The 72,089-nt window shown below is 40.4% G+C and overlaps 1 protein-coding gene across 1 annotated transcript; it reads left to right on the top strand.

The window, feature by feature from the left end:
* The first annotated feature begins 19,220 nt into the window (after positions 1–19,220).
* Positions 19,221–67,348, top strand: TGFBR1 (transforming growth factor beta receptor 1). Its single transcript, XM_081151137.1, has 9 exons — positions 19,221–19,396; positions 43,796–44,041; positions 46,973–47,203; positions 51,209–51,439; positions 55,527–55,694; positions 56,613–56,769; positions 58,681–58,805; positions 59,858–59,988; positions 62,909–67,348. The coding sequence occupies exons 1-9, from the start codon at positions 19,306–19,308 to the stop codon at positions 63,032–63,034; spliced, it is 1,506 nt and encodes a 501-aa protein (XP_081007263.1). The 5' UTR covers positions 19,221–19,305; the 3' UTR covers positions 63,035–67,348.
* Positions 67,349–72,089: the final 4,741 nt, after the last annotated feature.

Below are 72,089 nucleotides of genomic sequence, written 5' to 3'. Positions count from 1 at the left end.
CGTCGCCTTCCCCTGGAGCAATGTGCTGAAGGGAAATGTGAGAGGAGGCCCTGCGTCCCACCCGCCTGCAGGGCGCTCCTGGAGAAGGCGGCCTTCTCAGGTGGTGACTCAGTGCCCTGTAGCACGCCTTCCTCAGCTCTGCTCTGTCCAGTTCTCCAAAGCCAAATAAATAGGAAGTGTGGCAGACTGGATTCTTTCAGCAGCAGTACACTTGGGTTTGTTTTCATGGGCATGAGTCCACTGAAAAGCAATTATTTTTCTCTTGCCTCTTTGCTGCATCAGAGAAATGGGGCCATTTGAAAAAGAATTCAAAGAAACAATTTTGTGGCTTACAAAACGGAATCACAGAGTGACTGGCAAGTTGGCTGTGCTATTATGTCATGACTGGTTATTTTTTAACATAAAAATTGTATATATTTAAGGTGTACTACATGTTTTGATATACATAGTGAAATGATTACTGCAGTCAAGCTAATTGACATCCTCTCTCTACATAGTTGCCCTTTGTGTGTGTGTGTGTGTGTGTGCATGTGTGCGGTGAGCGCACCTGAGATCTACTCTCTTAGCAAATTTCCAGTGCACAAGATTTCCAGTATGCAGTATTATTAACTATAGTCCCCATGCTGTACATTAGATCTCTAGAACTTATTTCATGCTACATACCTGCAACTTTGTATCCTTGACCAGCATCTCCATATTTCCCCCTCCTGTCTGCCCCCATAACCATCATTCTACTCTATGATTTTTATGAATTCAAACTCTTTAGATTCCCAATATGAATGAGATCACACAGTATTTTTCTTTCTATGTTTGGCTTTTTCCACTTAGCATAATGTTCTTCAGGTTCATCTATGTGGTTGCAAATGGCAGGATCGCCTTCTTTTTAAGATTGAATAATATTCCATTGTGTAACCATAACTTCTTTATCCATTCATCCATCAACAGACACTTAGGTTGTTTCCATGTCTTGGCTATTGTGAATAATGCTGCAATAAACATAGGAGAGCAGCTCTCTCTTGAAGGTACTGATTTCATTTATTTTGTATATAGACCCAGAAGAGGGATTACTGGATCACATGGTAGTTCTGTTTTTAATTTTTAAGGAACCTCCATACTATTTTCCATAATGACTGAACCAATTTATATTCCCACCAACAGCATACAAGGGTTCCCTTTTCTTTACTTCCTCTCCAATGCTAGTTATCTTTTGTCTTTTCTATAATAGCCATTCTAATAAGTATCAGATGATATCTCATTGTGGTTTTAATTTGCATTTCCCTGATTATTAGTGATGTTGCACATCTTTTTATGTACCTGTTGGCCATTTGTATGTCTTCTTTGGAAAAATAGCTATTCAGGTCCTTTGCCCATTTTTAAATTTGTTTTTTTGTTGTTGTTGTTTTTGCTATTGAATTGTTTGAGTTCTTTATATATTGTAGGTGTTAACCCCTTATCAGATATGTGGTTTGCAAATATTTTCTCCCATTCTGTAGGTTGCCTTTTCATTTTTTAAAAAAAATTTTTTGACAACTTTTTATTTACTTTATTTTATTTTATTTGTTTAAAATATTACAGATGTCCCTTTTTCTCCCCAATGTCCCATTCCACCCCGTCCCAGCCCCCTCCCCGGTCCCTCTCCCCACCATTGTTCGTGTACTTGGGTTGTGCATATAGCCTTTTCATGTTGTTGTTTCCTAGGCGGTGCAGACATTTTTTAGTTTGATGTTGTCCCACTTGTTTATTTTTGCTTTTGTTGCCTGGTTTCCTATCCAAAAAAAATCATTGCCAAGACCAATGTATCAAAACTTGTTCTGATAGCATAGTTTATATGAAAATCAGCATGCCAGAATCAGAAGGAATCTAAGAGATCAGGGCCAACCCTCTCATCCTACAGAGAAGGAAATCAAGGCCCAGAGAAGGGAAGGGAGTGATTCAAGGGACCCAAGGAATCAGAGGCAGAGTGAGGTCTAACACTGAGGTCTTCTGATTGTTGCACATGGATCTTTCCATTAAATCACTCAAAGATGCTCAATAAAATAAATAATGGAGTGTCTGCTACAAATTTACTTCTAAATGTCCTTGCAAGTAGTTGATGTGAAATTTCAACCTGCTGCTGCAAGTGAAATTGCTAAATGAATTTGATTCTTGCATGCCAAAAGTATCTCTGCAAAGATGTGACTTTGTCCTGGTTTAAGCACAGGATATTTGAATTCAGCCACCAGGGACATGATCTCACCTCCCAATGGCTGTCTCTGAATTTCTGTGGTCAAAGGTTGTCTTCCTGAATTGACTGCTTGACTGTGTCTTTATCATGTCTGGTACCTCTGGGTTTCCCCAGTGACTGTTAGGCTGTGCTGCTCAAGACTGGCCCCCACGACTTTTTCCTTGCTTTCACAGCGAGACTGTTGGCTCAATTGCTCCTTCAGATGCCCCTGCCTCTGTGCCCTGCCTCCTGATCAGCCTGGATACAGCAGCGATTTTCCTTGTTCTTCGGCTCCTTATTAGGTTAGGCCACCTGGCTGGAGATGGGAGGGAGGGAGGAAGAGGGAGGGCAGGGTACCAATTTGCTGTGGGATCTCCAAGGTCTGGCTACATCCCTCCATTGAAAAGCTCACTTCCTGCCAATCAGCTCCCTTCACAGAACTCTCTCTCCTGTTACCAGTAGCTCTTCCTCCCCACAGTTCAGGCCTGGGCTGGTAACAGCAGGAACCCTTGGGGGTTCTGCATTGTCTCTTGTGGTTTCTCCATACCCTTCATCCATTTAAAAATAATCCATTTATTAAAGGCTCCTCAAATGACCCCATTTCAGTCTTCAGCTGGGACTCTGATGAACTACCTGGCTCCAACCTGTCTCAATCTCCCCTCGTCTCAGGGACATACTCCATCCCAAGAGAGATCATGTTTAGAACCTAAGTTCAGGAGTCGGTTTATGTGCAGGGCCCTTGAACCTGGACTCCTAACAGCGAATTCTCCTAACCTGGAGCTTTAACAGGGAATTGTCACCTTATTCCAAAGAATAAACCTCCAAGACCTTAAGGCGAACTCTTCCCATGGAGATGGCAAGGAGCCAGAGACCAGGACCTTGAGCAAGGAGCCCGCAGAGCTGGGCTGGCTGTCACGGCTGGGGTCAGGTGTCTCCCAGGGAATGGTAATCCTGAAGGAGAGCCTACTCTGGCAGCATCAGAAGCCAGCGCGTTCCTGTGGCTAAGAGCTGGGGGAAGGGATTCATGTCCACTTAGGTCAGAACACTAGGGAGGGGCAGCCCCTGCCTGGGCCCAGGGTGACAGTGGCAGTGGTAGTCTGCTAACGGGACTGGAAGAGGCCCCAGGGAAGGGGCTCTCAGCACCAATGACCCCCTACCCCAGCCCCACCCCCACCAATAGCCCATTAGTTCAAGGTCCTTGTGCCTCCCCCCACCTTCAGCTAGTCACAAGCTATTCCGTAGTAGCCAGTGTCATCTTCATTTCTATCCTTCACTGTGCTAGACACAAAACATATTAGACTGAAAATAATTTACAGTCACTTACAACCTACTTCCTTCAGGCCCCCACTTGAGCACAAAACTCTGTGGGACAGCAGTTTCTCAGGAGAAACAGACAGTTGCAAAGATACCCAAAGTGATAATATTATCTCACATTTTTTACAGTGTTTCACAGTTGGTCTGACATTTTCTCATGCATATCATATCTATCGATTCTCACAATAAACCTATGATATATATGTCTATCTATCTTATCTATCATCTATCTATCTATCTATCTATCATCTATCTATCTTATCTATCTATCTATCTATCTATCTATCTATCAATCATCTATCTATCATCTTTCTGTCATCTAAAATGTTATCTGAAGAGCCTCAGGCTTCAAGAAATAAAATGACTTATCCAAGGTCATATAACTAGCAAATAAATTGCTTCTTTATATTTCTTATGATCTCATTGTATAATATATTTGTTGTAATTATGTCTGTCTTCCACTTGAGTCTGTGAGCTCATTAAGCATAGAGTCCACGGCTTATATTTTTGTCATACATACCAATAGGTGTGTGTCTACCCATATGTGTGCATACACTGAACCTTTAACGTTTAATGAATAATAAAACAGCCATGTGTCCACCACTTAGATTAGGAAATAAAATGTTCCCGTAACTGTGTCTCTTCCCTGTATCTTTCTCTCTCTCACTCCCCTAACCACTACTCTGAATTTTGTCTTTATTGTATGATTGTTTCCTTAAAAATATATTATTTACTTGTGTATGTCATTTAGCTTTATATAAATGGGCACATGGGCTATTCATCCTCACTCCTCCCACACACACCTTCCACAGACACTGTCCTGCACACAGTAGGTGCTTGGGCTAGCCTGGCCCTGGCATGACCAAAAGCATCTTTCTGCTCCCTGTGATTGACAAGGCATTCAAAAAGTCTGGCCAAAGGCTGCAGTTGGGTTCTGGGTAACAAAAATCACAGAACAAAGCATCTCAGGGTGCCCAGCTGTATCACATGCCCATATTGACACTCCAGGGGAACCCTTGGTAGCCACAAATCTGATCTATTTAAGGGGCAAGTCCCTGTAGATTGCCTTACTACTTGAAGCTGGAGTCCCACATTGGAGCTCAAAAATCTCTTCTCTCAAGGCCTTCCTTCTAAGTCACAAGTGGCAAACACCACCCCTATGTGCTTAACTACGCTGTGCTCTCCACTAACCCAATTTCACTTCCTTCTACACTTCCCTCTTAAATTCCTAGAGAATTTATGAAACATTTTAACAACTATTTAAACAATGCAAGCAGTTTATGCAAGCCTTAAGAATGGCATTTTTCTAACTGTGAGCCATGACCCATTAGTGAGTTGTGAAGTCGATCTAGTGGATTCCGGTCGAGATTTTAAAACATTAAAATAAAATTGAGCATCGCCCAGTCAAGGAGCCAAGATTACAAAATATTAGAGTTTGTTCCCAGTAGCAAAAGGTAAATATTATTTTGTGAAAGTTTTCCTCCAGCTGTGTGTGTGTGTGTGTGTTTCTGTGTGTGTACTAGTCACAATGTAAAATTCATTTCCTCCTATGGATCATGTCCCAAAAATGTGTGCAAACCACTGCTCAAGAGAAACTTTGCAGAGGACTTTAGCTGCTTACTCACCTACCACCTATTCTCTCTGTCCCCTATAGTGGGAGAGCCTCATGGTTTGGATGGGCTCTAAGAGTGTCCATGATTGACCTAAGTTAATTAGCATAATTCCAGTTAACACTATTATTGGTTCAGGAATGGGCAGTAATCCTAGGCCTAGCCAACCAGGACATGTGGGGGGAACTTGGCCCAATTAATCTAGAAATCTGTCTCTTAGAAAATTCAACCAAATTCTTTAATAGGTCTGCAAACCTTACAAAGTAAATGTAAGATTTGGACAGAGCCCCATGCTTGCTTGTATGAAACACAAAAGGACCATTCATTGTCCACCCCACCCCCACCCCAGACCGGAACTTGCTGATGAGAGAGAGGGAAAGACCAAAAAGAACAAACAAATAAGACACAGGGTAATTTCCAAATTACATCATCAATAACCTACTTATAAAAGTCATGGTTTTGCTGCCCTAAAGAGAGCTTTGTAGGTGACCACAGGTCGCTCTCAAGCTCTAGGTTCCCCAGGGAGTGGTTTACATATTGGAAGACCTGGGCACTTAGGAGACTGCATTCCTGGGGAAACGGGGACTTGGAAGTCCTCAGCATGTCCGTGGCAGGGGAAGGCAGAGGGCATTTGAGGTTGTCCAGGAAGAGTTATAAATTGCTCAGAGTGAGATGATCTGGGACAGACCCCGAGGAGCAATAGTGCTCGGGATGGACAGAGGAAAAAGTGGTAGCGAGAAGACCACCACCACCTCGCTTGCTCTGTTCATCGTGATGACACAGGCAGGAGCGGCTGGCCCTCTGCTGCTGCCTCTGACAATTTGCGGAGACCTGGCCCACATTCTCCCACCAGACTCGCAGGGCTTCAGGGATAGAGATCTGGGTCGTGGGAGGAGTGGATGGAGAAGGCTAGCTGGATGTGTGTGAAAATGGACAGGGGGCCCCTCGGTAGGATGGAAGAGGACCCTTAAAATGCGATTCTTGTGGCACCATTAAAAATTTTCTTTGCAATAAAAACTTTTAAGACTTTTGTTTTCTTGGGGAAGTCAGACCGTAGTTTGTTTTGATGAGACATTATAATGGGGATTAGGAGGTGGTCCAGCTGTATTAGCGTCACAGTACTATGAGAGGTACTTCATTATGTGCAGTCACCTCCCTCACTAAACTGTGAGCAACCAGAAGAAAAAGGAGCTGAGCTGAGACGGAATGGCCTACCCGTGTTTGAGGAAGAAAAGAACAGTTGAGTGGAAAGATCTCCTACTGTAGTCTTTTCCCGCCAGGGCACCTGCCCTTCCCCACTCAACCCAGCCCGTCAGGGCGAGGAGAGGGAAAGCAGTGTATCCCGGGGACCTGACTGCACACTGGCTTTTCATTGGAATTGGAAGCAAGGGACCCACCTCAGAATTAATATGGAGTCGTGCGTAAATGGAGCTCTCCTATAGAGTGTGGAGCAGAATCTTCCAGAAGCGGAGACACACAGATTCTATAAGTTTGGTAGACTTTCAGCATTTTTTTCTTTAATTTTCCTTAGCTTCACAGTTAAATTTCTTTGAAAAGTACCTAATTGTCTCAATTATCTTACTGGAAGTGAAAAAGGAGTTTGGATTACTTCTGGGGCCTGAAGGAGGAATCTAGAACTGTCCTCTGGGGAGCTGGGTGCGATGACTCAGGGGGCAGCTCTGTCCCTATGTGAGCAGTGCTCACCCAATGCTCAGGTGCTCTGAAATCTTTCTCAAAACGTGCCCTGGCCTCTGCTTTTGATTCACATGAGATGCTTTGCAGAACTTCACTCTTGCAGCTTCATCAGCCTCGTCAGCTCAGCTCAGCTCAGCTCAGCAAATAGAGCTATGAAAGTACCAAGGTTCTTCAAGAAATAGCTCTACCTTCCCTTTTTCTCAGAACTCCAAAGATGGCTGGGCTCTGGGCCTCTCTGCTCTTTCCTGGAAGTACCATGCGTCCTAGTTCTGAAGAGCTCATGAGTGGGAAACGCTACTTGCCTTGGGTGTAATTAGTTCACAGAACCTCCCTCTCCAGCTTTTGTTTGGTCTAGTAAATTTAGTCCAGCTGACTATTGGTGCTGAATGGGAACATGGGGAGCCTTGACCTTCTTGGTAGTTAAAGTTCAGGGTGCATGTGGAGAGGTCAAAAACACAAGGCATCAGGAGGGTTGTTTTTTGAGCTGAAGTCCTGAGGTTTAGGATGCTGAGTGGCTGAGGCCTGGAGATTGGTTGGGAGAAGGGTAGTAATCCTTCCCCTTGGGAGCACTCACTGTTCTGCTCAGGGATTGAAGGTAGAGGCTTGTAATCAACAGCTGTTGGTCATTGTCTGCACGGCATCCTGTCTGGTAATAGGAACCTGGTGATAATTCCTCTGGGAAATGACTCCCCTTCAACCACTGGTGCCATATGGGTGTGGTGGGGTTACCAGACACCTGCCCTATCCATCCTGATCTGCACCACAGAACACAGGTGACCAAGGGTTAGCTGGTCACAGTGCCCCAGGACACTGGCTTCAGCAACTGATACAAGGCAGTGGCTCTCCACAAAAGGTGGTATTTATTGTACCCTACACTCCTGTGCTGGAAATGGGAGTCAGGTGCAGTTTTGTTGTTATCACAATGATTGGGTAGCCCTTCTGGCATTTAATGTCCAGGGATCTCAAACATCGGCAATGCCCTGGACAATGCCCCATAACATAGAATTGTCCTCCTCAAAATGCCAGTAGCTTCTCTGTTGAGAAACCCTGACCCCAAGGATGGGCACCTGACCCCAGCTGGCCTATTAGAGTCTGTCCCTAGGATTTTGTTTAAGAATGTCTGGCAGGAGAAGGTATGGGCCATCCTCTCTACCCCCTAATATATGCAAGAAGATGTCTGAAGGAGAGAACAGGACTACACAGAGAAGAGGCTGAGAGAGAGAAATGAGAGCTAATGACAGCGTTTGCCCTGTTCTCTGTTATGACAGCCAATCTCCTCCCTCCCTCTCTCCCTGCCTCCCTCCCTCCCCCCTCCCTTCCTTTTTTTCTTTTCTTCCTCCTTTTCTGTTTTGCTTAAGCCCTTTTGAGTTGGGTTCCTTCCACTTGTAACCCAAAGAATTCCAAGCCCCCTGAGGCTTCAAGAGACAATGTTTCTCCTCCCTGGCCACTGACATAGGGGATCAGATTTTAGAAAGCAGCTTTAACTCTCTCTCTATTCTCAAACATCCCTCCACATTTTCTACAAATAAGGAGATAGGTCCAGAGAAGGGCCACAGAGCAACTTAGTGACAGAGACCAGACTAGAAGTCAGGTCTCCTGCCTTGGAACTAAGAATGAACAGCCTACTCTCACTTAATAAGATCAAAGGTAAGTTCTTGTCCTTGGGGTGGAGGTGCAATTATGTCCTTAATATGATATTGGGCTCTCAGGGGAATGCTGAGATACACAAAGGGGCGGTTCAGGCCCTCTGGGAACTTTCAAGCTGGTTGGGGCCACCCTGGGTCCTGTTGGTTTGGTTTAAAAAGTGGGATATTCAGGTGGAACTGGGGCACAGGCACCCAAGATAAGGGTCAGAGAATGTCAGGCCTGCTAAGGCTCATTCTCCTTCTCCCTAGTTTTTCCAGTTTAGGTAACATAACGGCTCTCTAGGATCTCCCATTTCTTCTGCAAAAGACCATCAGGAGACAGTTGGCATCTCTCTTTGGCCCAGAGAATTTTTAGAGGCTCCTTGTGGCCAAGACACTATAATTAGGTGGAGATGGGATCCTTTGTCTTTCCCCTGTAGGCAGGAAGGGTTTATGCAAGGCTGGTGCTTGACTGACTTAGGTGGGTGGAGGCTGCACAGGGGGCAGTGGGGAGCCTGCTTGCTTTAGTGCTATACTGGATCCGGAGCTGCTGGGAGATCTGATCCCCCGGACCACCCACTATTCACCCTGTCCTGCACCCCCCACCTTCCCGCTCTCCACCTCCACACCAGCTACACAGACAAACTGAAAAGTCACTCTGGTTTTGCTTGCAGTAGAATGCAGTCTTAATTGCTATAGATATCAAAGAGAATTCAAACAAAAGCTATTGGCAATAGAGTACAAGAGAAATTCAGCTGCTGGTGCTATCTCAATTTCTCCAGCTGTGAGAATATGCTCACAGCCTGTCTCTCTCCCTCCCTCTTTCAAGCTGATTTTTCCAAATGCTTGGGTTGCTTTAGGAAAACTTAGAAGTGTTTTTGAGTATTTTCTTTTGTTTGGTTTTCACTTGAACTTTTGTTAGGAATGTCCAACTTTAAACACACCAGGAGCACAGGATTTATCCTCTGCTGTTTCTGCTTTGGAGAAATTTCTTTAGGTTCTTTAATTTATGATCAATTTTGTAAATGCCTCATGGATACCAGGAAACAGAAGTGGGCTCTGCTGTTTGTGCGTGTGAACCTGTGTGTGTGTGTGTGTGTGTGTGTGTGTGTGTGTGTGAGTGTGTGTGTGCATGTGTGCATGCTTAATCTTGGTAGTTATCCTCACTTGTTCTTTGACTGCTGGATCTGCCAAGTAGAGTTGTATTATGCTCTCCCCAGTATTGCTGCTGTGTTTCATTTTAATTCTCTCATCAACTGTTGTTTTGCATGTGAATTTGTGTGTGGTTGTGTGTGTCTATAAAATTAAACTTGTGCAGGTCTCCTACAAAGAGGCCACGTGGGCATGCGCTTCATGTCTTCTGGCCTTTTTTTCCTTTGTGCTTTTTCAAAACGTGATTAAAGGGAAATTTGAGCCAAGGGGAAGGGGTAGTGGCAACCTATTGAATATCATCAATTTGTTTTGACCACAGGGAATCTTCCTGGCTAACTAGGGGGAAAGCTAGCCTCCCCCTGAGACAATGCAACTGGATAGGGCAGACGAATAGGAGGAAGGGTATAGGACCATAGTGAGACCATGAGACTGGCTAGTCAGGCCACAACCAAAGAAAGAGTGACAGATGACACGCAGTCAGCTCCAGAGATTCTAGCGAGGAACTAGAAGTTTAGACAGAGAACAGCAAAGGGTGCTGCAAAGGCAGAGAAAACTACATCAGGAGGTTGGTCCACACAGAGCAAACACTCATCCATGGTGCTCGATTTGGGCCAGAGATTCCAGTCTTACAAGGGGGAGTGATAAAAAGGAGGCTGGGCCAGATGGAGGGGTTGTGGACAACACAGGGGACAAGTGCCACAGCCCAGACATGGGAACACAGCAGAAACCTAGTTGTCAGCCTACTGGAGGGTGAGTCCCAGAGAGCAAGGCTGGGACGAGTCAAGGTCAGCTGTCTGAGGGCAGGACTGGTGCAAACAGAGCCACAGTCCAGTCTGTAGCTGCATGACTGCTTCTCGGGGTCAGACAGAAGGTGGCTCAAGCCTGCTAGCCCTCAACCCTAACGGACAGGGCCAGGGAGTCGGCGATACTTTTTAGTTCTGTGATGATGAGGAGGTTGGTGGAGGCCGCAGGATGTGTCTCCAGGGAAATGGGACACAGTGGGGAGAGCTTAATGCATTTCTAGCTGTCTTTGTGATCAAGCAGTCAAAATTAAGCAAAGATTAACTACCAGGATTAAATATGCACACACTCACAAGTTTGCATGCACAGAAAGGAGTCCACTTCTGTTTTCCAGTATCCATGGGACAGTTATAAAATTAATCAAAATTAGTAAATAAATAAAGTCCCCAAAGCAGAGAAAATATTTATCCACAGTGTGTTTAAAATTAGACATTCATAACAAAAGTCTAAGAGAAAACAAAAACAAGACAAAACAAAACAAACATTTTTTTAAAGCAACCCAAGCATTTGGGGAAACCAGCTTGACAGAGGCAAGTGGGGATAGACAGCCTGTGAGCTGTTTTTGATGTTTGAAAAGGAGCAGAGACAATGCCAGAAGCTGAATTTCCCTTGTACTGTCTTGGCAAAATAGCTTTTGTTTTAATTCCCTTTGGTACCATAACCGTTACAACAGTATTCTGCTGTCACAGAAAATTTGATAGTGATTTTTAAAATGTTTGTGGATGGAGGAGGTTAGGTAATAGGAGTTGCATTCCTCATAATTGGTAGATTGACCCTTCCATGGAAAAACACTAAAATTCCTGGGGAAATATGTCTTTCTAAATGCACTTATATGTTGGCAAGAAAGTAAGAGATTCTCAGGCCAAAATAGTAAGTGAAAGAAGGAACTCAGCAGGGTAACTGGAGCACTGCAGCTGGCTGTGGCTCTGGGCACATTTATTGAACCAGATGAATTTGAGCTTCTCTTGTCCGGCCTCACAGAGTACAGAGAATCACAGGGTACAAAGATCAGGGGCCACCCACGGCCCCTGGACACCTCCCCCATAAAGATGAGACTCCAAAGGTCTACATTCCCAGTAAAAGGATGAACAAGATAAGTACTGACCCCATCACCCACCAGGGGATTGCAAGAACCTAGGTGCTGAGTAAGAAAAACAAAACGAAACATCATCATTGGGAATCCAGAACCACAAGCTGTCCCTCATATGGTTTGAAGCCCAAATTCATGATACCTGTGTGTTCTAAACAATCAACAAATTAAAAAAACAAAAACAAAACTCAAGCCAATAATTTAAGTTAGAGCAATCCGAGACTGGCAGTGGTACAAGTTACAAGAACAAATGCAAATCCTCAATAGAGAACCCTGTCTTTATCTCAGACCTTAAAAATTTTCCACAAATAAAATCTCAAGGAAAATGCACAGCTTTCAATAAGAAGTAACTGTACGCACACAGAGGTACTATAAATGAGAAACAATAGACAGCAGAAATAGACCCACAGGAATTCAAGTGCTGGAATTTTTATATACAAACATGACTATGAAATAACTGATTGCTATGTTGTTTTTTAAAAAGGATCCATTAAAATACGCAGGTTGGAAACAAGGAAAACCAAGCAGACTTGGAAACTATCCAAATAGAATTTCTACAAATGAGAAATAAAATAATTGAAATTAAAACATAATGTTAACAAAAAACAGTTAGAAAATGAAATTTAAAAATTAATCCCAATTCCAATAACATAAAAATTTACCCAGAAATAAATTAACAGATGTTATGAAAGCCTTCTACCGATGAAAACTACATTGTTGAGAGGAATTAAAGACCTGACTAGATGGAGAAATATATCATGCTCATGGATTAGAATAATCAATATTATAAAGTTTTCAATTTCCCCAAAATTCTTCTAGATATTGACAAACTATCAGCAAAATTTACTGAAAACTTTAAGGGTCGTATAGTAGGCAAGACAGTGTTATAGAAGGACACAATTGGAGGGTTCACTCTACCTGATTCTGAGAACTACCATAAAGGACAGCAATCAGGACAGTGATATTGGCATTAAGATAAATAGACCAATATAAAGGAGAAGAGAGTACAGAAATAAACCTACAAGTATACTGTCAACCATTTTTGACAAAGTTACCAATGTAGTTTAATGGAGAAAGAAATTTTTTTTTAACAAATCATGCTAGATCAATTGAATGTCAGTATGGGGAAAAACTGAACCCTGATTCATACCTCACATCTTACACAAGAATTAATTCAAGATTACTTTAAGAATTAAATGTAAAAGCTAAAACTATAGAGCAGCTAGAAGACCACATTGGAGAATATCTTTGTGATTGAGGGTAAGCAAATATTTTCTGGACAGAACACAAAAAGAACTAACTATAAAATAAAACATGAAACTACTTAAAAATAACATAATAAAATAACAGAACAAAAATATTTACCATACACACATCTGCAAAGGACTCATATCCAGATTATATAGATAACTCCTAGTAAATCATTAATAAAAGACTAGAGCAAAAGACCTGGGTGGACACTCACAAAAGATGCTATGCAAATGAATAGTAATGTTCAATATTTCTTCTGAGTTGTGGAGATAGAGGTTAGTGCTCAGGGAGTGGGCAGCTGCTGGAATTTGCAAGGCAGAGTTCTGGAGAAAAAGGAGCTATGCAGAGTTTTAGAAATCTATGCAGGAGTCCCTTTGAGTCTTTGGCTGAATACTAATCTATGCATGCATAGAGTGAAATCCCATAAGGCCGACAAGAACAACTCTGGAGGGACGGAAAATGACTGAGAAGCTAGCAAATAAACAATTCTCAGAGTTCAGACTAGGCAGGGAAACATTTGCATTCTCTCCAGCCAGAGTAGAGAGACCTTGTTGAATATATGGAGCTTTTAACAGAGATGCCAGAAAGGCCATACCTTACAAGTGAGGCAAAATTAGTGTTAGAATAACAGCTACTTTAAAGGATTTTCAAAATAAGCCTCAAAAGGATTGAACTAATTTGAAGTGCCTAACTCACTGCCAGAACAAATTCAAGACTCTTTAAAGGAATACAACAAAATCAAGCATTGCACACCTTAAAATTTAGTGTCTGGCCTCCAATAAAAAATCACCAGGCATGAAAAGCAGCAGGAAAACGAAAGCCTGAAATATCAGTGACTGGAAGCATACCCAGAAATCACAAAGATAATGGAATTACCTAACAATTACATTAAAATAGCTATTATAAATATGCTTCATGTGATTAGGGGTGTAAAGAAAAATGTGGGCCTAATGGGAAGAGAGAGAGAAACATTTTCAAAAAACAAATGGAACTTCTGAGATGAAAAACTGAATAAATAAAAGCAGCCAGATATGGAACAACAGGTAATCTTATTTATTGCTAGTGGGAATATAAAATGATTCAACCACTTTGGAGGATAGTTTGGTAGTTTCTTACAAAACTAAACATACTCTTATCAGATGATCCAGCAATCAGGCTCCTTGGCATTTACCCGAATGAGTTAAAAACTTATGTGCACAGGAATGCTTATGGCAGTTTTATCCATAATGAAAACTTGGAAGCAACCAAGATACCCTACAATAAGTGAGTGAATAAACTGTAATAAGTCTACACAATGAAATATTATTCAGTGCTAAACAGACATAAACTATCAAGCCAAGAAAATACATCGAGGAAACTTAAATGTTTATTGCTAAGTGAAATAAGCCAATCTTAGAAGGCTATATATTGTGTGATTCTGACTATACAACATTCTGGAAAAGGCAAAACTACAGAGACAGTAAAAAGTCAGTGGTTTCTAAGGGTTAGGGGAGGGAGGGATGAGTAGGCTGAGCACAAAGAATTTTTAGGGCAGTGAAACTACTCTGTACGATACTGTAGATGTAGATACGTGTCATTGTACACTTGTCCAAACTCATAGAATGTGCAACACCAAGAGTGAATTCTAATGTAAACTGTGGACTTTGGGTGATGATGTGTCAATATAGGTTCATCAGTTGTAACAAATGTACTATTCTGGTCGGGATTTTTTAAAAAATATATATCTTTATTGATTTTAGAGAGAGGAAAGGAGAGGAAGAGAGAGAGATGGAAACATCAATGATGAGAGAGTCATTGATCGAGCCCGCAACCCGGGCATGTGCCCTGACCAGGAATCGAACCCCGATCGCCTGGATCCTAGGTCGACGCTCAACCCCTGAGCCACGCCTGGCCAGGCTGGTCGGGGATATTGATGGGGGGAGGGGAGCTGTGCATAGGAGGGGGCAGGGGCTGTATGGGAACTCTGTGGAATTTCTGTTCAATTTTGCTGTGAACCTAAAAAATAAATATTTTTATTTATTATTTATAATTGTAATGTATTTATATTTTATTTCTAAAAAAAATTAAGTCTATTTAAAAAAAGGAGACAGAGGAAAGACATATTACCTACAAAGAAGAAATAGATTAATATCTGATTTCACATAAATAACAATGGAAGCCAGAGATGGTGGAATGACATCTTCAATGTTTGAGAGAAAACAATTATCAACCCAGAATTTTATTTCCAATGAAAACACTGTCCAAAAATAAGCACTAAATATAAAAACAAAGATTGTTTGCCACGAGTTGACTCTCACTAAAGGGAACTTAAAAGGGTATACTTCAGGCAGAATGTAAGTGATTTGAGATGGAAAATCTAGAGGTAAAGAAAAAAAGAGAGCAGAAAAAGTGGTAAAAATTGTTTGCAAAAAAGGCCGCACTTACTAACACTCTTGCTCTCCATGCCCCTTTGCAATGTGCTTTTGACAAGAGATAGAGTCTATTTCCCCATCCTTTGAATTTGGCCTTGACCCAGTTCATGTCCAAAGCAATGGGATGTGGCAGAAATGATGCTGTGCCAGTTGTAAACTTCTGTTCACTACCTTGGCCCCCTGAACTATCACATTAGCAAGCCCAGGTTAGCCTGCTGGAGGATGGGAAACCACGTAGCGGAAATGCTCTAGACCGTTAGAGATCTGTTCAGCTCCCAGTAGGCCTGCCACCTGATTGCAGACTCGTGAGCTCAGCTGAGATCAACTTAAATTGCCCTAGATCAGAAAAACTGCCTAGCCTACCTACAGTCTCATGAGCAATAATACATGGCTATTATTGTAAGCCACTAAATTTTGAGGTGATTTGTCATTCAGTTAGGAGCACCAAGAGTTAGCAATAGATAATAATGGTATAAATCAATAATATCTTGTGGGTTAAGAAATAAGATAGAAATAAAATATACAACAATAGTCAGCATATGACTAGAATTGAATTGTCTAAAGTTAAATAAAACATCTATTTTTCTCAGATAAAAAGAACACCAGGTGTAAGCATTTTAGAGCTGGTACAGTTGCTCAAGAAATTTATCAAGAACCCATACTCTCTCCATTTTTAGCCCTGCTGTTTCTAGTTATGGTCATCATTGTCCTTAAGTTCACAAGATAGCTGATGTATCTCCAAGCATTACAATTGTGTTCCAGGCAGAAAGAAGGTGAGAAGTTGTGAGTCTCTCTTTTTTATGGGGAAAACAGTATCTTTCCCATAAGCTCTACCTGATAAATTTCTACTTATATTTCACTAACCAGAACTCTGTCACATGGCCATATCTAGGTGCCTGGAGCCTGGGAAATTGAGATTTTTAGCTAGATGAACTGCTTTTCCAAATGAAATGAGGATTCTGTTATAAAGTGACTATAAGAATGGATATAGGTTAGGCAACTAGCAGTCAGTCTCTGCTCTCTATTTGGAAGAAACACCTTACTTAATGGAATAACCCAAAAGGAAAAGGAATCAGTGTACTCCACATAAAGACTGAGAAGTAGTTTTGTGCAGGGAGCAAGGCACTGATGAGAGCCTCCTAATCATGGCTCTGCAGCTGATGAGCTGGGAACAAGTTCTCAGTTTTTCCCCCTTTAAATCAAGATGTTGGAGTAAACACCTGTACGTCTTTTTGAGAGCCTGTAGAGACTAGGAAGGGAATTAACATTTATGATAGATTCTTCAGGTGCAATAGTTCATTTAGTTCTTACAACAAATATATGAGCCGTTATCCCGCTGCACACCAGTGGATGTGAAATTTCAGAAAGATCAAGTAGTGTGCACAGATCCCAGATCTAGTAAATGGAAGAATTCCAACTGGGGTCTGCAGGCCTCTGAAGCCAAAAGCTTCTTCCATTGCCCACCCTTTCTCAAAAGGTGAAATAAGCCATGCATTTTTACTTATTGAATCTTAAGGTCACACTTTCTAAACTGTGCCTTTCAAAGTGTGGCCTGGTAACACATGCAACAGAATCACCTGGGGTATTTATTATAAATGCAGACTCCTGGACCTGCTTCAGATGAACTGAAGCAGACTCTCTAGGGCTGACACCCAGGAATCTGCATTTTTAAAAGCTCCCCAGGTAATGTGAAGACATTGTAAAGTTTGAGGACCACAATTTTAAACTTATAATTTATTGTTCCAATTTATTGTAGTTTATTTATGGATCTGTGGTTCATGGAAATTTCCTCCTAATATCAGGAAAATAAAATTTAAAAATAGTTTGTTTCTTTTTCCTATTCCTCAGTTTCTTAATGAACACACTTAATTCCATGGAAAATGTTAAGGAACTGGAAGTGTGTCATAGAAGATATCCTAACACTGATTAATTGAGGCTCTATAAGGCAAAGGCACAGATTACCATGAACATGAACGCTGATTGGAATCATACAGAACTGGAAGGGGATGGGCAAAGGAAATTACATTAACTAAATATTTGCTATGTTCCAGATACTGATCCAGACACATTATGTCACTTAAGTGGCCCAAGACATGTGATTCAATCCCTTTTATTTATAAATGGGGTAGGTACTATTATATTTCCATTTTAGAGATGAAGAATCTAATGATGAGAGAAAAACTCACTTGCCTGAGCTGAATCATTCATTCATTCATTCAATATCTCTTATGTAAGGTGCTGAGAATAGAGCATCGAAAAAGCAGTCTAGAGACCTCAGGTGTCACCAGGCCCTGACTTACCCACCAAGTCTCCATTGAAGAAACTGGAAATGAGAGAACAGATTGGGACTGGAGTGTGCCAGAAGCAGTCTCTCCGGGTTTGGTCTGCCTGCTGCAGGGAGCAAGAGGAGAGCTTGCTGCTGAAGGTCTCCAGCAGCCCCAGAGAGCAGGAGCTGCTGGAGATTAGAGCAGTAGCTGCCATCCCTTGTTAGATTGTTTCGTGTGTACCAGGCCCTTGCCTGTCCAGGGGAGAGGAGCAGATGAAGGGTCTGGAGAGAGGGCCTAGAACTAGAACTTGAAAGAGTAGAACCCCCATATCTTATATCCTCTCACTAATCTTGGGAGGTAGATATTTCCATTTTATAGATGAAGAAATAGAGACACAGAAAGGTTAACTGACTTGCTCAAGTAAGTGTCCCAGCCAAGAAGGGAATAGGGCAGGTCTCAGACCCCAGCTCCGACACCCTGCCCTGCCCCTCTACAGCTCAGGAGGGAAGTCTTTGCAGGCAGGTCAAAGTAATTTACAGGCCAGTACTGGGGGCTGGTTCTGATTCCTGCTACCACGGTTTATTTCATTTCATTTCATGTTCGACTCATACAGAAAATGAAGTTTTCTCCTTAAAAGGTTCTGTGGAAAGATGTTCTCTGTTCTCTGTTGCAGCCTCCTAGGCTGTTGTTTGTGTCTGAAGAGAGGACTAGTCTGACAGGAAGAATTACAAATCTGGAGCTCATTTTGGCGTCCAAGAGGGAAGGTGGGTGGAGCGTCTCACAGCCTCACAGTAAATTAGAATTTCAGAATGAAAACGTAGCCGAGTTTATTTGGGTTTCTAGTGACACCTCAGAATTATTGTGCAGGCTTGTCAGAGACAGCTCAAAGTAATGACTGCTCCCCCACCGCCTGCGGGGTGCTTCATGCTAAGCAGGGGAATCCTCCCATTTCGGGGTGGAGGTGGAGACCTCCGACTTCTAACCTGAATCAGAAAGGGGTGAGAGGGAAGGAGTGGGGCTTGGAGTCCCGTTCTGGGTCTGAGCTCCGGAGGGAGGGGGGAGGCTATTCAGGGGTATGTCTGAGCTCAGGATCTGAAGTCTGAGGCTGGGATACGAGGCCAACATTTGGGGACTTGCTGGGCCTGACATTTGGAGGGGGGAGGGTGCCTAGGTGGTGGATACACGCTGACAGCGGGAGGAAGCAGGAGACTGAATCGTATCTAAAGGACACTGAGGAAAGATCTTGGGAGGGATGCTGACAGCTGAAGCTTGGATGTGGGGAGGGGAAGTTGGAGCCTGCCTCAGGCTGCGGGTCTGGGTGCATGCGCTGGGGATTGGGGGTGTAGGGCCACGAGCGGGGCCTGGGTGGTGCTGGGGCAGTACCAGGTCTCAGGTACCAAGAGGAGGCTGGGCGTACGGAACGCCCAGTGGCCGCGGCCTTTTTCTTTTTCCGAAAGCTACTCGCACCCAGCCACACCCGTCGTGCACCCCGGGCCCTCCGGGACGGGGGGTTGCGAGGCCCTCGCTAGTTTGGACCCTGCCCCTAGGTCTCCAGCGAGCGCCGAGCAACTCCGACTGTTGCAGGGTCTGGACGCCCGGCCCCCGGGATCTGGGGGCGTGGCCAGCGGCCCAGCGGCCGCGGCCCCGGATTGGCTGCCCCTAGGGCCCGCGGGCGGGGCCCCGGGCTGGGTCCCGCTCGGCGGCTCGCAGACGGCCGGGGGGCGGGGCCGGCGGGAGCCCCGCAGCCAATGGCCGCGCGGCCCCGAGCAGCTACAAAGGGCCGGAGCGAGGCCGCGGCGGCGGCGGGGGAGGTGGGGCGAGGCGAGGCTTGCTGAGGCGAGGCGGCGGCCGGGCCGGGCCGGGCCACAGGCGGTGGCGGCGGGACCATGGAAGCGGCGACCGCTGCTGCGCGTCCCCGGCTGTTCCTCCTCGTGCTGGCGGCGGCGGCGGCGGCGACGCTGCTCCCGGGGGCGACGGGTGAGCGGCCGGGCGGCGGGGCTGGCGGGCGGCGGCGGGGCTGGCGGGCGGCGGCGGGCGCGCGGGCCGGGCCCGGCCTCTGGCTCGCTCCTGCTCTTTCTCAAACATGGCGCGGGGCCGGGGGCGCAGGTGGCGGCGCTCGGGCCGGGGCCGGGCTTTCCTGGCCGGGCCGCTGCCACGCGACCCGCGGGCGGGGCGGGGGCGTGTGTCCGAGCGCGGGTGGACGTGCCTGGCGGCCGGCGGCCGACCCCGCAGTCGGCTCCCCGGGGGCGGGGGCGTCGCGCTGGGGAGCGAGTGGGCGCGGGCCGACGCGCGTGAGGCCGGCGGGGTCTGGCCTCCGCCGGAGGGCGGCGGCGTCCCGGGCACCCCACGCGGAGCAGGTTGGTGCGCGGGGCTCCCGCGGCCCGGGCGGGATTGGGGTCCGAGTGGGAGGAGGCGTCCCGCGCGGGGCTGAGCGCGGAGCCTGCACGGCTTCCCCGGCCTGCGGCGGAGACCCGGGCCCGCGGGCCGCCCGGCCGAGGGCCGCCCCAGCCCGCGGTGGCCTTCAGGAGGGCCTGGACGCTTTGTGCGGAGGGGAGGCGCGCAGACGGGCGCAGCGTCTGGGACTTGCTGAAGCGGATCCAGCCGCCAGAAGGCTGCAGATTGTTTTCGTAGTAGGAACTTGAACTTTTGTTCACTCTGCGGGGTTGGGAACGTTTGAATGGGAACGACTCTGTGAGTTGATCAAACGCTTTTATTTCCTCGAAGGAACATCGCCAGTGACGTTCCTTTTCTTGAGTGACAGTTTGAATCAGTCATCTGCGTAGCTGGTTTTTAAGGGAGCATGTTTGCTCCGTTTTCCAAAATATTAAATCAGGATGGGGTGTGTGGCCATCGCCTACCACCGAGGAGCGAAAAACTTTTGTTAGCATCCAAACTAAAATGCTAAAAACTAAACTACAGTGCCTTAGTGATAGCAACCAAAATACAGTGAAAGTACATTTCTGTTTCTGAAATTGAATACCAGATGTTTTCAAGAGCAAAAACTCAGGACCGAGGGTGCCAATTATTTGTCTTTACTGTTTACCAAGAGCTTACTGTGATGTAGATACATAAAAAGTACACCGAAGTACATTATCTGATCTTCATAACTGAATCCTCAGGGCTGGTAGCATTTGCCCCATTTTATACACGAAAAACAGGCCTGGAGAGTTTGGAATTTTTTTGTTTTGTTTTTTTACTCAGTTCCTGAAAGCTGGGGTTAAGATTTGCACCCAGGGTTCAGTGTTTCCAAAGCCTGTACACCTTAATATATGTGCCTAACTGTCTGGCTTAGTCCATTTGTCTTTTTCAGCCCTCTAATGAGCAACTGATCTTTACTATTTATTCACTTTTAGATTTTGCCCTCACAGTTTGAAAATCAGATTGGCTTTCTGACTCCTAGTACATTCTTGGAGTCCCCTCACACTGGGCCTACATTTGGGGAAACAATAGATTTTTTGACATTGGCCTAAGGAGGAGGGCAAGATAAATGTGTGGGCAGGTGGGAGAATCAATATGGTTATGCCTTAAGCATAAGTTACATTTCCATATCACTACTAACTTGCGTAACAACAGTTTGTTCTTCTCCACCTAGCTAGCACACAGAAGTGTTGGTACATTCAGGCAATAGCATACAGAACATTGCTTAGTCCAGGCTCTGGAGGAGTTTACTGACTACAGTGGCATGCATTATAACACAAAGCTGATTCTGGTGCTAACACACTTAATAAGACTACCTCAGCTGGTCTGCCTCCTGCCCTTGTTGGTTGTGTTGATGTTTCAGACCATCCTTACATACATTCTGAAGAAGCTTATCGCTTTTTCTAAGTTTATAATTTGGCTTCCTTTTTAAGAGCTCGCAGTTCCTTATTGTCTGGGTATCGGTTTTGTATTTCTCTGCCCAGCTGCTGCTATCTCCAACATAGATTTCTCTAGGGAAATTGCTCCCTGTCCCTAGTACACAGTTTAGTACCACTGTGTCTGCATGTATATGTCATGTGAGAATGCTTTTTGCTTCCTTTCTGCCATTTCATAACTTTTTTCTTTGAAAACATGCCCTAAAACCCAACTCTTCTTTATATTAATACCTCTCAGATGTCTCTTCCTTTCTTTGTATGCACCCACCAATTTAGTACTGTGTGTGTTATTCTTCAGATCTAGTAGCTTTCCAGTATTTCTCTCTTCTAGGCTTTTCTATAGGCTACTGCTGAGCTAATCTTCCTCAGTCATCCCTACAAAGGTTTTATAAAATTTTCCCATTTATATTCAGCACTTAGAGCTTCACTTGAGGCTTATGATTAGGGCCGTCTCTGATTATCCAACACTTCTCACTATTGCAAACCCTCAGTTCCAGTGATGTCTTGTTTTTCCACTGACTCCTGACTTTTCAGCCTTTTCAGCCTTTTCACTACTTACTTAATTTTGCCCCTTTTGGGAGTGTGAGAAGTTCTCAGTCCTGACTTCCTGTACTCTATTCCCCTGCATTGTATAGCATTTCAGTTTTTGTTGCCTATTTCTACCATCACGCACTGTTATTTGATTACACTTTTAAACATCTTATAGGTAACCAGAGGGCCAGGGTTATGCCTTTTATTTTCTTTATGCTGTTAGAACTTAGCACTGTGTTTTATATTCTGTTCCACTTAAATGCTTGTTGATTAACTGAATTCCATTTGACTGAGCATTCATGTAATACACTGTTATATTAAGAGTTATGTAATATTAGTTTATAACTCTGTATATTCAAAATGAGTTATATAATGTGGTGAAAGAAGCATGGTTACTAGATTTGGTTATTAGCCCCTACTCCACCTCCAGTTAAGCAGAAAATGGGGAAGATACCTACTTTTCCTAATTTGTGAGATGGTGAAGATCAAATGAGAAAGTTGTGTTAGAGTTTGCGGTTGCTATTTGGTATTGGTAGTAATAGATTGGACTGATCTTCAACCAGCACTTCCCATTGGCCGTGCGTGTTTTGATTGGTCAGATATCCTTTCTGATTGGTTGGTACCATTGTGGTGCCCGTTGTTAAATATTTTTAATATCACTCCTGTAGAGAGGCATCAGTATTCAAAGAGGGAAATGATTAATTTAGGCTGAAGTGATTGTGAAGGTTTTCTGGACGCTTTAAACTGACTTTGAAGAGTGGCTATGATTTGGGATGGGCAGAAAGGGGGATTTGGTGAGTGTTAAGCCCTCTTTGCAAACTGTGACCCTCAACTTTCCCAGGGCCTACTCCAGTGCAGAAACCAAAGTATAAGTTTCTTATTCTGTACTGTGATTTGGATGTATTAGCCACTATTATTTTTTTTGCAATTCTAAAACCTCTGTAATATGTGATTGGAAACAAATCAGAAAGGTATTGTAAGTGGGATAAGTGAGGGAGAATAATATTATGGGATGCCCATCAGGACTAGGCATTCTAATGGTGAAAGTCATTAATTCACTTCAGTTTACAGGTGGAAAACATGACTGTATATATCCGGGCCAGGCTCTATATGGCACTTTAAAATATGAAGAACTTGGGGTGTGGGAGGAACAGGGTTAATGGAGTTGTTGGCAGCAAAAACGGCACCAGGTGTTAGACCAGAGGAGTCAGACTGGACCTAGGTTCAGAAACCTCAGTACTTGAGTTCTGGCTAAGAAAGAATTTAGAGCCAAGACTCAAACTATAAGAGAAAGTTTATTTAGAATATCACAGAGGTAGAAGAAGTGAGCTGTAGAAGAAATGGGCTCAGAAAACAAGTTACCAAGGCAAAAGAAGGGGCTCTTGGAGCTTTGGAGGGAGAAGGGTAAAGATAATGTGCCTGGGGGGGAAAAGGGATGTGAGGAAAGGTGAGAGGGAGGGGGCTCACTGGGTCCTCTGCCCTAAGGGCTTTTAAGGGTAAAGATTTTAGGGAAGGTCCCAGGAGAGGATCTCAATAGAATATTGAGGTGTGTCCTTTCAGGGTCCTGGTCTCCCCTGACTGGTCAGTGCCAGTGCAGGGGGTCATTAATCCATGCATCTGGTCCTGAGATCAGCTGTGGCTTTGCTTGTCTGGTTTTGCTGCTTTTCTGGGCCTGGAGCTGAAACAGGCCTAGATGTATTTGGTGCTGGTCAGAACCTCATTGTCCTGGAGGGCTTAATGATTAAGGGCTATTCTCCAGCCCCCTGTTCATTCCCTCTCTAAGGGATCTAACCCACATGACTAGTGACATGCCAGGGGAGGAAAGGTGCCGGGGGGGGGGGGGGGGGGGGTGCCCAAACCGCATAACCAGTGATATGAAAGGTCAGGAGGTCTAAACTGAATGACCAGCAATATGCTAGGAGAGGAAAAGTTACCCTGTGGGTAGTCCTTGTTTTCCCAGTTTTGTCTGTTGCTAGGCACCCTGGGCTTTCAGCCCTGGTGACCTTCTGTACCTGGCCTATTGTCCTTGCTCTGCTCATGTCTGTCTAACTGCCTCCCACAGAGTGAGTGACTTAACCTAAGTGCAATTATCTTGAATTTCAGAGAACTTAAGTGACTTCTACAGGTGGGAGAGAGGGGAAATGATTACAGGTTATAAAGTCCTCAAGAGAAGGTCAGTATCTTTTTTATATTGCTGGTAATAGGACCTGGTATAGTGCTTATTGGTTGAGAAACTAGGCTTCTCATACATTGGAAGATGGTGAAACAGTTTTGAGGTTAATTGAAATGGGATGTAATTGAAAGGCTTTGCAGTACATGGTTAGGTTTAGAATTTTAGATGATACACTTTGTTATTGAAATTAAATGGGGAACTGACTTGATCAAAATAATCAAGAGGAAGACAAATTTTGTTCCTGTGGGGAAAGCCTTTTTGAAAGGTTCTTCTAGGCCTCATTAAAACAGTTACCTGAACTCGATACCATTCTTGAACCGTTACTATGCATCAGATATGCTCATGTCTAATGAAGTGGGTTTTGAAAATGCCATTGTCCTGTGGATGGCCTTTTTGATGTGAGAAAGAATGTTTATCTTCAAACCACAGAGCCCCCTGCACATGTTGACAAACCCCGTGCATTTTGCTGTTTCTTTCTTGATCGTGTCTTACATAATACACGTTCTCAGAACAGATGGACTGTGGTTTGATATCATGTGATTGGGTCACATCTTTGCTTCCTGCTTCTGGAATTGAGGGCAGATGCTTGCATGTTTCTCGGGGATTTTCATGCTTTGACCTACAGAACTGGCTCAAGAAAGCTTTTGGAATCTTCTCAAAATTTATGGTCTATCTTGACCCAGCCTGACTCTAATACATAGTATAACATTTACTGCCATTCCTTACTGAATTTTCTCAATATCAAATCCAAGCAGTCTCCATAAACATTAAGATTTGCTGCTGCTCTGAATTAAATCCAATATGGTTTTGGCCCAGATAATGTAGGTAGGTTTCTGATGGTTACCCCTTTTTGATATGAACTTATAACTGGTTGACTTACAGGTTTTTGCCTTAGATAAACACTTTCTCAAACACTAGTGAGTGAAGTAAGTTTGATTGGTTTTATGAGTCTAATTTTATAGATCAGATCTGGCCTTTTGTAAAGCTGCTTTCTCACTTTGGCAGTCTGAAAGCATTACACATATAAAGAGTGATTTCTAACTTAAAAAAACTTTTTTGACTTGCAGGGTATACCCACAGGTTGCTTTGACATTTCTTGAAGGTTCAGTGGTCCTTGCACCACTTTATCAATCTGAAAGGAATGTATTATAAGAATGTACCAGGCATTCTACCTACTTGTCTCATTTAATTCTCATAACCAATCCTGCATGGTAGCTGTATAACAGTACAAAAGCTTCTTTTTTTTGTACCAGTTAATTTCTGAGACTCTTTTTAAGTCTGTTTGTTCCTAGGTTCAGGTGACCCATGTTTAGGAGGTAGCTGTAGATTTTGATGACATTGGTTTCTTACCCAGGATTCTTTTCAACTCTTTTACATTATCCAAAGATGTTAAATTTTGTCTTTCATCTTTTAATTAGGAATACATTTCTAAAAGGAGGTCACTGCTTCAGAATTAACAGATGGCTAGACTAACCACTGAGATTCAAGTGGTTGTGCATTACCATTAACTCCATCTACTTGGGTAAACAGAGTTTGCAGGATTCTGCTCAGATTGGAACATAGTTTGTGTCTGTGAATGTTTGTAAATAGAAGAGCTTCTGTTTCCATTTTACAGACCAGAAAACTGAGGTCATGGTGTTAGTGAATGGTGGGGCCTGTATTTGAGCATTCCAGAGTGTGTACTATCCTGTACATCTTGTTGCTTTCATATACGGTAAATACCTTGTTATGGTTACTTCTCAATTAGGAAAATTTTATTTTTTCTTTATTTTTTAAAACCATGAGAATTTGCTTTAATTTGTCTTAATTACAGTTTGCCTCTTTGCAGCTTCAAGTTACTCAGATGCTTGCAGCTTTTGATATTATATTTTTTTGGTAATTTGAGTCTGTCCGATGAGTCTAATAATAGTTGCTCAGTCACTGTTTGTATTGATTTATGTAGATTCATAGCAAGCTCCTTGCTTCTCAAAGTAATATAAGCACAAACCTGAACATTTGAATTAGAGAAAAGAAAAAAGCTGTCACTATCCATAATTAACATTTTGGCCTATTCCATCCCCCATGCATTTTTTTATTAGTATAATAAAACCATTCTTTAATTATTGTCTCTTTCAGTAGTTTATCAAAGCTAATAAAAGTGCTTTTAAGTTGGTGAAGAGCTTCAGTTTATAGAAGAAATAGTTCATTTAATCTCAGCAAATATTTAGTAGTGAGCAACACATGGGAAGTATAGAAAACGAAGCTGACTTGCTTTCAAGAAATACGATGCTGGGGAAATATGAACACAGATTCAATAATAGCAACCACAGGCCCTACTTTATAGAGGTGGTAGGACTTCATCTCCATGCCTTGCATGGATGACATGTGTGAAGAAGGAGCATGCTAAGTTTCAAGAATTTTAGGAAGTTCAGGATGTAAAGGGTGGGTTCAGAGAATTATGGGTCTTGATAATCAGGAGGATGGTTTTAATGGGAAAAAAGAACTCTAACTACCACAGGAAAAAAAGAAAAGGAGGGCATTTACCTAGGAGATTTGAAGGTTGGTATGATGGCATTGGGAATGGAGTGGAAGGGTGGCTTTATCACATTTCAAAAAAGAAATTGGAAGAGCTGGTAGTAGTTCCTTTGCGTGGCTGCTCCCTTGCCTGAGTGCCCTTTCTCCACACACCTGCATGGCCTCATCCCTCACCTCTTTCACCTCTTTGCTCAAATGTCACCTTTTTCTCAATGAGGTTTACCCTGACCACTCTTTTTAAAATTTTCATTATCTCACTTTGTCTTTTCTTTTTTATAACATTTATGATCTTCTGAAATCTTGTATTTACTTACCATATCTACTATGTTTATTGTCTTCTTCCTACTAGAGTATAAGCTTCATGAAAAGGGATATTTTTGTTTTGTTCACCAGTGTATCTCAAGTGCATGGAAAGCACCTGGTATATGATAGGCACGCAGTAAGTATTTGTTGAATGGCAGTAGCTCTTAGCTATAAAAGTGGGGTACAAAAACTAAGGACTCCGTGAAATAAAAAATAGAATGACTCCAGGATTTTTACTCCTGGGTAATAATGCCTTTAAGTAGTAAGGAATCTGGCAAGAGGAAGATCAAGGGGAAATTCATGAGGAGGCTGCCATCTTCTTTAATTAACAATATGGAGCCCCAGACAGGAAGATGGCAATGCAGGGAGAATCTCCAAGTGGTAAGGGTTTCCAGACCTGGCAGCCCTGATTCTTGTTTTCTCAGGTTCGTCTTTAACATGTATTGAGGGTTCAGTTTAGTACTGCTGCTACCATTTTTCTTCTCCATTCTAAGGCTGTGGTCCAAGTATGAACACACTAGTTTTAACCTAATGCCAACAGAACAGCTGATGGAAGGCTGGAACATTTAAATCAAGCTTTGCTAAAAGCTGGAGGATAATTAATAGAGAGCAAGTTTCATGTTGATGGCTTACAAAGCCATTTTCCTCATGTCTTATCTTTTGGCCTGTCTCCATTCAGCAGACATCATCTGGGTAGTGCAGCCAGAGGTGAGCAGAGCCAGGCACATACCTTTCAGCAAACGGGCACAAGACAGCTAGGTCCAGAGAGTGTCTCTGCTTGGGTTTCCTGTGTGGGTGTGGATGTTGGGAATGATGACTTCCTTTACTCAGAGAGAGTGGCTCTACATATGTATCCCATAGTAACCCCAGTATTTATATAAAAGATACCCTCATATGTTACCATGAAGGACATTCTTTGGTTAGGGGTAGGCTGATTTCATTGTGAAAATCAATTTTCTCCCTGCTGTTGAGCAGAATCTATTGTAGAAGTCTTTGTATGGGGGCATTGGGAAATAAGTAAAGAATTCGGGTTTATTGCTCTCCCTGACTTGTGTGGATTCATTTTCCTTTCTTATTCTGCAGTTACTGAGCTACTTTAGGCCTTTCCTATGTTTCCTTGTTCTAACCAACAGGGCTGAACCTTCTTATTTTTTGTTCATTTGCTTCAGGATAACCGTTCCATCTAGATTTCCTAGGTGCGAACCTCACTGATTACATAATAGTGTATATTTATAGTTCTAGGACACCTTGTGCTGGCATCCTGTTACATTTCTACAATATAAGATCTTTATGCATTGAAATACAAATAGCTCCCATGGGAAAAAGCAAAAACAAATAAATGGGTTTTTCTACTAGAGGTGAGGACCAATACATGTATTTGGGAGCATTGAATATGGAGGAGAGTTAAACCTGAAGAGGATATAGAGATAGAAAAGCAGTAACTGTGGCTTTTCATCTGTATGCACGCACACATGCACACATGCACACACACGATACACGTATGGAGATGTTTTGTTTGTGTTTTTGCTTGGTGTATTCATTTCCAAATTGAACCATAATTGCTCTAATTGAGTCTCTTTGTTTAGCATACGGCTGTTGATTTGAGTACTTTCTTCAGTTGAAAAACTGATGTTTTAATTTTGTTATTTAATCTGCAACAGATTTAAATAAAAACACCAAGATTGTGTATTGTAGATTTCCTTCAACAATAATTATGTGTAATTATTTTGCCAAAATAAACAAATTAAAGTAGTTTTAGCTCTTTTATCTCATTCAACATTTGGAAAAAATTACAAACCAGGGGCCAGAGTTTGCTCATGTTTCTCAATGAGGAAAGATAATTTCTGATTGTTAGTTCCATCGAGTTCCACCAAAGCAATTGAAAAACTGATGCTCGTGGAGAGCCGAAAATGTAGAGAGGAAGTGCAACTGGAGAGTGGCTACATGCTACTAAAAACAGTTGATAGTTTTAATGTGGTATCTCAGAAATTTTAAGGGATCTCTGAAGATTAAATGAGATTGCACATAAAACTTGTGACATACTTCTGGCACATAGAAAACATGAAGTAAGTGATAGTTGTTATGAAGAAAATCATTTTTCATAGAACCATAGAATTTTTAGACTAGAAAGAGCCATAACTAAGAGAACTGTGGTTCTAATTTCATCTGACTTGATTTTATAGGTGAGGAAATTGGGGCTCAGAAGTTATGTGGTGTTTCAGGAAAATAGTTCATCTAGTGACTGAATAGGAATCTGGCTTCCTCCTCACTTTAGAACTTCATTTAGCATCCTTGTTCTGACTCAAGTCTCTTTTTGGGAGAATGATTTTTTAAAAATCACCTAAATTCATGGAAGAATACTGTCAAGTCAGACCCCTAACAGATGGATGCATAGATGGATAGTGATATTGTTGATGTAGCAAAATAGTAACGATTACAGAATTGAGGTGTTAGGTATATAGGTGTTTACAGTTCTGTCAGTTTTTCTGAATGTTTGAAGTGTTCATAATAAAATGTTGGAGTGGGGGAATTGAAAATAATCTCCTTTCCCCAGAGTGTATCTGTTACTGATCTAAACACAGACAAACCAGCAGTACTTGCTACAGCCAAAGGAAGTAAAACCACGCGGGGGCCCGAGCCTTTGGGAGGGCACGTTCTAGGGCCTTGCCTTGACATTCTCCAGGGAGTGAGAACCAGATGTCTGCCTGGACTTTTTCTTGTCCTTTTATTTCTTTTTGCTCGCCTTTAAAAAAAAATTACAAATGATAGTTGTGCATTGCAGATTTGAAATTCCCTAACCCACCAACAAGCAAGCCAATTAGCACAATTAGCACTTAGATCACGTTCCTTTGAATAAATGCTCTGTTTTTTGTTTTGCTTTCTATTTCTTTACTTTTTTTCTCTTCCTTCTTATTTTTAATGCATTTCTAAGCTTGAGTCTGTCCTCACAAAGTCTTTCTCCCTAATATCACAGTTGTTTCTTCTACCTAATGGTGGGAGAAGGGGAAGGAGGGAGGTGTTTTAATAAATTGGCTTTTAGAAGTCAAGCAGGGGATAGTCTTTAAGGACCATCAGACTCAGAATTAGCTGTGCGTTGCCAGCAGATGGTGTGCCCTAAGGAAATGGCTGCTCTGAGTGAGTGGGTGTTTGCATCTAATTTAGCTTAGAGATCCTGAAACTGGGGAAAAAAGTCTCATGGAGCAAATGGGTATAGTCACCTATGAAACATTCTAAACCATAGCTTGGGCCTAGTAATTATTGACTTGTGTGTAGATGTCATAATTCCATGCTGCACATACGTATACTGCATAATTCTGTGCTGTATTTTCAATTCTCTGAAGGATAAGTAATGTCAAGCCCTGGCAGGCTCTTATCTTTTAATAACCCCTCATCCCCCCCCCTCCACTAGAGGCCACAATTTGGAACTCATATTCCTAATGCTGTCTCAATACATCTAGATATTGAGGTCTGAAAACTTTATTAGGTTGGTTACAGAGCATCTCAAGCTCCAGTTTTTATATACACAGTTTAGTCTTAAAGGGTAAATGTTCTTTAGAAAGGAGTTCAGACAACACTAGATGCTTGTGTACTTATGCCCCAAGGGAGTTCATGGATTCAATGGTTTGAAATTTCATAAAATAGTATTAATTCCCCTCTCTTTTGGCTGGGCTTTAATATCCTTGCTTGGTTTAATTCAGCTATGTTCCTCTAGGTGACTGCAACCAGAACTGAACTGTTTGCTTTGACGTTTTGTTTGACAAGGAACATGAACATTTCAGACTAGGGAAGGCAAGAAAACTAAAGCTTGTGTAACTCTATGTGTTGTTCACCAAGTCTCTGAGATTTCTGACAATATCTATCATCTCTTTTTTGGCTAAATTCAGTAATTTTTTCTTTGTTCTGCAAAGGAGCAGGAATGACAGAGCTAAACACCAAGAGACTCAGTTAAGAGTAGGAAGTGTGATTGCTTCTGTGGAGCAGGAAACAGCAGTGTTGAGTAATGCTTTGAAACTTTTCTGTGCAGGTCTTACATGTCTTGTTAGATTTATTCCTAGGTATTTGATTTTTTGATGCTTTTGTAAATGATGTATTTTTTTATTTTGTTTTCTATTTATTGCTGGTTTAAGAAAAGCCAATGACTTTTTGGTATAATGACTTTTTCATTTTATCATGAATAGGTGTTGAGTTTTGTCAGTTTTGTGGGTTTCTTTGTTTACATCACGATGATATGATCTATTTATATTTTCCTAAACTGCCTGATTATCTTATTTCTGAATCTGTGTACAGTATCTTTGTTATCATCTCCCTGGAATGAACTTCATTCTTCTTTAGCCTTCCTTAAGCCTCAGTGTAGGATTAATCTTTGAGAGAAGTCTGCCTTTTCTGTGCTCTCTCTGCATTTTGTCTGCATTTCCCTTTATCAGTGGCATGTTTGTTCTCTGCATTACATTGGGAACTCCTTGAGAGTAGGAATCTCCTCCTAAACATCTTTGTCTTCCAAAAGGTGCATTCTTTCTTTCCACACAGGGTACACACACTGTTCTTTTCTGGTAAAAAGTGTTAAGGCCTTGCTTTCTGCTTCTCAAAGTACTGACAGCACAGTACCATCAGCTGATTTCTTCAACTGTGGCTCGGGTAGTTCTTTTGCTGTTTGCTGGCCCAGGTGTAACTCTCCTCTGCCCTTAATTCAAAAGCAGCTGGTGGGTGGTTACTACTTCCTTCTCTTACCGCATTTTTTACTTCATTTCCCTAGCCAGAATGATCTGCTTGCTACTTTTCATTTAAGGTTCATCAGTAGACCTCAGTATCTATGCAACCAAATCACAACATCTATAGTCACTCTTGCTTTCCCAAAGGGAAAGTGTTGAGTCCTTTTGTCTTTAATTACTTGGGGGAGATCAGCAGAGATTATCTAATGATGCTTTTTTTTCTTTCTGTGTGTTTAGAATAAATCTAGATTATGTTGATGTAACTCTTAGAGAACTGTTTTCTCATCTATAAAATAAGGGGTTAGGATCAGGTAATTATTAGTTTCCTTCCAGCAGGAATGTTTTATGGTTAATGAGTTATGATTCTATATTAGTTAGGGTTATTACCTATGAATGTACACACTGGATGTGTTCCAACACTTTGTTAATTTGAGTTGGAACTAAAAATTTTCCCTGTGGATACCTGTCATGCTTCTACAGTCAAGTTCTTGGGCTAACCCCATTCAGTCATGTTGCCAAACAGCTCTGTACGGATTTCTCTATGAATGGAGAAAGAGAACACTCACTGCTGTGAGTGTTCACTGCTTTCTGTGCACCCTGTTTACTTTGTATTCTGTGTCTACGTTGCCTCCTAGAGCTGTATAAAGATTTACTCTGATTCTCTGTCCAGTGCTAGAACAAGGATTGGTACATAGTGGGTGTAAATAAATACTTGTTGAATGAGTGCATAAATGAATATTTGAGCATTTTGTTATGTGCCAGGCACTGTGCTAAGTGTTCTGTCTATATTATTTAACCCTCAAACCTTCTGAGATTGCTATTGTTATAAATTTAGAAAACTGACCCCAAAAAGTTAAGCAACTTCCTCAGGATTACTTAGAAGCCAGCTGGCAGAGATAGGATTCGAACTTAAGTCTTTTTATCTGTGAATTACATGAGATTATTATACAAGTGGTACCTCAGTTTTCGAATGTGATGCGTTCCAGAAGACCCAAGTTCTGAAACATTCAAAAACTGAGGGATCAACAGCCGACAGCTAGGCCTCAGGATCTCGCACTCAGCAGAAGCCGTGTGGCATGTTCCACTTCGAGGTGTGTTCGAAAACTGAAGCATTTACTTTTGGGTTTACAGCATTCGTAGTTGAAATGATCGCCAACAGAGACGTTTGAAAACCGAGGCACCACTGTATTCTTGTAATATCTATTAGTCAACATAAAATCTAATAAGAAACTGTGTACAAGTGTGTTTAGATTGAGGAAAAATAAAGCTCAGTTATTGTTTTAGCACTCACCATCAAAAATAAAATTTCTCCATTTATTTTCAGAGGCTAGGGTAAGTCGGAGTACACACATACGCGCAGTATGTTAACATACCCTCCTCAACTCAATGAAGTAGAACAGTAACGAGATCACTTGATAGGAATGGAATTGTAATCACATTATATACAGCTTGTATAGTATGACCATTTTCCTGACCTTAAACAGTCTTCTAAAATATCACTTTTATGGCTGTGTAGTATTACACTTATGATTGTATTATAATTTATTTGGTCATTGCCCTATTGTCATTCATATAGGTTGTTTTTCAACTATAAAATACCCTAATGAATATCCATGTGCATATATGTTTGATCTCATCTCTTATCGTTTCCTTAGACAAAATTCTAATAAGTAGAATTAATGGATTGAAAGGTACAGACTTTCTAAAGGCTCTCACTGTACCTTGGCAAATTATTTGCCAGAAAGAATATTAAAATTTTGAAATCAGCATGAGGTGGCTGTACTCCATAGGGTAAAAATCCTGAGTTGTAGTACTGAAGACAGTATAGGGAAAAGGGGTAGGGAGCATAAAGAGGCATTTAATTTAAATTTTTTTTTTGGAACTTTGAATAGATACAATGCACTCACATTTTTCAAATTTAAAAATGTATAAATGAGTGTATAGTAAAAAGTCTCCCATTCCTATCCTCTGGGTACTCAGTTCCCTTCCTTGGAAGCTAGTGTTACCTATTTCTTTTGTATCCTTCCAGGAGATACTTTGTAATATGTACAAGCCAATATATGTGCATTTTCCTTCCTTCCCTCCCTTCATCCCTTCCTTTTTTCCTTCCTTAGCTCCTATGTTACTATATTAAATACACTATTCTGCACTATGCAGTTTGGTTTAATACATCTCTGGGGGCTAAGTCTACATTGTTACATAGAAAACATCATTTTTTTGGTAGCTGTATGGTCTTCCATTTTATAGTGGTACATCAAATTATTTTATCAGTTCTACTGATAGATTAGTTGCACAGGAAAGATTAGAAAAAATCTAGTATAAACCATTAGAAAATTAATAACCATGTATGTAAGCCACTTTATCCATGTACAAGTATGTCTAGGCTATATTCCTTCTGGGTCAGAGGGTATGTTCATTTGTAATTTTGAAAATGTCGGGTTGCCCTCCATTTATATAGAGAGAGCTAGGCTATTCTGGACAGTGGGATATTTTACATTAAATGGGCTTGAAGGACGTACCTAAATATGATTTTGGAAAGTTGAAAGGTGAGCACTGAGAGATGGAAAAAGGACTTAAAAAATGAAGGTAGTAAAGGGTAAAAGAAAAAATGTGCTTGCTTGGTCATTTTATAGAGGACCCTGGTGGCAGCAACCACTCACATGCTAAAAAGATATATTTCTTGGATGTTTATTCAAGAAACACATACCTACAGATACAGAAATGCAGAAAGCATTAATCCAGTCCCTGACCTGAAGTTCACAGTTTGTTTAATGCAGGAAATAGATATTAAACAATTAGAAAATTAAGTGTTTTGCTGTAATTGTTGTACCTTGAAGATGTTAAGTTGAATTTGTCAAAAAATGAAAACATGAGTGGGTTAATATTTGATGTAATTCGTAAAATAATAGAATCCTACTATTTAAAGGATTGTAGAGTTTTAGACCAACCTTTCATTTAGTGCAGGACATCGCTATTTCATGAATTCTGACTATTGGTCATTAAGCTTCTGTTTAAATATCTCTAATGACACAGAAGTCATAACCTTCCAAGGCAACCAGTTCCATTGTAGGGAGGAGCTGTAGTTAGGAAATGATTTTTTATGAAACAAAATTTACCACATCCTGACCTCATGATTTGATTTAGTATGGGGTTAAGATAATTGACTCCGTGGCAACATCTGTAAAATGAGCTGATTGTCTTCTCGGCTAAGAGACCTTTCAGATCAGCCTTTGTTGAGTTAATTCTTTGAATCTCTGATTCATATTTACATGGCAGATTGATTTTCAAGTAACACTTACTGATTACTTATTATATTGGACATTTGTGGGATTTTGTGCCCAGTTCTCCCTCTGTCTCCCCCATCACCATGGCTACAATTAACAGTAAATGCTGTTGACTTTTTAAAAAATCTGTTGTTAAACAGATTCCCCAAATCTGCTCAGCAAATCTTTATCCTGTACTTGTGTAGTTTACTTGATACTGAACCTAAATGAAGGCCTTTGTATTAATTGCCCCTATTAAATCTCATCTTGCCATTTAGGCAGCCTATTCTTAGTGTGCTTTACTCTGATAACAGTTAACATTCTATCAGCTAATTCATGGAGCTTAGGAGACTAGAAAATGGAGGTATTGTGGAAAAAGAAGTGATTGAGAATTTAGGAGTATCCCCCATTATTCCAAGATGGAGGTGTGTGTTGAATTATAAATGATGCTTCGTAAGTGATTTAAAGGTAGCAGAAATAAATGAAATTTAACTGGAGAAATGTCTGGATAAATCCTATTTTTGTTTGAAGCCCTACATTTGGGAGTGAAATGTTATCTAGACTGCTGGAGAATTTACTTCTACATTGTATGGTGCAGGGTATATTGACAAGCTCCCTTTGATATTGCTGCTGTAGGATAATGGGCAGGAGACTGGGAGGAGTTGGTCGTCAGGGTTTTAGCCTTGTTTGCAAAGATATGCCGCATATTTTTTCTTTTTTCTCTATTTTTTACCCCATCACCATTTATCCTCTCGGTACCCTCTTCCACCTCCCCCCTGTAGTCACCACATTGTTGTCAATGGTCATGAATTCTCTTTTGTTTTCTTTTTTGCTCAATCCCTCCACCAGCCCCCCCCCCACACACACACTCTAGAACTGTCTGCCTATTCTCTGTCTATGAGTCTATCTCTATTTTGCTTGTTAGTTCAGTTTGTTCATTAAATTTCACATTTAAGTGAAATCATATGGAACTGGTCTTTCTCTGATTGGCTTATTTCACTTAGCATAATGTTCTCCAGGCCCATCCATGTCGCTGGAAAGGGTAAAATTTTCTTCCTTTTTATGGCTGAGTAGTATTCCATTGTGTAAATGTACCATAGCTGTTTATCGACTCACCTACTGATGGACACTTGGTCTGCTCCCAAATCTTGGCTATTGTAAATAATGCTGCAAAGAACATAGAGGTGTATATATACTTTCAAATTAGTGCTTTGGATTTCTTCAGATAATATGCAGCATAATTTTTATATATATATATATCTTTATTGATTTCAGAGAGAGGAGAGGGAGAGAGAGAGATAGAAAGTCAATGATGAGTCATTGATCGAGCCCACAACCCGGGCATGTGCCCTGACCTGGAACCGAACCCCAGTGGCCTGCATCCCAGGTCGACTCTCAACTACTGAGCCACGCCTGGCCGGGCGCAGCATAACTTTTAAAAAGAAGAGGACCCTAGCCCTGGCCCGTGCACTGAAGGGTTGTGGGTTTGATTCCAAGTCAAGGGCACATACCTGGGTTGCAGATTCTATCCCCAGCCCCAGTTGGGACATATGCAGGAGGCAAATAATTAATGTCTCTCTTTCACATTGATGTTTCTGTCTCCCCCTCTCTCTCCCTCCCTTGTACTCTCTAAACAATGGAAAAAATATCCTCGGGTGAGGATTAACAAAAAAAAGAAAAGGACCTATGTGGTATACTTTCCCCAGAGGTAAAAGAGGGAGAAGAGAAGAGAGGACTGGCCTCCTTGGGATGGGGCTTGGTGTTGGTAGTAGAGAGAAGAGGGGAAGGCAGACTGCTCAGAAGAGCGGGAGTGGAGGAATAGACTAAATGGTAACAAGGGTTGACATTAGTACCTGAAAGGATTTGTTATAACTTCTAACATTTGCCTTCGCCTTTGCCAGCAGTGGTGTGATCTGCTTTTAACTGTAGCTAAGCAGACTGTAGCTAGGGCATTGTGCATGTTAGGTTCTTTACCTGCCTGCTGGCACATATTTGGAATATTTGGAAATACTCTCACTGTAGATAGTCAAGTGTAATTGTGCTGTAATAGGCAGGGTAAGGGAAAGAAGAGTCATCACCAGCCAAGTCAGACTGGTGAAAAGATTGGAATTTAGTCTCTGGTGAGAAAAATCTTCTTTTTTAACTGTTGCGCTCTCTCATCAAGAAGGAATCTAGAAGTCCTTTCATGGGCTTCCCTCCACCCTTAAATTAAATATATCACTATTAAAGGAGTAATGCTCTATTTGACTTTGAAAATGTTGACTTGCACTAAAAGGCAAGCCAAGCAGAGTGTTTCCTGGAAGGCAGTGTGGAGCACACGTACAAGGTCAGAAGTTTAGAGATGTAAATCTGAGATGTTGCAAAGAACTGAGTATGGTGGAAGTTAGGGAATGGTAGTGTCATGTAAACTAATAAGGAAAAGTGTGTCAATGTCTCACATTCTAAAAAATAAAAACATTAGAACATTGACTTGAACAGAAGGGCATCACTAGTGAATTTCAATGAGATGTTTCAGTTAAGGTCTTGATGGGGAAGATGGGTGATGGAGGGATAGAGAGACCAAATAACAAGAATTGAAAAAGGAAAGAGTATTGAAGTGTATGCATAAAAACAGGGATGAGTTGTACAGACACTGTCACTCTAGGCCTGGGAAGACAAGGTTTTTTCTACTAATTTTTTTTAAGCAACAAGGCTCATAGAAATGTCTGTTCCAGATACTGTTCACAGGCTGTCTACCTCTCCATTTCTCCAGCAAAGTATATGGGCTTGTGAATCAACCCTTGGTAGCCCTGGCATTAGGTAGAAGTAATAGTGTTTTGATGTGTGACCCTCAGACACACGGAAATGAGGCAACGATGGAAATTTCCTTTATAGTTGGGACCAAGAGCCAGAATCTCAACTTGGGGGCTATTACTCTGATACTATAATACAATGAAGATAACCCCAAGGGTCCTGTTGTTTTTTATTGTTGTCACTTCCTTTGACAGCTAAATGTTTGGTTTATGATAGTCCTCAACATCACAGCAGCATATTCAAACTTTGAAAATTCTGTGATTTATTCTGCAATCTTTGGAAATTTGTACTGCTAGTAATTGTATTTCCTAGCATGAGACTGACGCTTCTCTGTGAACACTGTAGCTTTTCATTGCAGTGTTGAATCATAATGAAATCTTGTGAAGGCATTTTAAAAGGGATCAAACTTAAGTTAAATTTTAGTTGCAGGAGAGGTACCAATGCAAATAAAGTGATGATTAAATGAATAATACCTTTCTTGAATGACCAAGTTTGCACATACACATACATAGGTTGCAACAACTACATCATGTCTTACTTACCTTTTTGTCCAGAAGCTGGAGTTTTCTTTTGATCTTGATTGTGAAGTGTGTGCAGACCGTAGAAATATTGAAGTGTGGGGAGATGTGCATCTTAGAATTGAAGAAGCTATGGCTACTGGTAGAGATTGTGACACAGAAGCAAAAGGTGGCCAAGGTAGAAGAAATGCACTAAACAGGGAGTTTGGTTCTTTGCTATCAAGCAGAAAAGTGAAAAAACTCTAGGGGACCATTAAAGAAGCTGTACTATTGAACCACCAGGGACTCTTGAAAGGCTTGCGTTAGTTAACGTGTTTGGTTACCAGTACAGAAAAGTGCCACATATGTTTTATTCCTGTTTATGATGATAATATAGTGAAAATTCACATCTACCTGTAACCTGGGTAGGATATTATTGTAAATCATTTTGGTACTCTTAAGTTTTGGCTTCTTCATTAATAAAATAATAGAACTGAACTTAGAACTAGGTGATCTTCAAGGTTTCATGTGGTTCTATCAGTCTAGGGTTCTACAGTGGAATTTCAGGCACTACTTTGGTGGCCTACAAATAAAGACCGTGTTTCGAATAATGCTGTTTATTATCTGCAATAATTCTGTATGTTCACATAATAATTTATATTAGTGGTTTCAAAATGTGTTAATGTACAATATCTCATTTGACGATCTCAATGAGATGATGAAATAGGTCAGGAAGGTAGTGTGTTTATTTTGCTGATGAAGTAAAACCATTGTCGTTAGCATCTTAAGTAGTGACTTAAATTTGATGGTCTTATTAACACTTGCGGTGCTTGCCACCAAGGGTGAAGTCTTGCTACTGAGAAATAAGTTCCGTCAAGATTGCTTTCTCACCCTCATCTGTCCAGCAGACCTGCATATTTTTCAAGTTTCTGACTCCCAGACTCTGACTTGAATGTCCTGTGAAGCTGCTCTTGATGCCTTCTACCTCAGGGGGTGAAACACTTTGATCAGCCTCCTCAGGACTGTGGATCTTAATGATCTGTTTAATGCCTCACTCATCTACCTTAGTGACCTGCTACGTCCAGGTACCTTGTCTTATTTGTCCCTACTCCCCATAGTCCTAGTAGGACCTGGCATATAGAGATGCTCAATGAAAAATTGCAGAATTAAATGAAAGAGCTAGATTGATGGGCTGGCGTTAAAGTGGTACAGAGTAGGGAGTGATACTTCAGCTCTGGGGTAGGAAGAAGACGTCATTGTCTGCCTTTTTAGACATAAGTTTTGCCCTGTAACATGCATTAAAACAAAACAAAACCCTGATTTAATAAAAGGGAATTAGGTAGTAGTCAGATCTATTAATAAAATAAGTATGAATTTTTTAAAAACTAGGAATTAAATCTCATTAATTTATTGAGAATTTTAAAATTTCTGTTTCATTTTTTTTCTACAGTGTATTTCTATACCATGTACATTTAACAGGAGTCTTGTATTCAATCAAGGTTCTGATTTAGAGTGGCAATATAGAATTTTAAAATTCCTTCAAGAAATAAACCCTTACCTGGTTAAGGATTGAGTTATGTGGTGTTTATAGTGATCTGTTATTGGAAGACTTGTTAAAACACCTTACTGATGTGTCACAAGTATACATATGTTTCCATGTCCAAACGTTGCTGACTGGTCATGAGATAACACGTGTTCTGCACTTACATTCATCTAAGTAATTTTAAACACCTTGCTGACCTGTCATGACAGAAAAGTAGCCAGCTGCATGGGCGAGTTCTGGCTCAAAATAGCCGGTCCGCAAGAGGTTTAAGAAAAGCCCTTTAGCATTGACTTCCTCAAATTTGCCATAATATAATGACCCCTTTGAAAGGAAAAGAACAGAATGTATCATCATGTTACTTAAATTGTATAGACATGGAACTAGATAGAAAACCTTTATGTTTTTGGCTCATTTACAACAAAGTCAACTACAAAACCAACAAAATTCCAATTAATACAATTATTCATTATGACAGATGATGTTTAGGTTTCACAGTAGAAAAAAATAGCCTTAGGTGTGATTCCATTTGAAATCTGTTTCTGTATTTTGACTTGAGTGACACTAAGAGCTGCAAGTGCCCATTCTCATAAGTTATGTTGTGCAAGGTGGTATGGATGACTTCAAGGCTTTGTAAGTTCAGGATAATGAGACCACATACCTAAGCAAAGCACATGACAGCAAGCATTCCCCAAATACCAGTTTTAATGAGCTGTCTGCTGTCTTGAAGATGAGGGTAACATTATGACGTTACTGAAATCTTTATTAAATGGTTCTCTAAACCAATTAATGCTGGAGCGAGAATGGGAAAATGTCATTTCATACTTACAACCATGTTCACGAAGCTAATGAACTTTTCTAAATTCTACTACAAAGATGAGATCCATGTAATGCGTGTAGCATGTATATGGTATTGGCTGTTAGCGGTTGGTTTTTGAATATACCATGACTGTATCGCCATATACTCTGATTTTATAGTCTTTCAATTACAATTACTATGAAACCTTTGCTCATACAGTGTGCTTATAAGGATATTTGGCAGGAAGGACACCTTAACACAGTGGAAGCAGCAGCAGGGAAAGCCTACTGGCAGTGCTTGTTTGGATGATAGTTACTCGTGATCCAGAATGTTTATCATTCACTTTAGATTATCTTTTAAATTAAATATTAAAAAAAGTTTGTGCACAATTCTTAGACTCCCTTTTTCTCTTGACATATTTGCGACCTCTTGTTTGGGAAACACTGCTTTAGCAAATATTTTTCTGATCACTATCTAGGAATCCAGGATTCAAAGATGAGAAAACAAACAAAGAACAACAGCAGAACTTGGCCATTCTTTTTTTATCCTCACCGGAGACATGTTTATTGATATTTATTTATTTATTTATTTATTTATTTATTTATTTATTTATTTTAAGAGAGAGAGGAAGAGAAAGAGAGAGAAACTTCAATGTGATAAACATCAGTCGGCTGCCTTCCGCAAGCGCCCCTACCAGGGTTTGAACCTGCAACTCAGGCATGTGCCCTGACCGGGAATTGAACCTGCAACTTTTTGGTGCACGGAGGATGCTCCAACCAATCGATCCACCTGGCCAGGGCAACTTGCCATTCTTAATTAATGAGAGACACTTTAACCACAAACTGTAAATAGTTTGATTTGTGCTATCCTAAAGGTATGCTCAGAGGGCTATGGGAACTTATTGAAAGGAGCTGCCCAGTTTTCTTGAGAGGAGGGGAGAGGTTTAGAGCACATCAGAGAGAAGATCTTGTTTGAACAGGATCTTAAAGGTTCAGAGGGTGGGTTTAAACTAGGCAGAAAGATAGTATGTAATGTGAGTGGTAAGTTGGAACCCAAAAGTAAAAGTTTTAATTGTTAGACCAAGTGTTTAACTGTTACTTCATGTACGCTAAGGGAGCTGTGAAGTACCTTAGAGCTGGGAGAGTATTCATGGCAGAATTTTTATATATAGCAATTACCACATATATTGTAATGTTCTCCTTCACTAGTCTTTGGAGCTCTTCAAGGGCTATCACAATGAACTATTAATCTTTGTATACTAAGCTTTTGGTAGAGTAACTGATAAAAAAGCTAATACTTAGAAAACCTTGGTTGAATGACTACTTATGGGTAAAGACTTGTGGGTGACAGACCCCTTTGTAGTTCTGTTGAAAGCTATAAACCTTCTCCTTGAAAATGCAAGTACACACAACATTTCTCTTACAGTTTTATGGGATTCATGTTCCTCTGAAGCCAGTCCATGGATTCCTGGTTCAGAATCCCTCCTTAGGAAAACATACCCAAGGAACCTGTAATCACCACCAAACCTCACCATGAGTAACTACTGTACTTTAAGTCTTTAATGTCAGATTATGATATTGTCTCTTATACTTTTCTTGAGTTCTTTTCATTTTGGGAAAGAGATAATTGAAATAGCTGAACTGCCTAAGAAGAAAGAACAATATTTTCTTAATAATGGTTAAGGTAAAACTTTTCTGATCTAGAAAGATAATAGGCAAGTATGCTAATTAAGCCAGTAACCAAGAAGCAGCTGCTTGAGGAGATCCTGACATTCCTGAATTTGGTTTTAGCAAGTGAGTTGGGGGTCTCCAAGACTACCCTCAGGCTTGATGATTTGCTAGGACTCATAGGACTGAGAAAAGCTGTTATGCTAATTTTTAAGATTTATTACAGTAGAAAGATACATATTAAAATCATCAAAAGGAAAAGGCACGTGGGTGATGTCCAGGAGAAACTAAGTGCAAGCTTCTAAGTGTCTCTCAGTGGAGTAGCATAGGTGCACTCCATAGCTCAGCAATGATGTGACAACACTTGCCAACCAGGGACACTCACCAGGGCCTTGGTATTTAGGGTTTTGTTGGGGCCCAGTCACCCAGGCTTGCAGCATTCTTATCAAGGAGAATATTTCCAGGATTCAGAGCTCACTTCCTAGGAACTGGCCAAGGACCAGTCGTGAACGAAGATGGGCCTTTCTTGGGAATGTGCAGGGTTTGAGTAACTCAGACCTGCTGAGTTAACCCTTTCCTACACAGCAAGTTAGCTGTTGAGAGACTTAGCTTCCTTCTGTCTTCCTAGCCACTCTTTCTAGATACAGTAGACTTCCTTGGTCTCATCATAGATGGCCACTCCACATACCTGGGCTCTTCCTTTTTTCTTGCCAACAAGTAATTGGAAAGTTCGACTGGACTTAAGTAAATGTGCTTTGCAGTTTCATGAGATCATAGTGAATTATAAGTGCCTATTCTGTCATTCATTCAATGAATACTTTTTGAATGCTGCTATATACTAGACTTAATGCTAGATGTGGATTTACAGAAATGATTAATATGGGTCCCTGCCCTCAAGGAGCTTAGAGCTTCATAGGGGAGAAGAACAGGAGTAGCGGTTCGGGTGAGCAGTGTGTGATTGGGGACCACCTAACCAGTGGAGAGCATGGCGGAAGGTATATCTGCTGTGTATGGAGAGGTACTGGGGATAATTAGGGGAAGACTCCCCTAAAGGGGTCATTCCTTGAGTTGAGCCATAAAGATCAAATAGATACAAGTGGGCATGGAGCTGGTGTTTCTCCAGTCATTTCTGTAGCCAGATTGCCCATGTCATTAGAGCATATTTGTATTGTTACCTGTGCACTTTCCTTGACTTACTGAGAAAGCACCCAAATCCTGCCTAGAAGATAAATGTCTTTCTCAGGGTTTGTACAAGAGAATAGAGTGGCACAATACAAACCTATTTCCGTTACTTCGTTACCATAAACCCCCCCAAATGACATTTCCAACCTCCAGTGGAAGGTGGTAGTATTTTTACACATTGCTCCCCAATGAGGGAGTATGTGAATGCATATGGTTGGACTAATAAGAATAAGTATATAAAAATTTCAATGTACTTTGTTTCAGACGGGAGGGCAAATTCTTGCCTGACCTCGATGAAATTGCACGTTACAATTTCTCTATACTTGGAAGCAAAAAAGTTTTAGAAAAAACCTTGGTCCAGATTTTATCATATTTGGTTCCTACATATATGTGCTTCTCAAGTCTTCTAAGAGTAACAAATAATTTTGTTTTTTGAACAGTGCAAAGAAATTATTGTAATAGGATCAGGACTCTTGTAGTGTGAATAGTGAGATAATTTCAAAGTGTTAGCCTTGAATTTTTTCTAATAAAATCTTATTCTCTTTTTCTAGCATTACAGTGTTTCTGCCACCTTTGCACAAAAGACAACTTTACTTGTGTCACAGATGGGCTCTGCTTTGTCTCTGTCACAGAGACCACAGACAAAATTATACACAATAGCATGTGTATAGCTGAAATTGACCTAATTCCTCGAGACAGGCCATTTGTATGTGCACCATCTTCAAAAACCGGGTCTGTTACTACAACGTACTGCTGCAACCAGGACCACTGCAATAAAATAGAACTCCCAACTGTTGGTAAGTTGTTGCGTAAGATGTTTTTTTCTTGATACTACAAAGAAAAGCCTTAGACTCTGACTGTGATTTTAGAACTGAAAGGGATCTTAGAAATTGTCTACCCCAACTTGTTCAGTTTAGAGACAAGAACAAACTTGTCTCTAGTGGCAGAGTTATAAGAATAGCCAAGATCCTGGCTCCTGCATGTTTGTTGTTTGAGAAGGTGATTCCATGATAGACTTTCTCTACAGTCTGTTGTGCCTGAAATGGTAGCCTCTTAAAAACAAATTCTGATAAATCCCATCACAGCAGTATGTCCTCAGAATATCATACATTGTCCTCTGAGTGAATTTCTTCTTCCTTGTTTAATGCTCTAGCCTTTTAAAGCAATCAGTGATGGGTGAGAATTGAAAGCAGCACTAAACAGTCCAGATGCCTTTGTTTGTAATTTCACCTTGCCTTATGATTTCCGTGTTTAGATTATTATATATGATATCTAAGTTTTCGGTCCTTCACCAAAGGTTACATTTTAAAATGTCTTGGCAAAGCCAAGAATTTCAAGGATAAACTATTAGGATTAGATTAATTTTAAGGTTCTGGTTTAAGATGTCATTCTGAGCACATTATTTAACTCTTTTGTCACTGTCCTCAAATTCCACATTTCTACTGTAATAATCAAAGGAATATTAAAATTCGGGGACCCGTATTAATGGGTATTTAAAAATACCCACCAAATACAATCCCACCAATACCATAAGCTGAGGGGATAGGGTTAGGCTTTGGGGTCAAAATCTCAGTTCTCCTTTAGGAAGCACCTGGTTTCAGTGCTCAGAACGGGGCAGACCACAGTGCTCACTTTCCACTCAGAGGTGGTCCAGGCATCATGCTAATGAAAGCTGGAAGCACTGTTGCAGCTCAGAAGAAAAGGGCCAGTCCTACCAGTTAGAGAAGGGAGGCAGTCCTCCTCTACCTGGTGTGTGTGATAACAGCAAAGTCCAGCAGAGTTTGTAGCATGATCGGGAAGCTCTCTGTGGCCAGGGTCTGTCAGACTCTAACTTTTCTCGCTTTTTTGTAAGCATCTGCCATTCTAATATGACAAAATGGTAATTCCAGAATTTTCCATTTCCATTGTTTGGGCTTGAAATATTTGAATGGAAACTCACAGAATCTTGTGAAGAACTCATTTCATTTCTAACGCTAACAGCAAAAAAATTATCAAATGAAAAGCTTCTGTGGTTTAAAAGAAGTGAACTGAACTGGATAAATCAGAGTAGATGTCACCCTTTGAAATAGACTTACCACATGATGGGGAAGAACTTTCAGACAGACCAAGGTCTATTTTCAGTTGTTCACTGAAAAATGAGGACATTTCACAGTTGTTAAAGATTGCTTTCAGATGAAAAGCTTGATTGATGAATTATTTTTGAAAATGCAATATTGTAAGTGAGTAGCAGACTGGATACTGTAATTTTATAGTCAAGTGTGAGACAAGCTTAAGGCAAGACGAGCTTGAGAAACTGTTGCAATTCAGAGAAAAAGACAGTTGGTGAGCAAATTAAGAGATACAGAGGACAGATCTAGGTGATCAATATGCTCTAGTATAAAAAATTCCAGAAAAAGACATAAGAGCAGACAGAAGAGAGAAGAATACTATGCAAAATTAATGAAAAAAACACACCCAAATACATATAATGTAAGACATACCAATTTCAAGAATAAAGAAAAAATGTATATGTATTCAGCACAAGTGAACACTGATTCACTATAAAAGGGGAAAAATTTCAGATTTTCTAATTTTTTTTAAATACTGGAGGGCAGTGGAACATCATATAGTGATTGTTTACTCAAAATTCTTTAGACAAGCCCAGCTGGTATGTCTAAGTGGTTGAGCTTTGACCGATGAACCAGGTGATCAGGTTCGACTTCTGGTCAGGGTACATGCCCAGGTTTCGGGCTCAGTCCTATCAGGGGGCATGCAGAAGGCAGCCGATCAATAACTCATCATTGATGTTTCTATTTCTCTCCCCCTCTCCCTTTCTTTCTCTGAAATAAAAAAAAAAATTCTTTAGACAAGCCAAGATTTTTCATATATAAAGGCAACAGATATCTTCAGATAATTAGGTATTCAGTGTATAAGGACATATGTACTCTTCCTGAAAGAAATTACTAGAATTAGAATTCTATGTCATAAGAAATCAGTCCAAATAAGGATATCAAGAATGGGAAAGATGTGCTTTTAAAGAAATTGTGGTGCGCCATGAACCAGCAAGGCTCAAGATGAATGCCAAAATAATTATAATTAATGTCTTTCTGAAACAGTGTAAAACTGTAATTAATAAAAGAGATTATAAGAAAATAAATGCTCTTGAATTAAAAACCCAAGTGATTAAAATAGACTAGAAAGTATACACATGCAGACTTTATTGTAAAAAACAATATATTTTGCCTGAACAAAATTGGTGGAGATACACACACACACTAAAATGTGAATTGTTTTGGGGTGGTAAGGCTGTATATAATTTTTTTTTTTTTTTTACTTTTGCTCATCTGTATTTATATCCCCCCATACTAGCATATGTATATTGGCCTTGGAATAGAACACAAGAGTTGTTCCAGATTATTGGGGTTTTTTATTAGTGACCCTGAGAGTAATAAATAGGGAGGTCCTAAAATACTGGTGTTAGCTGGCCTTGTTATTTATTTAGATGGCTGAAAAATGCAGGAAGAGTAAGTGAATGTTGACTGAGTTGGTAATTATAAAAGGAGGGCCAATGGGAGAAGACTGAATGACTCACTTGTTCTGGTTTCCAGCTCTGTGAGCTGCTATAATGAGGCTCTATGACTAATGGCAGTAGTGGCCAGCTACAGGAAATGTGGAGAATTAGGAAATTGTGGATGCCACCTACAGTGTTTTTGTTGTTGTTGATGTTTATTTCACTTGCCCTTTTTCAGGAAAGCCGTCACCTGGCCTTGGTCCCGTTGAACTGGCAGCTGTCATTGCTGGACCAGTTTGCTTTGTCTGTATCTCACTCATGTTGATGGTGTATATCTGCCATAACCGCACTGTCATTCACCATCGAGTGCCAAATGAAGAGGACCCTTCATTAGATCGCCCTTTTATTTCAGAGGGTACTACGTTAAAAGATTTAATTTATGATATGACAACATCGGGGTCTGGATCAGGTAATGCAGTTGTTTTTCCTTTTTCCTAAGAAATCTTTAAAAGTTAACTATTATTTAATTAGTTGGCTAAGCCACTTGGCTTAGTTTGTTAAAATTTGGTATAGTGTGACTACTGTTCGAGCTTTGAGCCTAATGAAGGTCTTTAAGCTTGGTCTATATCTGACTGTGGCTAGTTTAGTATAGACAGATTAGAACTTTTACTGAAATAAAGTCAGTATGTCAGCTTCATGTTTGTGTAAATTTCAAAGCATTCTCTACCTTCTCATGACTGCATGAGGTAGTAGTAAGAATAAGAATTATTCTCATATCGGTGATGCTGAAGTTCAGAGATGTTCAAATGATATACAGCTACCTATTCTATTAGGAGTGTTTAACAGCTTTATTTTTGTCTTTGAAGGCAGGCATGACAGAAAATGTGTTTTGAATTGTGAAGGTTATTTGCTTTTTTTAACGTAGGACATTGGTGTCTTTCACTCAGTCTTAATTTTTTATTAAAATTATAAATGTTATTTTCCTCACTTCAGAAAAAAAGTCTAACTACCTCATTATTTAATATAGCTTAATGTGGTGTTTGCTTTTCTCAGCTCTGGTGATTTTTTTGGGATCAGAAATAGACTGGGGAATTGCCAGAATTATCCCCAGAAGTGGAATTTGACATAGCAATGCTTTATGTTTAAACCAAAGGGGATTTATTTTTTACTTTTTCTTGCTTTGGAAGGATACCAAGAGAGGAAGACCCCTATCCTCTACAGTATTGTAATTTGACACTCAGGTAGGAATCAAGAGATCTAGATTCCAGTGCAAGCTTTGTCACTGATTTGGATCCCTGACTTTGGTTAAACCATGTTTTCTCTTTGGGCTTCTATTTCTTCATCAGAAATATGGGACAGATATATTGATAACACTACTAAAAATGGTTTGTTAGGATTTTTAAATGAGATATTCTATCCAGCCTTTGCAAAGTATAAATCAACTTCAAATAAGGGCTACATTTATGGATAAAATGAAGATTTGAAAATAATGAAAATTTCACTAATTATATCATCAAATGACTAAAGGAATGTTAAAGCAGAAATTGTGACTGGGGGAAGAATATGACTTTGAAGCTCAAAATCACATCTGATAATAAAGTTCACATAATGACAAATGCCTATTTAAGGAAATTAACATGTATTGATGTATATACATAACTGTTCATTTATTTAAGTATGAAGACATTGATTTCATAATCTGAAGTCATCTTCAGTAGAATTTGGCTATATATATTCAGTAAGTGAGTTCTGTCCATGACATGTAGGACACATGTGGGCTTGCAGTGGAACCCAGGTCTCTTAGGGCAGCCTTTAGGGACCCTTGGGACCATTGTGAGGAAGGAGGCACTGAGAGGTTGAATTGAGATGGAGCAGCCTTAGTACTGAAGATGTGACAGTCTTTGGGCAGGAGTGGTAGAGGACTGGAGATTGTTTTAGGGCTTCCCTAGGATTTCCCATTGATTCTGAATTAGTTCAAAGAGTTCCGATGGAAGATCTGTCCCATTCTAGAAGTTATTCTGGAGTAAAATACTATGATAAGCAAGGGCCAAAAGTCACAGGAAATCACTGTGGCTACAGATCATTTGGAATTAATCCCTTGGACCTGTTCTCTTGTTGCCAAAGTTCACCCAGGGATATTAAAGCAGCTCATGCTGCTTGGCGCAGTGGTGTGTGTCAGTCCTCCAGGGGAATAAGCCTACCTAAAAGATCAAAAGGAATTGCTCTCTGAATGGCAGTTGATTTTCCAATAAGAATACATTTATTTACCTTAAAGATATAGATGTGAAGTAAAGGGTTGAATTGTTCTTTTTCCATTTCATCTCTATTTCTGTATCCATCAGGGGTCATGGCTCTGTTATCTGAAAGCTGCTCTCCTTTTATACCTTATCCTGCAAAAACTTGTTTACATTGTTTGCCAGCTCTGTGGTTTGGGGCAGTTAGCTGATGTCTCATGTCTGAGTTATTTCATCTTTAAATAAATGAAAGTAATTGGGTTGTTGTGAGGTTCAAATGAGAGAAAGGTGTTTGTGTAAAAGCATGTGACAAATGGTAAAGGTATGTCTCAGTGACAAGTGCTATTCTTAATGAAAAGATATTTGGAGGAAAAATCTGACATATAGTATCTTATTTGCTGCATTGTACAAAAAAGCTTAGTTTAAGGCCTCCTCTCCCTGTCATAGTTCATTGGTTGCTGAATGGCCTCCAGATTAATCCAGACAGAAGCTATCATCTGTTGAATTATAACAGAAAATGCCATCTCTTTCCCTTCTGTTCATTATGCAGCCTTAATTAATGCCCGCTATCTCCTGCATGGGACTCATGTAAATAAAATGTGTGTACATAATACCATTTTTAGTTCTTTCAGTCGTTGAGGAAAAGGTAAAACTAAACATTTCATGTTATGAATTTACATGTTTATTACTCAGTACCATGACCATAATTGAGGAAAGGCCCTATCTCTCGCTCGCTCTCAAAGACTGCTTTTAAGTGGGAACTGCAGGGAATTCAGTGGAGAGCTGGGTTCTGCAGCTCTAACCTTAAAGCTAACCTAATCCCTGTTGTATTAACTTGAATCTCAGGTTGTGCATGTGCCATACTTAAATTGTCATTGGACTGTAAAGTGTATGTGCTCATGCATATGTGTGCCATTGTTTGAAAGAGAGGGAGTCTCATACCATTGTCCCTTACGTCTTGTTCGTGCTTATGATCTCTTATAATATATGCATGCTATTCAGGTCTTATTTCTATTCACTGATGTGAGGCTTTTTTCCTATTGAAGTTTACTTTTCTCAGGGTACAGAAGAGTAAAGCAGAGAACATAGAGATCTAAATTAGCTCTCTAACTTTTTTGTCTTTTAAAATTTTTTCATCTTGTTTATTTTTGTCTTTAGAAGAAACATTACTTTTAAAAAATGCTCAGGTACCCATGTGGGTTATAGTAACCAAATATAGATAATACGATGAATCTAGATGTGGTTTTTAATTTTAGGTCTGCATCTAGAACCAAAGGGTGATGGGGATGACAAAAACTTGCCTTGTTTCATTAGCCTATCCTGACCATACCATTTACATGAGTCCTGAATTGTCAGGCATTTAGGTGAACTGGAATAGTCCCAAATACAGTGTTATTTAAATGTGGTAGGTAGTTAGTAAAGCCTTCTCTGTAAATGAAATATGTGCGGCAGTATTTTAAAATACATGTTTTAGAGTAAGGAAAGTTCAGTTGGTGAAAAAGATTACTGAAGTAAATTACTAGACACGTGTTTAAGATACTAGTGTTGTGTAGGCAGCCAGTTCCTAGCAAGTAAATTGCCTATCTTGAAATGGTTTCTCTGATAATTTTTACTGATTTATTAAACATTAGGCCAGAATTTACTTTTATGTGTCTTGTATTCACATACTTTTCTCCTCCCACAATTAAAACTGTTACCAGATTCATCTTTCTAAAATCAGATTTTTACATTATTTCTCCCCATACATGGCCTCTTTTCAGAAATCTTTAATAGTTCTTTGTTTACCCACAGCTCTCATTGGTCCTGTTGAGCTTGGCATCTAGTACCCGTCGTATTCTGGTGACCGCTTACCTTCTCTTCCACTGCTTTACGACGTGCATCTCCTTTCTGTTTATCTAAGCTGGTTCCCAAACATGAATCATTCATTTCCTCTGCCTCTGCTTGCGTATTCCTCTTACCTGCCTCCTTTTCTTCTCCTTTGGGCCTCTCCCTCTGTAAAGGCCAGTCTAAATTCAACTTACTTTACAAAGCCTGCCTTGACCCTCTAGGCAGGAGTTTCTGGATTCTTTCATTGTACTTATTATTTGCCTTTTATTATTTGTTTCAAGCGTGGTCTTTATTTCATTGAGATTGGCAGTTCCTTAAACATAGAGCTTAAAAGAGTTACACCTTTCCTATGGTGTTGAAACCCAAACTGTTGTTGGTTGTTTGTATTGAATACTATTTATTTTTATCTTTAGGTTTACCATTGCTTGTTCAGAGAACAATTGCGAGAACTATTGTGTTACAAGAAAGTATTGGTAAAGGTCGATTTGGAGAAGTTTGGCGAGGAAAGTGGAGAGGAGAAGAGGTTGCTGTTAAAATCTTCTCCTCTCGAGAAGAACGCTCGTGGTTCCGCGAGGCAGAGATTTACCAGACTGTCATGTTACGTCATGAAAACATCTTGGGATTTATTGCAGCAGACAATAAAGGTCAGTAATATTTCCTTCTCCTTTGAGTGTTACAAAATCTATTTCATTTAGCCTTTTTACAGATATGGTTACTAAGCATTGTCAAGTTTAATGAGAAAAATAGATGTGTCCTATAGATTAGACCCATTAGGGCAAATGGAATATATTAGAAGCCTTTACAACCAGGAACTTCTTAAAAATTTTCTTGACTCTTGACAACATGTTCCTAAATCTCTAATTGTTTTATAAAATGTAAACAGCTATTTTTTTAAAAAAGCCATGTGCTTTGTTATTTTGCTTCTGGACAGTCAGTTATTGAGTACAGTCATAATACAGAAAAAGTTAAAAACCTTTGCTCAAAATTTTGAGGTAGGATAGAGCCCAGATTTCTGTTTCCATTTAATCTCTTCCTGACCATTAGGGCATCCTGATATATACTAATGACCTCATTTATAGGGAGAGTAAAAATAACTTCCCGATGTACTCTATGTCTTAAGTTGCCTGGGGTTAAATAGATTAATCTTTTAAGTAAACTCAGTTAAATAGAGACGTGGTTTCTCCAAAACCACCTGGACACTTTCTTGCTTGTGGCTCCAGTGCTTACAGTGCAGGGTCAGATCTGATGCTGAGGAAGTAAGAAAGCCTGTCAGTGGAGAGTCAGAATACATGTGACTGCGAGCGGTGACTTCAGACTGTACTTCATCTACTTTCTTGGCTGCAGGTACTACCTTTTCCCACAGTTCCTGCTTTTATAGCTTCTGTCAGAGACTTATGTTACAACTCAACGCTCATCTTCCCCACTCTGAATCAGATGTTTCCCAGCTTTCCTGTTTTTTAAAAAATGTTCCTATTATCTTTTTGAGATTGTCCAGAACCATAGTCATCATTTTTCTTCTCTCTCTTCCCATTTTTCTCAACAATGTTTATTGCTTCAAACTGTTAACAGTATTTAAACTTGGTAATTATGGATGATTTTATGATTTTTCTTTTTCCTTCTCTGTATTTTCAAATTTATATAAAACAAGCATATATTACTTGTTTATTTTTCTAACTTTTATTTAGAGAAAATTTCCAATATATAAAAAAGAATAGTATAATGAACCTCCATCATTCACCTTTAATAATTATTAGCTCACTGCCAATCATATTTGATCTCTGATTTCACCTATACTGCCCCTAACTAAATTATTTAAAGCCAGTCCCAGATAAGATATCTTTTCATCCATAAACATTCTCAATTTGTATCTATAGGTTAAAAAGAAGTTTTAATGAAACATAACTACACTACCATTGTCATTTTTTATTTTTTATTATTTTTTTAAATATATCTTTATTGATTTCAGAGAGAGGAAAGGAGAGGGAGAGAGATAGAAACATCAATGATGAGAGAGTCATTGATTGGCTGCAGCCCACAACCCAGGCATGTGCCCTGACCGGGAATCAAACCCCGATCGCCTGGATCCTAGGTCGACGCTCAACCACTGAGCCACGCCCGGCCGGGCACCATTGTCATTTTTTAAAATGTCATGAAATATCTAGTCAGTTTCAAATTTCTGCAGTTATGTCTTATTTTTAAACAATTGGTTATTCACTTTAGGACCCACAGTCCACATGTTGCGTTTGGTTGGTATTTATCTTAAGTCCCTTAAAATCTCTAGACTTCTTCTCCATCTTTTTCTTCTTTTTTCTTCTTCTTGCAGTTTATTTGTTGAAGAAACTAGATTGTTTGTCCTATAGGGCTTATCACATTTTGGATTTTACTAATTTAATCCCTATACTGTTTCTGAACTTGCTGCTTGTAGTATTTGAAAACTGGTAGAATTAGAGACTGACTGATTACATTTTATTGGTTTCCTGAAAATATTTTCTCTGTATTGTATATTTTCTATTGTATCACATCAGGAGACATGTAATGTTTGATTATCTCTTTTTTGTGACTTAAGAGTCAGTGATGGATATAGGCTGCATTTATCAGTGGCTACTAACAGTTCAATATTATGTAATTTAAAAACAAAACATAAACAAAAGCAGTGATTATAGTCTGACCAAGTCCTTAGTTTCCATTTTCTTCTGTCTTTGACACCATTTAGCTTCTCCCCCAATCCTTAGTACAACCTTTATTATGTTCTGTGACTCTAGGCTTTATTTATGTCTTAATATAGTTATCTTTGTTTTCTGAAACTCTTCTTACTGATTTCTATGAAGGGTCTAATTCAACAAGTAGTAATTGCTCCCTTAAAGAACTTACCCACGTTCATGGCTTCAAACTCTATTGTGGTGGTGACTTCCAAATCTGCATTGTGGGGCTCAAACCTCACCCAAGCCAAGCATGTTTTAGGCATGTTCCAAGTTGCAAACACTGGCACAGAATGCTCCTGCTGCTGTGCCCGGAGCCTTCTCTTTGCATTTGCTCAAGAGCAGCCAAGCTGGTGCTGTCATCTGGTGGCCACCGTGGGAGCTAACTGACCTTGCCGGCTCTTCCCTTGCCTCTTCACCCCAGTTCCCTTCTGCATCTGCATCCTCCTGAGTTAGCTGATCCTACCTAGACAACCCTTTATATATGCACAGCCTCTTATGTATCCTTCTGCCTTCTGCCTTTCTGGTCATTTACCTCAGAAAAATCTCTCTCTCTTCCATCTGCCTGTGCTCCTATTTATTTCTTGTATTTGTGAGCCTTTCAGAATTCAGTCATGGTTAATAAGCTGGTAGAAAAGCTAGTGATGAATCTGTACCAAGGAAAAGAAAAGGTACAAGTTTGAACAGAATCAGTTTATGAAGAACAAGTTCATAAAGAACTAGTATCATGAATCTCTAAATCCTTTTGAAAGTACTCAGAAATTCTCTCCAGAATCTTCTGAAAACCTCTTTCTTAATCTCTTCTCATTAGAGTTACTTTCCTTCAGATAACTACCTTCAAACTATAGAAGTTGTTTTATGTCAATTTGGGGGTTTTCTTTCATTTTATAACTAATGAGGAAAGAAACAGCACATTTTAAGTTCTAATGTTCCATGCACTGTACTAAATGCTTTAAAAAAATCTGTTATCCTATTTTTAAAATCTTCTTAATAGTCTTGCAAAGTAAGATATTCTTGTTGTGTAAAAGGAGACACTGAGGCTCATTGCTTAAGAAACTTTGTCTGAGGTCACTTAAGTCATTAGCGGCCCCTGGATTTCAATTGAGGTCACAGTGACTTCAGGTGTATATCTTTTACTGAATTGTGCTGCCTCCTAGTATTGTAATACTGTTTTTGCCTCCCACAATTTCATGAAACACGGTTTTTCATATATTTTTAGCTACTTATAGGTTAAATAGGCTTTTGTGCACCAGCCTAGCCAGAACCTTTACTTTGATTCCCATGGGAAAACATATTGCAAATTCATGTAGCAGCTTACAAATGAGCTTTTGGCACATACATTCCTAGTTCTTGAGGTTCAGAATCACCTTGTGTATGTAAAACTGGGTTTAGTCCCAGCTTTTTCTCCTCTTGACATTTCAGTTCCTGTCTCAGCTTCCCCATGTGTCAGTGGTACTACTATTTTTATGAAACCTTGGAGTCATAATCATCTTGTCTGGTTTCTTTGTGAACTATATTCAGAGTCTCTCATTAAAACTTCCATTTCTTCATTTAATCTCACTTTGAGTTTTATTCCATACCACTCCATCCCCACATTAGCGTCCTGATACTTCTCATTTTCTTGCCTCCATCCTTCATTGTTTCGCTCCCTCCTTCCAGAAACAGCCATCGGGCACCTAACCTGAATACAGCATTTTTCTAGGCACTAAAGAGTTCCCAGCTCTGTCACTGTCTATGTAGACTCAAGATTACAACCTTTGAACTAACTGTAATTTCTCGTCTCTTAAATGGGATTAGTCATCCAGCCTTATTTCAAGAATAGGGGGCTTACCCTGAGGATCTAAAGGATACGTATGTAAAAGTATAAGACAAGTTGAAAATACAAGAAAATATGAAGGAAATATTTACACACTTAAGGTACCATCATAATGCAGTTGTGGGATTTGGGATAGAGAGTAAAGTGATAACTTTCGAACAAATAAATTGTAAATGTTCTACTGCCCATATGAAATATTCTTGTTATACTTTGCAGACAATGGTACATGGACTCAGCTCTGGTTGGTGTCAGATTATCATGAGCATGGATCCCTTTTTGATTATTTGAACAGATACACCGTTACTGTGGAAGGAATGATAAAACTCGCTCTGTCCACAGCAAGTGGACTTGCCCATCTTCATATGGAGATTGTTGGTACCCAAGGTAAGTTGAAGGAATCCTGTTATTTATGCTTTCAATTCCCGTGGATCTATTTCTGTTGCGGAAATTTTTGCAAGAAGTCAACCTAATTGGAAATGTTACCTTTCTGTTGAAAATCTCAGATGGAGTCAGGAATCTGGGAATTTGTTTAGAGATCCTGTAGTCATTGTAACAAGACTGATATTTCTTAATCAGAACTCAAGATTGTGAGTTCTTAAAAGTAGCATTCAGTTTCCTAGTTGTGATTTTTGAGGATCTTGATTTTAGAATTCAGATCTAAGAGAATGTATTTTTTATATGTAGTGTCAAATGAAATGGGAAAATGCTTTGTAAATATCAACATGCTATATAAATGTTATCTTGCTATCTAAATTATATTTGACTTTGAGATAAGGACACTGCATGAGACCCTTTTACAGTTGAGAAATTAAATACTACATTTTAGTTATTAAATTTTTTTAAAAAGTGTATCTTTATTGATTTCAGAGAGAGGAAGGGAGAGAGAGAGATAGAAACATCAATGATGAGAGAGTCATTGATCGGCTGCCTCCTGCATGCGCCCAACTGGGGATCAAGCCAGCAACTCGGGCATGTGCCTTGACCGTGAATTGAACCCCGATCGCCCGGATCCTAGGTTGACGCTCAACCACTGAGCCACGCCCAGCCGGGCTAGTTATGAAATTTTTTATGCTACGATTTTTGTGCTGTGTAGGATATCAGATACCATCCTGTCTCTATGCTCTAGTGATTATCCATTTGCCACCTGATTCATTTGAGTTGTTAAGTCATGGCCCAGGTGTTGCAGTTGATATGGGCTGAAATGCTTTGACACTGGGATGGAAGAGAGACTTTTGAATCTATAGGTAAAAATTGTGATTGGCATTACCTTTTAAGCAGTTATGTTTAATTTTTTTTCTTTAGGGAAACCAGCCATTGCTCACAGAGATTTGAAATCAAAAAATATCTTGGTAAAGAAGAATGGGACTTGCTGTATTGCAGACTTGGGCCTGGCAGTAAGGCATGATTCAGCCACAGATACAATTGACATTGCTCCAAACCACAGAGTGGGAACAAAAAGGTACACTTTGTGAACAAATAGAATTTAATATGTTCTGAAAGCAGTTTCATTTCCTTTTCTTCCTCATCTGTATATACATTTCTTCTCTGAAACTCAAACTTTATTAGATTGGCCACAGGTAGAAGATCTTATGGTTTTGCTTGCTGTGAAACCAAGGTTACCTGACTTAAAAAGATGCCTGCTGCCCGGCCGGGCATGGCTCAGGGGTTGAGCGTCAACCTAGGATCCAGGTGATCAGGGTTCGATTCCCGGTCAGGGCACATGCCTGGGTTACAGGCTTGATCCCTAGTTGGGGGCGTGCAGGAGGCAGCCGATCAGTGACTCTCTCATCATTGATGTTTCTATCTCTCTCCCTCTCCTTTCCTCTCTTCTGAAATCAATAAAGATATATTTAAAAAAAAAAAAAAGATGCCTACTGATAAAAGGTTTTTCCAGAAGATATTATCATTAGTTATGTTCATTTTAATTGCGATAGGAGCTAATGTTTATAGGTACTTACTGTGTGCCAGTCATTTTAATGAGTCTTTTTTATATATTACCTCATTCGATGCCCTCCTCAAATGCTGTACTATAACTATCCCAGCTATTTTCAGTTCCTCAAAATATGCCTGCCTTTCTTCTTTAGAACTTTTGCTTGTGCTGTACCTAGAGCCTACTTTCCCCTACTGTTTCCCTAATTTGTACTCACCGTTTTTCATAGGAAGCCTTTTTGGACTGTTAGGTGTTCTTGCCAAGAGTTCCTAGAGCATGCTGAAATTGGACCATTGAGGCACTTAGTGCATTGTGGTGTAACTGTCCATTTATTTGTCTGTGTATTCCGTTGGATTACAGGCTGCCTGGAAGCAGTCTATATTCCCAGCATCCGTCACAGTGCCTAATATGTAGTAGGTCCTCAGTAAATATTTGTTGAATCCATGTGTCCTCAAAAGAATCTAACTAGGTAGGTGTCATTACTCTCAATTCACAGATGAGGAATGCGCCTCGTGGAGGTTACATAACATGGCCAACCTCTCATATAGATGGTAAGCTGAAGAGCTGAGATTTGAACGTGTGAAGACAAGCTTGCTCTGTATCATAGTATGTTGCCACAACATATCTTCAAACTACCACCTTGGCCTTGGATAGAGCCAAGGCTTTATTCTGTCTAAGTTATATTTATGATTTCTGGATTCAATAGGTACTCTCAGAACTTTCAACTCTGGTTCCAGGACAGTGGTTGCCACAGGTCTTCGCGGGTCCTGATCTGTAACCTTAGTAGGGTTTTTGAAACCTCAGGACTCCACAGTGTGGCATCAATAGGAGGACTGGCATTCACTTTAATCTATTATTTTCTTCCCTGGAGAAGAAAATTTCCCTGCCTTGTCTTCCATCCCATTTTAGTGAGGAGACTTCTAGATTAAAGTATGTATAGTCCCTGCAAAGTATATGACAAAGTAGGTGGCGTGTGTTAGGACATTTGTGAACAGTCACAATTGTTACCTGTGGCTTTCATTGTAAACTAAGGTCATAAGGCAGATAGCAATTAGGATTTAGTTGACATTAATTTGGAAACCAGTATGGTTATATAATATTTTTCTTGAGTCTAAAATGATCTCAGTTATGTAATATTGTATCTATGTAAATAGATGTCTGAAAGCATATTCATCAAATGTTAACACTGTGTGGTAGTAATGGGATACTTTTGCACTTTGCACTTTGTGTACTTTGGGAAAATCTCTATAAGAAGTATGAGTTATTTAAAAAACACACAAACCCAGCAGAGCCATGCTGAAAGAGGGGGAAAGTCTTAAAATTAACATTTTGTTCTTGTTGTTGTTTTTTAATTCTCAGGGGTAAAAAAAAAAATTATGAAACAGTTCAAAAGTAATATGGCCACTATTCAATAAAATAAAATGCCGACTTCTTTTTTAGGTACATGGCCCCTGAAGTTCTAGATGATTCCATAAATATGAAACACTTTGAATCCTTCAAGCGTGCGGACATCTATGCCATGGGCTTAGTGTTCTGGGAAATAGCTCGAAGATGTTCCATTGGTGGTAAATTTCTCCCCCTTTCCTCAGCAGTCTGTCATGAACAGAAGTTGTTTAAGAATTGCCTTCTCTTTTATTGAATGAAATTATACACATCAGCAGTCTGAGATCATGTGCACCAGGAGAGTGCCAAGAAAATAAAGGAGCCTTGAACCTGTCCTGAGGGGAAAGCAATGTGATGTGCTTTATCTAATGCACAGCTTTATCCTAGTGTCTTCTTTTTCTATTTCCTCTTGAATCTTGGAAAACATCAGAAACTAACCCTTTATTATCTTGAAATAGAGTTATGTAGAATGGATGGCTGCATCAGTGGCCACCCAGGAAGCTGTTCTAGCATGCACCTGGGTCAAACTAATTTTCCCCCTGGCATTGTGGTTATTTTATCCAACTTGGAAATTAGATATACAGAGCACAGTACAATTACGTAGCCATTACATTACTTTTTAAAGTAAATTTGTTTTAACTTTTAAATTTAGTTTCAGATTGAACACTTTTGATGTTTTCCTTGAGAAAGGCTCTTATCTGGGTCCCGCACTTGGCTGAAACTAGGGTCTCAGGTTGTTGAGGCAGTGAGGGACAGAGAGTGTCTCTTCATTTGAGCAAAGAGGACAGGTTATTGAGAGATGCAAGTAGAGGAACGGATCTGCACCTCAAGCTTGTGTTGTCGGATTCACATCTCAGTGATAGAGGGTATGTCTCCCATACCAAGAGAGGCTGTGCACTCACAGAATAAAAACTCATTTCTTGCACATTAGAGTTTTAGGGGAAAATGTCAATCTGGTCCCCAAGGCTCATAGTTCATCATCATTCAAATGGCCTTTATGCTCCTACAGTAATATTTAGTTTCAAGATATGGGCCCAGTACTGACTTAGGGAGGTGGGTTATTGTTACAGATGTGGATGAGACAGAGCAAGCTGTGAGCCCTGTCCCACTTCCCTATTTAGTAATGGGACCCTGTAATAGTACACACAGGTTTCTGTTCTGTCTGGTCAAAGAATGGTCTGGTATTATCTGAGTAAATTCTTTAAATAGATTTCTCCTTTTTTAACCAACATAGGAATTCATGAGGATTACCAGCTGCCTTATTATGATCTTGTACCTTCTGATCCATCAGTTGAAGAAATGAGAAAGGTTGTTTGCGAACAGAAGTTGAGGCCAAATATTCCAAACAGATGGCAGAGCTGTGAAGTGAGTATTTCTTTTTGATACTATGCAGTTTTCTAAACTGCTTCTGCTTAGTAAGTGGAAATTTGCTACTTTCCTTTAAGGAAAGTGGACATAAGAATTCTCTCTTTGCCTGGCCAGCGTGGCTCAGAGGTTGAGCATCAACCTATGATTGGTTCGATTCCCTATCAGGGCACATGCCCAGGTTGCGGGCTTGATCCCCAGTAGGGGTGCTGCAGGAGGCAGCCAATCAATGACTCTCTCTTCATTGATGTTTTTCTCGCCATCTCTCTCTCCCTCTCCCTTTCTCTGAAATCAATAAAAGACATACTAAAAAAAAATTCTCTTTTTTCTTTTTCATGGCAATTAAACTAATGAGTAAAAACAGAATAATTTGTTTTTCATGTTCAATTTTAAGCAGATTGAAAGGGCATGGAGTATTTCCAGTGGCCATGAGAACAGTGTTTAGATCTGCCGATAACCAAAGCACGTGCATTTTAAATGCTTGCCTTCAGTCAGGGCAGCCCAGATAGTGGGATGAATGCTAAGGGGAATTGGGAGACCTGTGTTCTAGATCAAGCCTGGAGACTACTTCAGAGTGATGTTGGGCAGGTCAGTTCTCTGACATTAACATGGCTTTCTGTAAAGTGATGAACTTGGGTAAGGTGATTACGAAGTTGGCTCAGATGACTTTGTATCTTACTCATCTGATTGCCACTATGGTCATTCACCAGGCATTGAGGGAAATGCTTCCCAGCAGTATCTGAGCTTCTCAACTCTAGATCTTACAAAAAGTTGTAGAAATATTTTTGTAGTTGCAAATTTAAAGAGCTCGTAAGACAAATTTTATGTAATCTTTTATTATTGGCTGTTATTAATTATGATGTTGATGAGGCAGAGCATTTCCCTCCAGATTTGAAGTTTTGTACTTTAAGAGGAATTAAAAGCTGGCCACTAAGTAGTTGATTTTACATCTTAAAGTAACGTAGGACTCAGAACCTTTGACATCAAGAGAGCTCCTTAGCTACCTCCAACAGAATCACATACTTAGGCCCAGATACATCTCATGTGTGCAAAGAATTGGCATGTTTAACAGATAAAGTTGGGCTAGATTTTGTCTCTTAAAAGTTTGATCTTAATACTGCGAGTACAAACTTGAGTATTTGTGCATTCACTCAATAATTAGAGCAGATTATCCCTGAACAGACAGACAGCTTTTTAAGCATGAAGAAAGGCTAGCAGTTAAGAGTATACATGAACTTTCAGTTACTATATCACATCATGCTGAATTAATGCCATCACAGCTTTGTATTTCTCCACTTAGTTTTCTATGTACTTACCACTAATTCAAATTTTCACTTTTCTAGGGTTTTATAAATCTCCTCTCAATAGTTGAAACACATTTTAAAAAGACACAAAAAGAATATGAAACTGACTAAAGAAATGCCTTTCAGAGCTTCTGACCTTCTCTACTCTGGACTGGTTGCTCTCTAGCCTGGCTGTATGGCTTTCTTCTTGGGATGTCCCTCACCTTTCATCCTGGGGATTCCCTTTGCCTCTTTGTGGCAAATCCTCCTTCCTGGATCTCACGTCCTCCTGTTTCTGGGTTTGCTCGTTCCTCCTTCTGGTCTCTGCTTAAATGTTACCTTGTCAATGAGACGTTACCTCTCCATCTTTTTAAAATAGCATCCTCGTTGCCTAGCATATTTTTTCTCTCTCCCTAAATGATGTTTCTCCTTAGCACTTACCGCTGACAGTCCCCATATTTTGCTTGCTTATTAATTTTATGCTTTAGCCCTCTAGAATGTAAGGTTTCTGAGGGCAGGGATTTTGTCTGTCTGTCCACTGCTGTATCCCCAGTACCGGGGATGGTATCTGGTACATGGGATGCACTCAGTAAGTATTTGTTGAGTGAATATATGTATGTGATGGGCACTTGGTCCTTTTTAACCTGGAAACAAGTGTTCACTTCTAGGAAATGTTCCTGAAATATTTCTTTGATTTGTTCTCTTTATTTCGTCTCTTCTTTTCAGTCCTGATTATGAATGTTAGGCCTCCAAAACAAAAACCTATCAATGGTAAATCCAGTATCGTATTTCTTTAACTCCTTGAGGATGTTAATGATAGATGGTTGATGTTTTTCTCTCTGTGTACAGCTTCTGTCTTCTCCAAGTTCCTTTTTTTCTGTTTGTGTCAGCTTCTGCATTTTACATACTTTTCTCAAATGTTTGGTTAAACTCATGCTCTCTGTTTAAAAACAGGGCACTGAACGCTTACAGGAAGCTTTGAGCACACAAATGGAGGTTTTTGACTGTGATCTTTAAGCTGATCTGACAGGGGTGCTTCCTTAGTGAACCACTGATGTCCCTTCAGGTCTCTCCTCTTGGGCTGCTCATATGCCCCAGTCTCTTGCCTGGAGGAGTATGTACATGTTGCTGCCTGCGTTTTGGGGACAAAGCCTGCTGTCTTAGCATTTAGTGTGCTGTCAGTATGGAACTTTCTTGTCTGTGTTCCCCAAGTCCGAAATTTCTGTTTTACTCTCTCAGATACAAACCTCTAGTCTATTACTAGGGTAGGGGAGAGGCAGGTACCTGGGGTTCTATCTTTTTTGACTGTTGCTTGTTTTTCACCTCAACTTCACTCTAATTTAAGGTGGGGTTTAATGTGAGTCAGGTTCCCTCTTTGCCTTGCATAGCTCTGGTTTAGGATTCAGCCTTTTCTGGTCTGCTGAGTATTTCCCCCGTCTCTCTGCTTTCCAGCTGCTGCCACATTCCTTTTCAATGGGAATTTAGGTTATTTCTATTCATGTGGTATGACAACTAATGCTCAAACAAAAAAACTTGTACATACATCATTTAGAAAGAAAACTCACTGGTAAAGTTTCTTACCCAGATGGATGGAAAAGGGTGCGTGCATTAATTATTTTTCTTGTATTTTCTTGCAGGCCTTGAGAGTAATGGCTAAAATTATGAGAGAATGTTGGTATGCCAATGGAGCAGCTAGGCTTACAGCTTTGCGGATTAAGAAAACTTTGTCACAACTCAGTCAACAGGAAGGCATCAAAATGTAATTCTGCGGCTTTGCCTGAACCTTTCTTTTCTTCAGATCTGCTCCTGGGTTCTAATTTGGGAGGTTAATTGTTCTACCTCACTGAGAGGGAACAGAAGGATATTGCTTCCTTTTGCAACAGTGTAATAAGGTCTATTTAAAACTTCCCAGGATTTCGTTGGACCCAGGAAACAGCCATGTGGGTCCTTTCTGTGCACTATGAACTCTTCTTTCCCAGGACAGTTACAAAATGTTGTGTAGTCTACCTTTATTTTTTATTAATACAAAACTTTTTTTTTTTAAAGATAATTGCTGGTCTTAACTTTAGGTAACTCTGCTGTGCTGAAGATCATCTTTAAGGGTAAAGGAGATGGATTGCTGAGTTTTATGAAGCATTTCTTATTTTTAAAGAAGTGATTTACTCCTGGTTAGTACATTCTCAGAGGATTCTGAACCACTAAAGAGTTTCCTTGATTCAGACGTTGAATGTACTGTGCTATAAATTTCAGGATCTTAAAACTAACACTTATAAAACTCTTACCTTGAGTCTAAAACTGACCTCATCTAGCAGTGAAGAACATAATTTGTGCAGTTTTATTTTGTATACTCTTGTCGTTCTTTCGCAGATTCAGAGTATTACATGCCTTCACAGTGGGATTGTACTCCACCAGAAGTGCCACTTCTGTGTCTTTCTAATGGAAATGAGTGGCATTGCTTAGTATGTGCGTGTTAAAACATGTAGTGTTTCAATTCAGAAAGTTTATTTATCTGGGTAACCCAGACATTTTCTGTTTTGTTTTTTGAAGAGTTTTTGTGGTGTATCATTTGGTATTCCATTTGAAAATGCCTTTCTCCTACCAGAATGTGCTTGAACCACTAAAGAAATGAAGTGGCATTAATTGGTAAATTGTTATCATGGTCATGTTTGAATAGTCTCTCATCCAGTTTTTGCATTTTAGTTGTGTCGTCTAAGTATACTTTAAAAAACACCGAGTGGCATTCTAGATGCTTTATAGTACTTTAAAATTTGTAGCACACAGACTAATTTTTCTAAAAGGGAAAATTTGTCTAGCTACTTGTGGAAAGTTTTGTGGCGTTCTGTAAGCCATTTTGTTCTTTATCTGATGAAAGACAGTGTTATTTTTTTAAAAAATGAATTATGTTTAAAGTTAGAATATGGTTAATGTTAAATGGTAGGCCTTTTTCTAGGAAGGTAAAAGTAGTTAATAATTTGACTTATAGATAACAGTTGTACAAGAGAATCACATTTGTTAAGTAGGAGTCATTGGTGGATTTTCTGTCTGTAACTGAGGTTAGAGTTAGTGTGGTTTTGAGGTCTCACTACATTTTGAGGAAGGCAGCTTTTAATTCAGTCTTTCCTTCTGTGTGCAGATATTTTAACTGCTTAATTTACATGGTTATGTAATAGACTCAGCACACTCTTGATATTTGGGAGAGTGGTAGCTAAAGCATGTTCTGAGTATAGGTCCTCCATTTACAGATGTTTTTGGTCAAATTGAATGTTTAAAATAAGTTGGTCATGGTCTTCTCACCTTAAGTTGAAGTTAGTTTATAATAACTGGTTTTACTTCCAGTGCTGAAAGTCTTTGCAGGGCTTTTACAATTTTCAGAGTTTTTTTTTATCACTGTGATCTTATTCTGTGGGGGCAAAACAATCTTAGCTGTGAGCAAGACACTGACTTTATAGTGCCGTTGATTTCCCAGTGAAAGGGTTAGAATAACCTTCACAGTATTCAGGTCAGTGAGAAGTAGTGGCTGTTGACACTGACTGAGCTGCATTCTGATGATGTCTTATCTCTTATACATAGGATAAATTTGAAAGACTATTTGGTCTTAAAACCAAAGTAATTTTAGAAAGAATGACATTACATAGGAGTTTAGTGTCAATTTCATGTGTTTAAAAATGTCATGGGGAAAATGTGCTTAGAGGTTAATATTTTGACTCCAAATTTGAGTTTTTTTTGTAGTTACTGTGATTTCATCAAAGCAAATATATGAGTTTGAGAGGTTTGTTTTTATAATTGTGTTACATTTCCTGTTTAATACTCTCTAGCTCTGTGATTAGGTACTCCTTTTTTTTTTTTTTCTTTTCTGCCATTTCTAAGCCTACCAGATCTGCTTTATGAAATCCAGGGGACCAATGCATTTTATCACTAACACTATTTTTATATAATTTTAAGAACATACCAAAAGTTCTTATCTGATTTAAAGCTGCGATATATGATTTCTCACTTTCATATAAGGTAATCAATTTTTGCTGAAGATATTCTTTATTAAGTCAAAGATTGAATTACAGTTTTATTTTCTTAAGTGGATAAAATGTACTTTGATGAATCAGGGTATTTTTTTAAGGTTGGAATTTAGTTCTAAATTGGGTCTACATATTACTGCAGCTAATGATGGTTTGATAAACCTCAATTGGCTAATATTGAAAGTGAACGTAATTTAAAAGATGAAATCAACCACAGTTATGTTTGACTAGAGCATCAGTTTGTCATTTAGAAACCCAAGCCTTTGTTTATACTGCCTGTCTTCAGATGCTCACCTTCCAAGATTCAGCTTGGCTAAAATATACTTTCAGGCAAATTACCTGTCTACATCCATTTTGTCAATACACCAGAGGAATGGGCATGGGGGAGGTATGACCTAGTGGGGCACAGACACCCCTGGTCCTTCCTTTAATAACTTCAGCTCTGTTTCTCCCAACCTGCCTTCCTGCTGATCCCTGACTCAGAGACTATAGCCTGCCAACCTTCCCCTGCCCACTTCCCCCAGCAGCCTTTCCACTGAATAGCTGCCTTTGATATCTATAGCAAAATGGTTGATGGAAGTTATGGGACATACTTTCATTTTTCATTTCCTTGAATCATTGGATGTTGCTGGGAAGGGTCTCTAAGTTTGAAGAGTGGGCTGATGAGGCCCTGCTGGCTGCCCTGCCAAGGAATGGCAGCTGTGGCAGTGGGAGATGTGCCAGACGCAGTGGCCAGTTGTATCCCCTTTCGGACAAGGTGAGGCCCAAAGAGCTGAGCCTGTAATTCTGCTGTAATGATAGTGCTCAAGAAGTGCCTTGAGTCGGTGTTCAGTGCCATGATCGTCAAGGATTCCAAATTTTAGTTCTTATTACAAAATGGAAGTGGTCACTTGGCCACTTTGTGGCTTATGCATACGTTACCTTCTTTTTACTCTACATCTGAGAACTGTCACACATAGAATATTTTGTAAAATAAGGTGGCAAAGTGCTAATTAAAATGCACAACAAAATCAGTATCCCATAGACATGTCACATCAAGAGTTTATTTTATCCTTGCACTGAAAGAGTGATTGTAAGTCACCTGTTTCTTTTGTTTCTTGACGGTGGCAGTGTTCTGGCTCCAGATAATGGAGATTCCAAATTATGATTCTGTTACAACTTGGCAAAAAATGCCAATTCACATATTTTTGAGATCCTTAAGAATAACTCGGGACATGTATTGCAGCTTCTGTGTCTGTTTTGGAATGCTGGAATACCCACGGGCCGTCTGTCTAGGAATGCTGGATTTCTAGGATGTTCTGAGGATTGTCAGTACTTTTAAACTTTTCAGTCCTTTTATGCAATCTTATTTGTAATTGTAAACTTTAACAATGTGGTTAATAACATTCAGTCTTTTTCTTAAAGCTTAAAGAGAACTTCAGTGAATTTGTTTTTATTTTTTTAACAAGATTTGTGAGTGAATATCATGAACTGTGTTTTGATATCCCTTTTTCACATTGTGCCAATGGAATGGGGTGTTTGCTATTTCTTTATATGTCAAGGAGATGCTTCAAAATGTCAATTGCTTTAAACTTAAATTACCTCTCAAGAGACCAAGGTACACTTACCTCATTGTATATATATGTTTAATATTTGTCAGAGCATTCTCCTGGTTTGCAGTTTTATTTCTAAAAGTGTGAGTATTATGTTGCTACATTACTCAAATGGTACTGTATTGTTCATATTTGTACCCCAAATAACATCATCTATACTTTCTGTTTTCTGTATTTTATTGTATTTGTGTAAAATCCTTTTGGCTTTATCAGTGTAATCTCTGCCCTTTCAGATGTGTACAGAAAATGTCCATATAAATTTTCTTTAAGTTGAATGATTTTGAGAAACCTGTAAAGTGGAGAGAAAAACAAAAACTGCAGTTCCTCATAAGTTTTTAAAATATATATATTGTATTTGTAGTAATATTCTGAATGAACTGTAAATAGGAAGTAGAAGAGTGATACTTATGTGAAGTTTTAACACTACAGTAGAAAAATGGAAGCAATCCAAATAAATTACTTTCCCCCCCAAGTGCCTGTGGCATAATTTAAAATAAAGTGTATCTGTTGGAGTGAGCCATGCTGTTATGAAATGTAGTTGCTGTGGTTAGAGACTAGAATCTTTGGATTCCTACCCAGGACAGATTACAGTAACAAAGCATGGAGAGGTGCTCGCCTGCCCAGCGGTGCACTTCTGTGTGCTTGCTTCCCGCCTGCTAGTGGCTGTTGAGCTGCCAGTGGTCAGGATGGGACCCATCTGCGTGTGAACTGCTGTGCTTCTGGCTCAGCAAATTTGCTAAGTTTGTGTTACAGTGGTGTAATTTTAATTCTTAAAGTTTTTCCGTGGCTTTCCAAGGAAAGAGTATTTTCATCTTCTTTCCTAATTTAAGGATTTGTGAGAATGGGCTTATTTGTAGAAATCATCATTTTGTTGATTCTGTTGTTAATCCTCACATGAGGATATTTTTTCCATTGTTTTTTCAGAGAGTAGAAGGGGGATGGGAGAGAAATATCAATGTGAGAGACACATTGACTGTTGCCTCCTGCATGTGCCTCAGCCAGGGGCAGGGAGCGAACCGCAACCCAGCTATGTGCCCTTGCCTGGGAATTGAACCCAAGACCCTTCGTTGCAAGAGCCGATGCTCTAACTACTGAGCCACAACCACCAGGGCGGCTTTTTTTTTTTTTTAAAGTACGTTCAACAGTTAGTATCCTGGTGTGAGAACCTGGCTGATGTGAGAACTGAGGAAGTGCTACTGGAGGAGATGTGGCCCAAACCCGCATGGCTCGGACAGGGGGTTTGCAGGTTAGATTGCTCTTGCAGCAAAGACTAGTCACTTCAGCTCCATGACTGGACTTAGGGATTTGTTTTCTTTCTTCGTAATAAAGAAGACATCTCTGTAGGGCCTTCATTGGAAAAAGTAAAATTATTTTTAAAACATCATAGATTCAGAGAAACAGCTTGACTAACTTTATATAGGTCTCTTCTGCCTCTGGTGTTGCCTGATTTGGAAAAAGTGTTTTTACATATATGGCCTGCTAGACATATCTGGCAACTGCACTTTTTTGGCTTCATAATTGAGGATTTACAAAACAGTGAGTCTTTTTTGAGAAATGAGTAGAAAAACTTGATGTTACAAAAGTGAGGGCCCATTTGTTTGTGGGTCAGCCATGTATGATTTTTAAGGATTAGGAAAGATACAATTAAATAATATTAAATCATCATGGAAATAAAGGATTTTTGTGTGTGAACTATAGAGAAATAGAAAAGGGAAGAAACTTGGCGCTGTCCCTCTCCAGAGCGTGCCCACGCTTCCCTTCCCTCTTGGGCAAACATCTTTACTTTTCTCTCCTAAACTCTAAGGATCCCCACGAGACTTGCAACCAGAGAGCAGTGGGCAGTGGCAGCTGGTTCCCGGGCTTACCCCCTAACCCTGTCTCCAACGCCCTTTTGTCTGACTTCTCAGTGAGCCAGAGCAGCCCAACCTGGGCTCTCCTGTTGCTGCTTCTATCATAAGCTCTTCCTTATTTTACTGTCCCCAGCTTTAATAAACACTCTCAAAGTCAAAAGGAAAAAGGGAAGAAATTTGATACAGTTATTTTCTTTCCTATCGTGAAAGAATAGAATTATAAAAAGAGGATTAATAGCTTACGTATTTCAAAGAGGGGAAAGGGGAAAACGGTTGAAAGAAGAAACAGGAGGTAAAAGGGAGTGTTTGTGCGCATTAAAAGGAAAAGCAGTGGGAAAGGTTATGGACATCAACATAAAATACAATTAGAACTGCTGCTTGGCACTCCTGGTGCCCTCAAGAAATCAAGTGGTCATTGGACTCCCAAGCTGGAATAGATGAGGGTGCCCAAGGGGTTGGGGGTTAAATGCACTTCTGAGACTTCAGTCCAGATGTGAGAGATGATTGTCCTTGTCATTACTTAGCATTTGAACTTTGTCTAAGTGCTTTGACTTGCACACCTCACCTGACGTTTGCAACTAAGATGGTGGTGACCTGTTGAAGGTGTCCTAAGGAGGGTACAAAGGACTGAGAGGAACCTGGCAGTCCTTCCTTTAGGGAATGCCTGGAGATGAACTTGGTGTGGATTTGCTAGAGGGGTAAGACCAGAAAGGACAGGGTTTGCATGGGAGGCTCAGGAGGAGCCTCCCCTCCCTCACTGTCCGTTCTACCTGTGAGCTTTCAGCCAGAGGATGGAGCTCAGCATGTCCACCTGGGAATTCCAGTTTGGGAGGCTGTATAGCTTGGGAGACCAGTGGCAGCTGGCCAAGCCGCAGAGCCAGCCTTAGTGTTCACCTCCGTCTCAAAAGATAGACCTCTCAAGCATCTCTCTTCTTGTGGGGGGGAGGGGAATGCCTAGGAAGCTGAACACTAGGTGCTCATTATGTAGCAGACCTACCTAGATCTGAAATGGGCTAGAGCAGTTATAAGCAATACAGGTAGAATACACTATGGATGACCTGCAGGTGCACTCCTTTCTGGTTCCTGCATAGGGAGGCACAGAGAGGGCATCTGGGTGCAACTGTAGCAGGTTTTTCTGGGCCAAATTCAGATCTTTCCTTCCTTTTCCAACCTTTGGTCTCACAAGAGTGTAGGGAAGGTGACTCCTGCTTCAGGAAGGGCTGAGCAACCTGGGGTGTGACTCAGACTTAGGACCTGCAAATTCTGGAGTCAATTTCCACTCTCCCCAGTAGGCCTCAGAATGTCTGATATTCCTACGTCTACCTTAACGCCTGCTTGGGATCTCTTAAGACCAATGGAGAGACTGAGTGCTTAAGGGCTCCAGAGACTAGGTTGGAAGCATTTAAAGATTTGGATACAACTAGCTTTCACAAATGAAGGCAAAAAAGGAGGTGGCAAAGGAGAAAATATTCATGACCTTGGGTTAGGCAGACTTCAATGTGACACCAAAAGCAAAATCCATTTTAAAAATTGATAAATTCGACTTCATCAAAATTAAAATCTTTTGGGCTTTAAAAATCACTGTTCGGAGAATGAGAAGGTGAGTTGAAGACAACTTGCAAATCATATCTGATAAAGGGAGGATGCATAAAGAATGTACAAGACTGCAACTTTAAGATGGCCAAAAGATTTAGTAGACATTTTCTCAAGGTACATATGAATGGCTAATAAAAAGTTTTTAAAGATAATTGGTGAAATTAAAACCACAATGAGAAATCACATCCACTAGAATGGCTATAATAATACCGAGTGTTGGTTGAAGATGAGAAAAACACTGGAATCTTCTTATATTGCTGTATGTAAAGTGGTGCAGTTCCTTTGGAAAACAGATGGGCAGTTTCTTAAAAGTTGAATATAAGCCTACCATGTGACCCAGCAATGCCATTTCTAGATACCTACACACAATAGGGTTGCCAGGTAAAATACGCAGGGCCCAGGTAAATTTGATTTCAGATTAGTAATTTTTTAGTATAAGTGTCTCAAATATTGCATGAGATATGCTAGGGAAGTTTTATCTGAAATTCACATTCAGCTGTATTTTAACTTGCTGAATACGGCGACCCTAATACAAGAGAAAGAAAAACATGCGTCCCAGCAGAGAGCTGGAGGTGAGTGTTCACAGCGGCATCGTGATGAATCATGGCCCAAAGTGGAAGCAACTGAAATGCCCACCGGCTGGTGAACTGATTTTTAAAAAATGTTCTATTTATTCGTTGGTTTGCTATTCAGCAATAAAAAGGGACAAACCAGTACATGTTGCAACACGGATGAACTTCCTTTAGCATGACAGAAAAACTGAACAGGTACAGGGAACTTTGGGGGATGATGAAAAATTCCTAAAACTGGGTTTTTGGTGATGGATACACAACTATCAATTTACTAAATCATTAATTGTACACACACAATGGGTGAATTATATCGTGTGTAAGTCATACATCCATCAATCTGTTAACCGCCTCCCTGCTGCCACTCCTCCCACCCAGCACACTCGCTGTGCCAGTCCTCCTGAATCACTCGTTCCTGTTTCCCAAAGCACCACGCACCCCTTGGCTGAGGCTCTGCTGAGCCCGGGGCTGCGCTTTCCACTCTGCCTGGCGGGCTGAATCATCCCCAAGGATCCGCTCCGACGTCGTTTCCTCCCCGCTCACTCATCCTGCCTCCCCCGCAGTGTCTCCAAATCACTTTAGCGCAGCCTCTGATGATGCGTCATTCCCATTTCAACCCCTCCCTGTTCACCCTGAAGGAAGCAGGGTTTCACACCTTTCTCTTTCCAACCCCTCCAGTGAGAACTGACAGCAGAGGCCCAAGCTTATTCGGATACTAACCCTGCGGGACCCTTGTCTTCCAGGGACCAGGCGTGTCAGGCGCGCCCTGTCAGAAACTGCCACGTCTTGGTGGGACCGCGCTGTGTAGCTCTGTGAGGCCATGTCACAGCTTATGCATGCTTCCCTTTAAGCTCTTCTGTAATTCTGTCTTTGAATGGTTCCGAGGCCTGCCTCTGCAGCTGGAAATGAAGACCCCAAGAGTAGAGGCCACCTGTCATTCATTTCTGGGAACCCCTAGCCTAGCCCAGGGTTTGGCTCAGAACAAGCCCCAAGGAGAGTTTGCTGAACGAATGATCACCTGGTTAAAGGAATTGTAAATGAACGTGAACTGATCTGACAGCACAGCTAGGGAGCTGGATGTTTAAAGAAAGTCTCGCCCTGGGGCCCTCCACATGGAGGCCCTGCAAGCTTTTTATGAAGCAGTGCAGCCCCAGCTTCCCTTTGGGGCCTCTTAGAGAAGAACTTCCTTTGTCTTTAG

Source organism: Miniopterus schreibersii, assembly GCF_964146895.1.
Source record: "Miniopterus schreibersii genome assembly, chromosome: 11".
Taxonomy (NCBI): Eukaryota; Metazoa; Chordata; class Mammalia; order Chiroptera; family Miniopteridae; genus Miniopterus; species Miniopterus schreibersii.
This window is presented reverse-complemented; position numbering and strand designations above follow the sequence as displayed.

What these genes read in the sequence shown, in the direction of transcription:
- TGFBR1 (XM_081151137.1), top strand. Translation starts at nt 19,306, where the DNA reads ATGGAAGCGGCGACCGCTGCTGCGCGTCCCCGGCTGTTCCTCCTCGTG. An exon ending in GGAGATTGTTGGTACCCAAG is followed by an intron (nt 55,695 to 56,612) that starts GTAAGTTGAAGG and finishes TTTTTTCTTTAG; the next exon opens with GGAAACCAGCCATTGCTCAC. An exon ending in TCGAAGATGTTCCATTGGTG is followed by an intron (nt 58,806 to 59,857) that starts GTAAATTTCTCC and finishes TAACCAACATAG; the next exon opens with GAATTCATGAGGATTACCAG.